General features: G+C 39.0%; 1 protein-coding gene and 1 long non-coding RNA gene across 3 annotated transcripts; both read left to right on the top strand.

Annotated features, from left to right (window-relative positions):
* The first annotated feature begins 17,452 nt into the window (after positions 1-17,452).
* On the top strand, positions 17,453-19,867 carry LOC138906323 (uncharacterized). The gene is made up of 4 exons (XM_070194858.1): positions 17,453-18,164; positions 18,261-18,435; positions 18,554-18,587; positions 18,647-19,867. Exons 1-4 carry the CDS (start codon positions 17,453-17,455, stop codon positions 19,865-19,867), a joined length of 2,142 nt encoding a protein of 713 aa, XP_070050959.1.
* A 9,922-nt stretch (positions 19,868-29,789) lies between these two features.
* LOC104086032 (uncharacterized) lies at positions 29,790-42,873 on the top strand. 2 transcript variants are annotated; one of them, XR_684007.2, is made up of 3 exons: positions 29,790-30,031; positions 30,737-30,805; positions 42,601-42,873. It is a non-coding gene; the product is annotated as an uncharacterized lncRNA (long non-coding RNA). The 2 variants fall into 2 exon arrangements; XR_684006.3 differs by lacking the exon at positions 42,601-42,873 and adding an exon at positions 38,357-38,549 and having other exon boundaries at positions 29,791-30,031.
* The last annotated feature ends 29,216 nt before the right edge of the window (positions 42,874-72,089 follow it).

Genomic DNA, 72,089 nt, shown 5'->3' with positions numbered 1-72,089 from the left:
TTTTATCATCAATGGGAAGGTAAGTTATCCCCACCTAATTTGAGCTAAATATATGGTTTTTATATAGATTAAAGCATGGAAATTGATAGACATTGTGGGATTTTTGGTTGAAAACCTAGAATTGGTATTTTTGAATTTTGACCACGAATTTGGGCGTGGAATTGGAAATAAATTATATATTTGAGTTCGTGAGGTTATGGGTAATGGTCATCTTCAAAAATTTTCGGAATCCGGGCACGTGGCCCCGAGGGTGATTTTTATCGACTTTTCGAGCAGAGTTGGGAATTTGTCTAAATTAATTTGTTATGAGTATTAGAGTATATTCTTATTCGTTTGCACATTGTTTGACTAGTTTTGGAGCAATGGGAACCGGTTTGAGGTGTTAGAGCGGTGTTGGAGCCGGTTACGAAACTTCGGAGCGAGGTAAGTCTCCTGTCTAACTCTGTGAGAGGGAAACTACCCCTAAGTGATATATTTAATATGTGTAACTTGATGCGGGGGATACGTACGTAGGAGGTGCCGAGAGTCGGTACGTAGCTAGATTCATGTTATTGTCCGGGTAGACTTAGGGTCACACCATGCTATACTTGCACTATAGGGATTATCTTTGCTCGTTTAATTCTTTTATTTCGCATTATGACTTGAGACTAGATATGCGTAGAGTGATAGACTCGTTATTGTAGAGACTTCACGAGTTTCACGATTAGTCACGAAAGAATTGTACTCCTCTTATGAAATTGTGTCGGTGATATATATATATATATATATATATATATTGATGTTTCATTGAAAGGTTTTTCGTTAAAGAAATTATAACTCACACGTTTATTTGTGAGTGGTGTCAAGGACCCGTTAAAGCTTCTTACTCTAATGGGATCGAGTCGTTCGCCTCGGCAATATTTATGTACCACACTCTAATGGGATCGGGGCGTTTGCCTCGGCAGGCTTTATGTACCATACTCTCATGGGAGAGGGCCGTACGCCTCGGCATTTCTTTAATATATCCTCATGAAATCGTGCGTAACATTTGGCAAGAAGCCAGTGTATCTATGAGTTCTTCCTGATTTGAAGTATAACGACCCATTTTGGTGAGGTCCACTATATATTTATATATATATACTCCGGTTGAGGAGGAAATTTGCTAATTGAGAGCTTGAGCCTATTGTAAAGAGGAGAATTGTACCACGTATTTATACTTGTATATTTTATTTATTTACTCTGACTCATATTTGTTCACCTCTTTACTGTACCTGATATTATTGAACCACTAGTGAGTGTCTATGTCGACCCCTCGTCACTACTCCTCCGGGGTTAGGCTAGATACTTACTAGGTACACGTTGATTTACGTACTCATACTACATTTGCTGCATATTTTTGTGCAGGTACTTTTATGTCTGGTGGTCCTTTAGGCGCGAAGGCGCGGATGATGCGGGGACTTACCGTGAACTGCATTTCATGTTACGATCCGCAGCCAGCAGAGTTTCTTTCAGAGTTATTTATATTCTCCTGTCCAATTTGTATTCCGGACAAATGTTGTATTTTATTTTACTTCCTAGTAAATGCTCATGCACTTGTGACACCAGATTTTGGGGATGATTATGGGTTGTTCCGTATTGTTGTTGTGAAGATATTATCATTTACTCTATAAAATTTTATCTCTTACTATTTAATTGAAGGAAATTTACGATTTTAAAAATATTAAAATGAGTAATTAAGTTAAACTTTTATTGTTGTCTTGCCTGACAGTGGTGTTAGGCGCCATCACGGCCTTTAATGGATTATGGGTCGTGACAACATGGTATCAGAGCATTAGGTTCACATAGGTCTCACGAGTCATGAGCAAGTCTAGTAGAGTCTTGCGGATTGGTATAGAGACGTCTGTACTTATCTTCGAGAGGCTGCAGGTATGTTAGGAGCACTTCCCTTTTTGATTCCTCATCATGCGATTTGATTCCTTTGAGGCTTATGCCTTCATTTCTTTCCTATTAAATCTTATGCGACGTGAAGCGCTTGTTATCAATTGGGAATCGAAGAATTTTACTGGTACTGCAGAGGTGGTGCAGGATGTTTCTCCCTGCATATTCGATTGGGTTAATGTCGTCGCCTTGCGGAAGAATGTTCTGTCATTTCAGCTCAGTAGTTGTATTTCTGGTGGTTTTGGTTCTATGCACCAATTGCTATGATGTTCATGAGTGGTTATCGCACAGTATTAAAATAATGGTAGGATAATTGTCTATGTGTAGGGGCATTGAATGATTTGAAAGGAGTTTTTTCTCAATGCATGATTCAGAGATTCAGTGTTTTATTTCCAGCGGAGGAAAAGCAATCGAACTAAGAATGATCAGGTTTGGGTTGATAGAGTAACGAGACTTGGTATTTTTTAGCGTGGTGGAATCTTCATCCGTGATGTGGTGTCGTCATCCTTGATGAATGTGTTAAGTTTGCCTGTGTTATGGTTTTCTTCAATTCGCCTTCGGGGCAGGGTATTGTGAAATGGTATCGGGGAAGCGGCTGTCAGAGATAGCGATGTGCAGTGGTTCAGAATCGAATCGTGGTTCCTAGTGCTGATGGCTCGAGGAAAATGATCTTCAGGGAGGTTTAAAGTTGGTAGCGATCTAGCAATCCAAGCGCTACAGAGATGGACTCTAATTTAAAGGCAATAATTGGGCAGCGAAGGATGAAGGAAGGACATGGCGGAAGAGAGTCTCGCGGTTCACGGTTGTTGAATTACTAGTAGGTTAGGTATGAAAAGCAGAAGTCGGGAAGTTGCCTAAAGGAGAGGGTTTAACCAAAGTGGGAGAGTGGCAAAGTATCATATGGGTTCTGTGGTAGGATAGCTACACGCCTTGGGGAAAGTTTAGAGTGATTTGGGACTTTTGGTGGATAGTAACTAGGTCTACGAACTAATTTGGAATATTAGCTACTGTACCGAGAAAGATTGGATATGACGGAAAGGAGTTGCATGATATGAAGAAGGATACAACATAATTTTGGATTGAAATGTATTGTCGCACCTTTATTTGATGTCCATGAGGAGTGAACGGACTTGTACAACTAGTGAATGAGCACGGGCTCAGGATGGTTTATTGGTTTCGTGTTAATGGTACTCGGTGCAGCGTTGTTGGAAGATGTTGGCATGGAATTTCCACAGGTGGGTTATTTTCGGTGAGCAGGTTAACGGTTGCGTGGCGTTGACGAAGGTTCTGCGAAGAATTCTACTGGCAACCCGGTAAGAGGTCGAAAATGTGAATGTGGCTAGGGATTCAGAGCGTTCATGAAATGTTTAACAAGAAGATTTCGAGAAATTTGGCGGGTTGATTGCGCGAGGTCATGTCAACGAGGAAGAAGGAATCCTGGTAGGTTCCAAGGTTATGTAATGGTAGCTTCAAGCTAAGTGAAAGAGCCACACTGCCTACGATTGGATTGCATGGTTGTCTACTTGTGAGGTTTCTGGTTATCAGCATATTGGTGGGTTATTACGACTAAGGAAAGAGAACATCAGTGGTGATTTAAGCAAAGGATTTGACGAATATGTGCTATAATTATCCTTATCGATTCATGTTCAGGCCTTGGGAAGACTCGGGATTTATGTTTCGTGTAGATGTGATGTACAAGGAAAGTTATTCAGCCGGATTCTTCCTTGAGAGGGTGTTCATGTGCTAGCAGAGTCTTGGAGTCGATTATATTCGGGACCAAGTCTGACTGGGTGACTCTCAACAACGGTACTAGTATCGAGCTTTTGCGGTGGATTATGAAAGGGACTTAGAGTGTTCTATGTTATTATTGGTATGCGGTGCAGCATTGGGAGTAATGGGAGGAAATAACTTCGGATTCATAGATAAATTATCAGAATAGGTATACCAGTTAAAGATGCAAATATGTGCACGAGGAGGGTATGAGATGGTTCGTGGGTTTTAAGATAGCGTGGTCACGTGAAATGAGGTCACTCTGGATGAGTGCGGATTTGGGTTCGTTATGTTTGAAATGGAGCTACTATTATTCCTAAGGCAAGTCCAGAGTAAATTAGGAGAAGTTGGATCTGTTAGCAATGACCTTCAGCGTGTTAAGTTATACTGGTGATTGGTGGCGGTACATGCGAGGGTTGACGGCCTCCGTAAATTGATTTATTTGGAGGCATTCGATTATTAAGGCATGTTATGTATAGATGGATCTCGGAAGAGTTATGGTGGTTTAGACCATAACTTGGGGTTTGTATTTTATGCGGTTATGGGAATTCAGTCGCCTGTTGCAATGGTCCTCCTGAAATGAGTTAAGTGAAAGGTTTCTATATGATGAAGTGTTTATTCTATTAGTGGTTCAGGAGTTATGATGAAATTCTTGTACTCTCGCGTTGTGGCATGTTAAGTGCAGTGAGCAGTAGGGGAATTGGAAGTTGAGGATCAAGGTTGCGGTTCGGTGTTGACAAGAATGTCACGAGCTCGAAAAGCAGGAAAGAATTCAGATGTTTATAGTAAGCTGGTATTGTCCTTAGCGTCACCTGAGGTCGGTGTCATGTGGAAGAGGTTTTGTGTATTGACTTGCGTATTTTTGATTCACTTTACACAAATAGAACGGTTGGCGGTATAGATTTGCGGACTTTGCTACCTGAGCGGAATGGTCGTGGGAGCATGCCCCGCGGGGAGGATTGTATAAGTGCGACATGAAGTCACTTGATTGATTAAAGATTGGAACCAAGTATGGAGATTGTGGTACTATTGCTAATGTGGGAATTTGTGCCTGAAGGGCACTATGTTCAATTGGTTATGAATTGTGGAAGTTTGTTCCAGATTTGACGGCTATTCTTGGGGGTGGATACTTGAAAGGTTATTAGCTCAGTACAGTATGATCAGAATCGGCTTGAGGTCCGTGAATGGATCTATATGTGAATGCGGGCTCTATATCAGGCAAGATGTGTTCATTTCAGCATAGCAATGCTTACGGAGGGGTCTTCGGGCCTTGGATGCTATTTATGTCGTCCCATTCCGTGTAATCTCTATTGTGCCATGTGGGTTGTGAGGCGGTTTGATTATTTGCACTCGTGTTGAGATCCCGTGTAATTTGTCGTGTTGTGAGAGAAGGATGACTCTCAAGATACAGGTCATTTATTGCACCTTAGTTGTGCTTGAGTTTCGTAGCATTTTGATGTCGCCCAAACTCACATCACTAATTTAGGTTGTGAGGCGGTCGATGCAATAATAAAAACCCAACGCGAGTCGGGGTCGATTCCACAGGGAGCTTGCTGTGGGATTAGGTATATACCTAGTGTGAATGTATGACGTGCCTAAGAGTACACACATTTCAATTGTTGTTTCTACTTCTACTTTTACGCTAATGCTTGTAATTGTAAAGCTAAGAGACAATGTTTTTGGTTTTGGTTGTTTTTCAAGTTATAAAAGATCTAGGGTTGCGACTTCCACCTAGTTGGTTACCTAACAGATTTAGAGATTTAGGGCATGTTTGGTTGATCAGGATACAATATAGCAATCACACGCAATTACTCACTCTATACCTCTCGGTAGTTTGAGTGATTTTGCCCAATTTGGCTTTCTCAAGTCCAAATGGGTATCTCACGAAACAAGTGATAAATGCTCAAGTCGGGTCTTACTATCTCTAGATTCGACCCTTTAATTAGGGCTATCAATTTCTTGAGTTCATCCCAAATTCTTGTTAGCCAAATTTTCCTAGACTTAGTCTCACTTTCTCAAGTAAAGACTAAGTCAATTAGGCATGAATCAACATTTGCAACCATCAATTCTCAAATTCAAGCAAGAACTAGGCTAAATATCATATACCCAATCATAAATAAGCCCTAAATCAATCATCCATTAAGTACCCATACTAGGATTGGGTCACAACCCTAGCTAAGGGTTTAGCTACTCATGGAAAATGAAGAAATTAAAGAAGAAACTAAGATAAAATGCATAATAATTGATTAAGGAAAGAAAATCTAATTTTTAAATGCTAAACTAGTACAAAGTTACCCAATACAGTAAATAAAAATGACTCTAAGTGTTCAGGTGCACAAAACTTAACCTAAAAATGAAAAAAAAAGATCTATTTATACCCATTTGAAAATATCTGACAAAATTACCCCTGCGAAAGTTGTGCGGCCGCACAATTATGTGTGCGGTCGCACTTTGAGATTGACTTATCAGGTTGGCTTTTTGCGGTCTCATAAAAGTGAGATGCAACCGCACTTCCTCTAATTGTGCGGACCGCACATTTCTGAGTACGGTCGTACTCTTGCTCTTGGACTGGATCTGGGCTTCATTCTGCGGACCGCACATTTATGAGTGCGGCCACATTTTGGCATCCTGCGGCCGCACAATAATAGTGCGGTCCGCACATCTTCAAGCTCCCAAACTACAAGTCTCTGAATCTAGTCTTCTGCGGCCGCACAATAATTGTGCGGTCCGCACTCTGTGAAGAAATTCTATCAGTGTATCTTCAGAGTTTGCGGCCACACACAATATTGTGTTGTCCGCACTGTAGCCCTTTTTGCCTTGTTTTGGTTCTTGTCCAATTTTACTCCTTTTTGAGTTGATTTTTACTTCTTTGGCTCGTTTCCCAATATTTCTGCAAGAAAGCACATTTTGTTAGTTCTCGGAAATACCTTTAAGCATTTTTAGCTAAAACGTAAGTAAAAATGAGCAAATAAGCGGTCCAAATCCCTACTTATCACGTATGGTGCTATCCGTCTCCCCAAGATTTTTATTATGCGCTTCGCGTGCTTGATATTCATGTATTTCGCAGGTATGAGCATTTTAGCTTGGTAAGTATTTCCTTATAGAGTATTATGTGTGGATCGGGTGGCACGCCGCCACGGGTATATTGTTTGGATCGGGTGGCATGCCGTCACGGGTCTCATGATTGGATCAACTTGCACGTCGCAATGGTATCATGTGTGGATCTGGTTGCACGCTGCAACAGTGTGATGTCGAGTACAGTTTCCCCATATCTATTCTTGTGTGTTTTGTTTCTCATTTTCTGAGGAGGTTTCATAATATCCTTTTGGTTGTTTAATTAGTTATGTAGGTGGAGTAGTTCTTTCCAGAGTTCATTTTTCCTTATGTATAACATCTGAGTTTGTAACTTGTTGGCACATGGTGGCATCATATGAGACTTTTGGCAGTGTCTGAGATGGCTTATTGCCTGAACAACTTATACTGGGTGAAACAAGATCATTGGACCTGGCATCGGTGCGATCAGATTTATATGAGGCACATTAAAGAGTAAATATCGATATTCAGTCCAGAATGAGGTAATGGTTTTTATCGGGAGGAGATACTCCATGAGTTGTGATTCGTCATGTGGTTATGAGCTTCTACACATCTCTTCTGCCGTGGCAGTATTGCGAGAGCGGAAACGGGACTTATATGCTTCATGAGGTGTGTTGCGGGCATCAGATTCGTGGGATTTCGGCTATTGTTGTCAGGGGATGTCATTATGGTCATGTGAATAATGCGGTGCATGGTGTGAATTCGGTAAGAGTATACAATCAAGTATTGGTACATCGTGTAGTGATGGATACAGTGTTCGTATGTTAGGAACAGAACTGGTAGAGGATTACAGATGTTGGAATTTGGCTCTAAGGCTAACTTGACTGAATAAAAGGGAGAATCTTCAGCTTTGCTCGAGCTAATGTGCTCAACTAGGTTGTGGTACAACGGGTAGGTGCACGAGGTATTGACCAGTGATTTCGGACAACTCCAGAGCAGTTCGTAGCATGTTCGAGGACGAACATATGTTTAAGTGGGAGAGAATGTAACGACCCGACCGGTCGCTTTCAGCTCTAGCACACCGTTCGGCAGTTTGAGGCCTTGAGTAGTTTCACTTCAGGTATTATGACTTGTACGTGTGGTCGGAATTGAAATCCGGGAAGTTCGGAGTTGATTTGGAGAGAAAATTCTAATTCAGAAGCTTAAAGTTAGAAGAGTGGGCTAAGGTTTGATTTTGAGTAAACGACCTCAGAATCAGGATTGGAAGGTTCTAATAGGTTCGTATGATGATTTTGGACTTGGGCGTATGTCCGGATCGGGTTTTGGATGACCCGGGAGCGTTTCGGCGCCTATTGTGAAACATTGGCGTTTTGGAAGAATTTCATAAATTTGGGTTGAAGTGCATTTCAATGTTATTGATATCCCTTTGGGATTCCGAGTCTGGGAATAGCTCTGTATGGTGATTCTGGCATTGGGAGCGCATCCAGATGTGGATTTGGAGGTCCGTAGGTCATTTCGGGGTCATTTGGCGAAAGTTAGAAATTTGAAGGGTTTTTGAGAAGTTTGACCGGGAGTGGACTTTTTGATATTGGGGTCGAATTCCGATTTCAAAAGTTGGAGTAGGTCCGTAATGTCAATTATGACTTGTGTGCAAAATCTGAGGTCAATCGGATGTGATTTGATAGGCTTCGGCGTCGAATGGAGAAGTTTGAAGTTCTAAAGTTCATTAAGCTTGAATTGGGATGCGATTCATGGTTTTGTCGTTGTTTTATGTGATTTGAGGCCTCGATCAAGTTCGTGTCATGTTTTGGGACGTGTTGGTGTATTTTGTTGAGGTATCGAGGGCCTCGGGTGGATTCCGGATGGTTAACAAATCAACTTTTGGACTAAAGGAATGATGTGACAGCTGGTATCTGGTGTAACCGCACCTGTTAGGTTTTGGCCGCAGGTGGGGAGCCGCAGAAGTGGCCAAGAGGGCCGCAAAAGCGGTTCTGGCTGGGGAATTTTGGGACCGCCGATGCGGTCGAGTTCCGCAGAAGCAGGACCGCACCTGCGCACGTGGAGCCGTAGAAGCGAAGGCGCAGAAGTGCGTATGGGGCCGCAGATGCGGAGTTGAGGGGCCTGAAGGAGGACCGCAGAAGCGGTATTTCGGTCGCACCTGTGGGACCGCAGAAGAGGTCAAGTGACCGCAGGTGCGAGAGGTCACTGGGCAGTGTGCTCTTTTAAGAAGGGGATTTGGACCATTTTCTTTCATTCTCTCTTGGTTTGGGCGATTCTTGGAGAGGTTCAAGTAGAGGTTTTTATCATAAATGGCAAGGTAAGTTATCTCCACATATTTTGAATTAAATACATGATTTTTATATGGATTCAAGCATGGAAATTGGTAGAAATTGTGGGATTTTTGGTAGAAAACCTAGTTTTTTTTTTTTTGGATTTTGACCACAAATTTGGGCATGGAATTGGAAATAAATTATATATTTGAGTTCGTGAGGTTATGGGTAATGGTCATCTTCGAAATTTTTTGAAATTCGGGCACGTGAACCCGAGGGTGATTTTTATCGACTTTTCGAGCGGAGTTGGAAATTTGTCTAAATTGATTTGTTATTAGTATTAGAGTATATTCTTATTGGTTTGCACATTGTTTGACTAGTTTTGGAGCGACGGGCACCGGTTTGAGGTGTTAGAGCGGCGTTGGAGCCGGTTACAAATTTTCGGAGCGAGGTAAGTCTCCTGCCTAACTCTGTGAGGGGAAAACTACCCCTAGGTGATATATTTAATATGTGTAACTTGATGCGGGGGCTATGTACTACGAGGTGCCGAGAGTCCGTGCGTAGCTAGATTCATGTTATTGTCCGGGTAGACTTAGGTTCACACCATGCTATACTTGCACTATAGAGATTTTCTTTGCTCGTTTAATTCTTTTATTTCGCATTATGACTTGAGACTAGACATGCGTATAGTGATAAATTCGTTATTGTAGAGACTTCACGAGTTTCATGATTAGTCACGAAACAATTGTACTCCTCTTATGAAATTGTGTCCGTGATTTATATATGTATGTTTAATTGAAAGGTTTTTCGTTAAAGAAATTATAACTCACACGTTTATTCGTGAGTGGGGTCAAGGACCCGTTAAAGCTTCTTACTCTAATGGGATTGGGTCATTCACCTCGGCAGGATTTATGTACCACACTCTAATGGGATCGGGCCGTTCGCCTCAGCAGAATTTATGTACCATACTCTCATGGGAGCGGGCCATTCGCCTCGTCAGGTTAATAGATGCATCTATGGTTCGTGTCGTTCGACCCTCGGCAGTGCACATATTTTGATGGGATCGGGCCGTACGCCTCGGCATTTCTATAAAATATCCTCATGAAATCGTTTGTAACATTTGGCAAGAAGCCAGTGTATATATGTGTGAGTTCTTCCTGATTTGAAGTATAACGACCCATTTTGGTGAGGTCCACTATATAATTATATATATGCTCCGGTTGAGGAGAAAATTTGCTAATTGAGAGTTTGAGCCTATTGTAAAGAGGAGAATTGTACCACGTATTTATACTTGTTATTTTATTTATTTACTCTGCCTCATATTTGTTCACCTCTTTACTGTACCTGATATTATTGGACCACTAGTGAGTGTCGATGTCGACCTCTCGTCACTACTCCTCCGAGGTTAGGCTAGATACTTACTGGGTACACGTTGATTTACGTACTCATACTACACTTGCTGCACATTTTTGTGCAAGTACTTTTATATCTGGTGGTCCTTTGGGCGCGGAGGCGCGGATGATGCGGGGACTCACCGTGAGCTGCATTTCATGTTACGATCTGCAGCCAGCAGAGTCTCCTTCAGAGTTATTTGTATTCTCCTGTCCAATTTGTATTCTGGACAAATGCTGTATTTTATTTTACTTCCTAGTAAATGCTCATGCACTTGTGACACCAGATTTTGGGGATGATTATGGGTTGTTCCGTATTGTTGTTGTGAAGATATTATCATTTACTCTGTAAAATTTTATCTCTTACTACTTAATTGAAGAAAATTTACGATATAAAAAAAACTAAAAAGAGTAATTAAGTTAAACTTTTATTGTTGGCTTGCCTGACAGTGGTGTTAGACGCCATCACGACCTTTAATGGATTTTGGGTCATGACAAATTAATTCATGATTTAAAATAATTTATGATTTCCGGATAATGTGCAAACAATCAATTTGACGACGTATAGGCACTCGTCACCTCGTCTATGCGTCGTTACACATGAAATTCACGTAACAATAGGTCAAGGGTTCTATTCCCTCAAGTCAAGGTTAACCACGATACTTACCTCGCTTTGCAATCAAATTCAAGATTCCAATAAACCTTTGCCTCGCGAATTGATGTCTGAAAGCTTCAAATCTAGTCACAAACAATTCAATATTCTTAACACGAATTGTAGGAATTAATTCTATATGAAATTACTAATTTTCCGGATTAAAATCCAAAATTTATTTCAAAAATCGATAATGGGACCCACATCTCGAATCCCGAAAAAACTCAGGAAATCCGAACATCTGTTCCGATACGAGTTCAACCATATAAAAATTATCGAATTCCGACATCGGATTGGCTTTCAAATCTTAAATTTTCGTTTTTGGAAGATTTTATAAAAATCTAATTTTTTCCCATAAATTCACGGATTCATGATGTAAATGAATATGGAATCATGAAATATAACTAATTTCGTATAAAGAATACTTACCCAACTCAAACTCGTAAAAAATGCCTTTGAAATCTCCCAAAACCGAGGTCTAAAACTCTACAAATGAATTAAAATGTCGGACTCCGGACAAATATATTTTGTCCAGGCAAGTCACATCTATCTCAAAATTTTCAAGCCAAAAATTACGGTACTAGCCTTCAGTCAATCGATCATAACTTTCTATATAAATGTCTAAATTATAAATGGTTTATCTTTCTGAAAACTAGAATTAAAGGGCTACAACTTTCATATTTTGAAAATTTTCATATTCTTTATAAATTACGAGATATAAGCTTCCAAAATTAGCCTTGTGCATCAGAAATTTCTGGCGATGCACACAGCTAGGCAAATAAAAACTGCATTACCAGCCTTCAGTCAATCGATCATAACTTTTTGTACAAATATCAAAATGATGAATGATTTATGTTTCTGTAAACTAGAATCAAAGGGATACAACTTTTATGTTTTGATAATTTCCAGATTCTTATAGATTGCGAGATATAAGCTTCCAAATTCAGCTCTACGCATCAGAAATTTCGCACACTACTCTCAAAAACCAACCGTTAAAAATGACCTAAAAATGGTCCGAAACCACTTTGAAGCTCACCCGAGCCCCTCGGGAGCCCGTCAGAATACACCAAGAAGTCTCAAAATATATTATGGACCTACTTGAGGTCTCAAATCACACATAACAACGGCAAAACTACAAATCGCGCGTCGATTCGGACTTGTGAGTTTATGAAATTTTCAATTCTATAACTCGCGCCGAAACATGCCAAATCAATTCGGAATGAACTCAAATTTTGCATGCAAGTCATAAATGATATAATGGAGCTGTTCCAATTTTTAGAATCGAATTTTGACTCCCATATAAATAAAGTCAACTCCCGGTCAAACTTTCCAAAAATCTTCTATTTTTCAACTTTCGCCAAAATGGGTCGAATTGTCCTACGGACTTTCAAATCCAAATCCGAACATGCGTCTGAGTCCGAAATCACCATACAAAGATATTGGAATCATCAAAATTCCATTCCGGGATCGTTTGCTCAAAAGTCAAAACTCCGGTCAAATGTTAGAAATTCAAGCTTTATGATAAGTGCATTTTACTTGATTTTTAATATATAATTTTCTCTGTAAAAATAAAAAAATTATCATATTCTTCCCTAACGTTTAGTTAGATGCCCTAATCTTCAAATGATGATAGCCAGACCTCAAGTCAATCTTCGAAAATATCTTGGCACCATGAAGCTGATCGAATAAGTCATCAATTCTTGGCAATAGATACTTGTTCTTGATAGTAGCCTTGTTTAACTGCCGATAATCTATACACATCCGCATTGAACCATCTTTCTTATTCACAAACAACACGGGTGCACCCCATGGCGAGACACTAGGTCTAATGAATCCCTGATCAAGCAAGTCTTGTAACTGCTCCTTCAATTCTTTCAACTCTGGCGGGGCCATACGGTATGGTGGAATAGAAATGGGTTGAGTGCCCGGAGCCAAATCAATACAGAAGTCAATATCTCCGTCGGGTGGTATCCCCGGCAAATTTGCAGGAAATACTTCTCCAAATTCACGAACATCTGGTACTGAGTCCATAGAAGGAACATATGTACTGGGATCACGAATATAAGCTAAATAGGCTAGACACCACTTCTCGACTATACGCCGAGCCTTCATATAAGAAATAACCTTGCTGGTAGAATAACCAGGAGTTCCTTTCCACTCTAATTGAGGTAACCCCAGCATGGCTAAGGTCACTGTCTTGGCGTGACAATCCAATACATCAGCATTTATGGATTTGATGAACCGAGTGTTCAAGCCCTATCTGGATTCCTTTATGGTTGTATTCATTGATGACATCTTGATTTACTCCAACAGTCGAGAGGAGCATGAGCAACATCTTCGGATTGTGCTTCAGACTTTGAGGGATAATCAATTATATGCCAAATTTTCAAAATGCGAGTTTTGGTTAGACTCGGTTGCCTTTTTGGGGCATGTTGTATCGCTAGAAGGCATAAAAGTGGACCCTAAAAAGATTGAGGCAGTTCAGAACTGGCCTAGACCTACTTCAGCTATAGAGATTCGGAGTTTTCTGGGTCTGGCAAGTTATTATCGTTGGTTCGTGGAAGGGTTTTCATCTATAGAAAACCCATTGACCAGAATGACCTAGAAGGGTGGTCTATTTAGATGGTCAGACGAGTGTGAGTTGAGCTTTCAGAAGCTCAAGACTGCTTTGACTACGGCGCCAGTGTTGGTATTGCCCACAGGTTCAGGATCGTACACGGTGTATTGTGATGCATCTCGTATTGGACTCGGTGCAGTATTGATGCAAGATTACAAGGTGATTGCAAATGCGTCACGACAGTTGAAAGTTCACGAGAAGAATTATCATGTTCATGACTTAGAATTAGCAGCCATTGTTCATGCGCTGAAGATTTAGAGGCACTACCTTTACGGCGTGTCATGTGAAGTATTAACATATCATCGTAGTCTACAGTATCTATTCAAACAAAAAGATCTCAATTTGAGGCAGAGAAGATGGTTGGAGTTGTTGAAAGACTACGATATCACCATTTTGTATCACCCGGGAAAGGCCAATATGGTGGTCGATGCTTTGAGTAGAAAGGCTGTGAGTATGGGCAGCCTTGCATATATTCCAGTTGGTGAGAGGTCGCTAGCTACAGATGTTCAGACTTTGGCCAATCAGTTTTTGAGGTTAGATATTTTGGAGCCCAGTCGGGTTCTAGCTTGCACAATTGCTCAGTCTTCTTTATATGAGCGCATCAGAGAGCCACAATATGATGATCTTCATTTGCTTGTTCTTAAGGACACGGTGTGGCATGGTGGTGCCAAGTAGGTTGCTGTGAGAGATGATGGAGTTCTGCGGATGCAGGGTTGTATTTGTGCTCCTAATGTGGATGGGCTTCGTGAATTAATTCTTGAAGAGACCCACAGTTCCCAGTATTCTATTCATCCGGGTGCCGCCAAAATGGATCAAGATTTGCGGCAACATTATTGGTGAGGAAGAATGAAAAAGGATATAGTTGCATATGTAGCTCGGTGTTTGAATTGTCAGCAAGTTAAGTACGAGCATTAGAGACCTGGTGGTTTTCTTCAGAAATTAGAAATTTCTGAGTGGAAGTGGGAGAGTATCACTATGGATTTTGTTTTTTGGACTCCCACAGACTCGGAAGAAGTTCAACGCAGTATGGGTCATTGTGGACAGGTTGACCAAATCAGCGCATTTCATTCCAGTGGCAATTACCTATTCTTCAGAGCGGTTAACTAAAATTTACATTCGTGAGATTGTCCACCTTCACGGTGTGCCCGTGTCTATAATTTCAGATCGATGTACGTAGTTCACCTCGCACTTCTAGAGGGTTGTACAGTGTGAGTTAGGCACGTGGGTTGAGTTGAGTACAACATTTCATCCACAGACAGACGGACAATCAGAGTGCACTATTCAGATATTGGAATATATGCTTTGCTCTTGTATTACAGATTTTGGAGGTTCTTGGGATCAGTTCTTGCCACTTATAGAGTTTGCCTATAATAACAGCTACCAGTCGAGCATTCATATGGCTCCGTATGAAGCATTATACGGGAGGCGATGACATTCGCCAATTGGCTGGTTTGAACTGGGAGAGGCTCAGTTGATGGGTACTGATTTGGTACAGGATGCCTTGGATAAGGTTAAGGTTATCCAGGATTAACTTCGCACAGCTCAGTCTAGGCAAAAGAGTTATGCCGACCGTAAGGTTCGTGATGTTGCATTCATGACTGGAGAAAGAGTATTGCTCTGGGTTTCACCTATGAAAGATGTAATGAGATTCAGAAAGAAGGGTAAGTGTAATATCTCCTAAAATAAAGGATAGTTAAGTAAGTTGTAACAAAAAAACAATAATTAGAAAGAAAAAAAGAAAAAATACGTTTAGTGGGCTTAGCCCATTTGGTTCAAGTGAAAGAAGCCAAAAAGGGTTTCAGATTTTAAAAAAAAATCCCTTAGAAAAAAAAAAAAGAAACAAAGCATCGAACAGGAAAAACAAAAGAAGAAAGTTTCGGGTGTTTCTTTTGTGCAGAAGATCGTGTTTCATCTAATCTTTGGCATACAATTCCTTAGGTTTCAGTAATACACTCCAACTAGTTACATGTATTTCTTCCTCTTTTAAGACAATGTAATTTTATATACATAATTCTTATAGGGCTGAGTAGATATAATTTCGGAATTGGATTAAGAATTTGAAAGATAAAGTTAAGGAAATTGGGAGAAATTCATGAGACTTTTCCGTGAATTAACTCGGTATATCATATTAATAGGTTGTATTTAATAGATTTTGAAGTATTCTCAACTACCGGTAGTGTGAGTAAGTATAAATTGATGAATTAAGAGTAAACATGAAACCCAAGAGTTGGGTATTCTGAATTAGCTATGAATTAGCTAAAACAAGAAAATTAACACAAGATTGATGTTGATGATGTGGTTATAGATTGATTGAAGAAAGTCATACGGATCGATATCGGTGACGAGTTTGGTATTTCGACACGAGTACTGTGAGTAGTAATCTTACCGCAATTTGTGTTTTCATATCTTGCATGATTTACACATGCTTTTTAATAGGAATATGTTACCGAATATTTTGAGTTGCATGTGGGACAAGTCTTTTACTCGATATGATACCGAAATAGTTATTTGAGATGAATACCATTGTTTTAAATATTCTTGTTGTCACTAGATATGTTTTAACGTTACTTGAATTTACTGTTATCAAAATGAAATTACATGATTTGATAAGAACCGAAATGCCCTATATTGTTTTAAAATATTCTTCTATGAGTATATACGGATTACAGAGACAAGTATCAATGGGAGTAGACTTTGAAGGATCTCGTAGCTAACGACGAGTTCGTTAGACCTGGTGCACCTTGTAATTACCGATACCGTTATAGCCCTCGCTAGTGGGAAGGTAGAACTAGCGTACCGTTACTGATTTCCCTCGAGTAAGGACTACCGTCATATTTGACTTCTTGCGAAGTAGTCCACAATTATACCGATTACATGATCCGTTCATTGAAACCTCCCAAATATGAATATTGATATTATACAGTGTCTACTGATGCGTATTACTGAATTGTTCAATTGAATTATATTACATGAAAAATATGACGAGACTGAAAATTACTTATTGTTTCTGAAATAGCATTTTTATGATATGTTTTGTTTAATATACTAGCATATTTTCTGACTTGTCCCCAATAAAAATAGTTGTGGTTAAGTGTTATTACTCACTGAGCTAGAGACTCATTCCCCGCTATTTGTTTTACAGAGACAACAATTGACGCGGGCGAGGATTTCGTTAATTAGAGCACACATGTTGATAGTTCTTGGTGAGCCTCGCACTTGTTCGCGTGGGCGGAGATTTTATTTATTGTTACAGCCTTTTTTTTGAACTCTTAGAGTCGCTCCATAGTCATTCTTTTAATGTCATGAGTATTCTTTTGTTATTATAGACTTATGTTGAGTATCACTCTTTCTAATCGAATTTGGAGATAAGTTAGTATTTCTGATTGTTAGTGGGTTGATTAGTAAAGGTGGAGACTTGTTTCGGTTAATTGATAAGTTGTTGATTATTTGGTGTGATATTAGGATAGTTGGTTATTGATTTTGAGATAGGAAAAGTTTTTGGATAGTCCAAAAACATGGGAAACTCTGTCCGTTTGTCTGTAAAATACTGATAAGGCTTACTTGGGAGCACTTGCTCCTAAGCGCCGGTCACGATCCTAAATTGGGTCGTGACATAGTTGGTATCAGAGCTTAGGCTTTAAGTCTCGAGTCATGGAGTAATGTTTAGTAGAGTCTTGTTCATGGGTATGTAGGCGCCATATGATCTTGAGGCTACTGAACATCTAGGAATATTTTCCCTTCTTTCATTCTTGATCGTGCGTTGAGATAACTTGAGATTGACTTTGGAGTATTTCTTTTGCAGATGGCTAGGACACCCACACCCTCATTTTCTAGACGTGGTGCTGGACGTGGTACTACCCGAGGTGGCGGTCAAGTTGGGGCTCATCAGACTAGAAGACAGGCTGCTCCTCAACCTGAAGTTCTGAACATGAGTCAACCCCAAGCTGCTATGCTAGATCATGTGCAAGAACGGGGAGTTCAGGACGCTCCACCACCAGTTCCAATTGTTGTACCTACTGTTACCTTACCTGCTGACGTAGTGACAAGGTTATTGAATGTGTTAGAGGCATTGGTGCCTACTCAGGGTGGAAGTTCAGCTCCTCAGGCTACTTTACATACACAAGAACATGTACAGACTCGGACTTTCGGGAATAATGAGGTATTCCTGCTAGAGTTCCCGAAATTGAAATCACCAAAATTCACATGTTCTGATAATTCAGCAGATCCTCAAAGTTTCTTGGATGGGACACTCAAGGCATTACGTGCTCTAGGATGTTCTAGTGAGAGGTCCGTGGAGCTCGCAGCATACAAACTAAAGGATATGGCTAACACATGGTATGAAACTATATTGCTTGGAAGGCCAGTAGGAGCAGCCCCACTGACATGGGACGAGTTTAGTAAGTTGTTTATGGATCATTTTCTTCCAGACAGCCTGAAGCAAAAATATGCTAGAGACTTTGAGAGATTGGTTCAAACTCCAGATATGGATGTATCAACATATAACACCAAGTTCTGTAATATGGAATGATATGCTCCTTACTTAGTGCATACCCAAGAAGCTCGAGTTCAGAGGTTTGTTGATAGGTTGGTTGGTCATCTATACATTGCAGTAGCCCCACAGATGAATACCTTATCCTACACTGATGCAGTCGATCTCGCTAGAAAGATTGAAAATAAGGGACGTGATGAGCGTGCAACCAGTGATTTACGTAAAAAGGCCAAGACAGGAGGATCTTTCAATGGCGGTTTTAGTGAAAATCGTAGAGCAGGAAATCAGGGACAACAGTAACAGGTTCCTCAGACAGGGACACATTTGTCTTCATAGTTCGCATACATACCATATTACAAATAGGGTACTAGGGGACCATCATCATCATCATCTGGACATCGTAATTCTGGGCAGATATATGCCACTACTCCAGTCTGTCAGACCTGTGGTAGATCACATTTGGGCCAGTGTCATGTTCTAACTGGATAGTGCTTTCAATGTGGCCAGTTGGGACATCATTTGAGGGATTGTCCTCAGCCTCCGAGAAATTTCAGCCAAGCTTCTATCCAGCCAGCTGCACATACTCAGACTACTCGTAATACTTCAGGTGTTGTAGCTACAGGAAATAGAGGTCGAGGTGCTGGAGATAGTGCTAATGTGAATCAAGGGCAAGGGAATGCTGGTAGAGGTCAAGCGAGAGTTTTTGCATTTACTAGGCAAGATGCTCAGGCCTCGAATGCAGTGGTTACAGGTATTCTTTCTGTATGTTCCTTTGATGCACTTGCGTTGATTGATCCGGGATCTACTCACTCCTATGTGTCCTCGTACTTTGCTTTGAGGTTTAGTAGACAACCTGAGCTATTGAATTATCCTTTTCTAGTTGCTACTCCTGTTGGAGAGTCTCTATTAGCTGAATACGTGTATCGTGCTTGTCAGATTCGGATTGAGGGTAGAGATACTCTAGAGATTTGCAAAGTTGTATCTTTTATGAAGGCTCAACAACTTCTGAAGAAAGGTTGCTTGGGTCTCTTAGATATTGTAAATGACACAAGAAAGGAAACAATTAGTATAGAAAATGTACTAGTAGTGAGAGAATTTTCTGATGTATTTCCTGAGGATTTACTAGGATTGCCTCCAGTACGAGAAATAGATTTTGGTATTGATCTGACACCTGACACACAACCCATATCGATACTCCCATATCGGATGGCACCAGCAAAGTTGAGGGAGCTAAAGCAAAAGTTGCAGAATTTGCTAGATAAGGGTTTTATCAGACCTAGTGTATCACCATTGGGTGCACCAGTATTGTTCGTAAAGAAGAAAGACGGATCTCTGAGAATGTGCATTGACTATAGGCAGTTGAACAAGATAACAATATGCAATAAATATCCTTTGCCTCGTATAGATGACATGTTTGATCAGTTACAAGGAGCTTACCACTTTTCAAAGATTGACCTCCGATCTGGTTATCATCAGCTTAGAATCAAAGATGAAGATATTTCTAAGACTGCTTTCAGAACTCTATACGAGCACTATGAGTTTCTTGTGATGCCTTCCGGACTGACTAATGCTCCAGCTGCATTCATGGATTTAATGAATAGGGTGTTCAAGCCATTTCTGGATAGATTTGTAATAGTATTTATTGATGATATCCTGATATATTCTCGTAGCCAAGGTGAACAGGAGAATCATTTGAGGACTCTGTTGCAGACATTGCGAGAACATTGACTTTTTGCTAATTTCTCGAAATGTGAATTTTGGCTAGAATGAGTAGCATTTTATGGGACATGTTGTATCCAAAGATGGAATTATAGTAGATCCTAAGAAGATAGAAGTTGTGCAGAAATGGCCCAGACCTGCTTCTCATACAGAGATTCGCAGCTTTTTAGGCTTAGCAGGCTATTACAGGCATTTTGTGTAGGAATTCTCCAAAATAGCAGCGCCACTGACTAAGCTAACACCAAAAAATGTAAAGTTTTAGTGGACGGAGGAATGTGAGCAGAGCTTTCAGAAACTCAAAACATGTTTGACAACTGCACCAATATTAGCCTTACCATCAAGTTCTGGAGGATTTACAGTATTCTGTGACGCTTTGAGGGTGGGATTAGGAGGTGTTCTCATGCAAAATAGTCCTGTTATAGCTTATGCTTCGAGACAATTGAAAACGCACGATCAAAACTATCCTACACATGATTTGGAGATGGATGCAATGGTATTTGCTTTAAAACTTTGGAGGCATTACCTATACGACGAAACTTGTGAAATTTATACTGACCATAAAAGTCTAAAGTACATCTTTCAGCAGAGAGATCTGAATCTTCGGCAGCGCTGGTGGATGGAACTGCTCAAAGATTATGATTGATCTATTTTGTATCATCCTGGAAAAGCCAATGCGGTGGCTGATGCATTGAGCAGAAAATCTATAGGAAGTTTGGAACATATAGCTTCTATAAAGAGACTTTTGGCCAATGATATTCAGAGACTAGAAGGTACAGGTATCAAATTTAGTATGGGAAAGTCAGATATATTGTTGGCTTGTGTTCGAGCCAAGTCTTCATTAGTCGAGCGCATTAAGGCGACCCAATATGAGGATGAGCGATTATGCAAATACAGAGATGAGGCCTTAGCTGGTAAGAGCAAGGATATGATTGTTGAAAGTGATGGTGTTCTTCGAATGGGCGACAGGCTATGTGTCGCAGATGTAGATGGGTTCAGGCATGCTATTCTTAAAGAAGCCCACAACTATAAATACACTGTACATCCCGGATCTACTAAAATGTACCATGACCTCAAGCAATTTTATTGGTGGGAAGGTATGAAGAAAGATGTTGCTAACTTTATTTCTAGCTGTTTGACTTGTCAGCAGCTCAAGGCTGAGCATCAGCGACCCGCATGACTACTGCAACAAATTGAGGTTCCATAGTGGAAGTGGGAAAGAATTACTATGGATTTTGTGACTGGCCTACCCCGTACTCTTAGAGGTTATGATTCTGTGTGGGTAAGTGTAGATCGACTAACAAAATTAATTTTTTGCCAGTGAAGACTACATATGGCGGAGTGAGGTATACACAGATATTTATGAATGAAATTGTCTGACTTCACGGAGTTCCAATATCCATTATCTCTGATAGAGGATCACAATTCACTTCACGCTTTTGGAAATCTTTTCAAGAAGCATTGGGTACACGAGTAGATCTTAGTACTGCATTTCATCCACAGACAGATGGGCAGTCAGAACGTACTATACAGATCTTGGAGGATATGTTGAGAGCTTGTATTCTTGAGTTTGGAGGTAGTTGGGACGCTAATCTACCTTTAGCTAAATTTGCTTACAACAATAGCTTCCAGTCCAGTATTCAAATGGCACCGTACGAAGCATTGTATGGTAGAAGATATCGTTCTCCTATCGGATGGTTTGAAGCTAGTGAGACTAATTTATTGGGACCCGACTTAGTACAAAAATCTATTGATAAGGTCCAATTAATCAGGAAGAGATTGCTCACGGCTCAAAGCAGACAAAAGTCTTATGCAGATAAGAGAAGAAGAGATTTAGTGTTCACAATTGGGGACAAAGTGTTCCTACGAGTCTCTCCTATGAAAGGTGTAATGCGGTTTGTGAAAAGAGGCAAGTTGAGCCCCAGGTTTATAGGACCGTATGAGATACTAGACCGAGTGGGAGCTGTGGCTTATCGTTTGGCACTTCCTCCTGTGTTGTCTTTTATTCATCCAATATTTCATGTCTCGATGCTAAGAAAATGTCTATCAGACTCATCTCAGGTGCTTCAAGCACCGACTATACTGCTCGATGAGAAGTGATCTTACAAGGAGGAGCCGATGGCTATTGTTGACAGACAAATAAGAAAGCTACGATCAAAAGAAATTGAGTTCGTAAAAGTTTTATGGCGAAATCATACAGTTGAAGAAGCTACTTGGGAAGTGGAAGATGCTATGAGAGTCAAGTATCCTCATCTATTTCAATCTACAGGTATACACTTGAGTTAAATTCGGGGACCGAATTTCATAAGGTGGGAAGAATGTAATATCTCCTATTAAATAAAGGATAGTTAAGTAAGTTGCAACAAAAAAAAAAATTAGAAAAAAAAAAAGAAAGAAAGAGTACGTTAAGTGGGCTTAGCCAATTTGGTTCAACTAAAAGAAGCCAAAAGGGGTTTCAGATAAAAAAAATAAAATCCCTTAGAAAGAAATAAACAAAGCATCGAACATGAAAAACAAAAGAAAGAAAGTTTCGGGTGTTTCTTTAGCGCAGAAGATCGTGTTTCATCTAATCTTTGGCATACAATTCCTTGGGTTTCAGCAATACACTCCAGGTAGTTACATGTATTTCTTCCTCTTTTAAGAAAATGAAATTTTGTATACATAGTTCTTATAGTGCTGAGTAGATATAATTTCGGAATTGGATTAAGAATTTGAAAGATAAAGTTAAGGAAATTGAGAGAAATTCATGAGACATTTTTGTGAATTAACTCGGTATATCATATGAATAGGTTATATTTAATAGATTTTGAAGTATTCTCAACTACCAGTAGCGTGAGTAAGTATATATTGATGGATTAAGAGTCAAACATGAAACCCAAGGGTTGGGTATTCTAAATTAGCTATAAATTAGCTCAAACAAGAAAAATAACACAAGATCGTTGTTGATGTGGTTATAGATTGATTGAAGAAAGTCATACGGATCGCTATCGGTGACGATTGGTATTTCGACACGAGTACTGTGAGTAGTAATCTTACCACAGTTTGTGTTTTGATAACTTGCATGATTTACATATGATTTTTAATAGGAATATGTTACCGATTATTTTGAGTTTCATGTGGGACAAGTCATTTACTCGATATGATACCGAAATAGTTATTTGAGATGATTAACGCTGTTTTAAATATTCTTGTTGTCACTCGATATGTTTTACCGTTACTTGAATTTACTGTTATCGAAATGAAATTATATGATTTGATAAGAACTGAAATGCCCTATATTATTTTAAATTATTTTTCTATGAGTATATACGGATTACAGAGACAAGTATAAATGGGAGTAGACTTTAAAGGATCCCGTAGCTAACGACGAGTTCGTTAGACCTGGTGCACCTTGTAATTACCGATACTGTTACAGCCCTCGCTAGTGGGAAGGTAGAACTAGCATATCGTTACTGATTTTCCTCGAGTAGGGACTACCGTCATATTTGACTTCTTGCGAAGAAGTCCACATTTATACCTATTACATGATCCGTTCATTAAAACCTCCCAAATATGAATATTGATATTATACAGTGTCTACCGATGCTTATTACTGAATTGTTCAATTGAATTATATTACATGAAAAATATGACGAGACTGAAAATTACTTATTGTTTCTGAAAGGGCATTTTTATGATATTTTCTGTTTAATATACTAGCATGTTTTCTGACTTGTCCCCAATAAAAATGGTTGTGGTTAAGTGTTATTACTCACTGAGCTAGCGACTCATTCTCCACTATTTGTTTTAAAGAGACATCAATTGACGCGGGCGAGAATTTCATTAATTAGAGCGCACATGTTGATAGTTCTTGGTGAGCCTCGCACTTGTTCGCGTGGGCAAAGATTTTATTTATTGTTATGGTCTTTGCTTTGAACTCTTAGAGTCGCTCCATAGTCATTCTTTTAATGTCATGAGTATTCTTTTGTTATTATAGACTTATATTGAGTATCGCTATTTCTTATCGAATTTGGAGATAAATTAGTATTTCTGATTGTTAGTGGGTTGATTAGTAAAGGCGGAGACTTATTTCGATTAATTGATAAGTTGTTGATTGTTTGGTGTGATATTAGCATGGTTAATTGTTGATTTTGAGACAGGATTTTTTTTGGATTGTCCAAAAACAGGGGAAACTCTGTCCGTTTGTCTGTAAAATACTGATAAGGCTTACTTGGGAGCACTTGCTCCTAAGCGCCGGTCACGATCCTAAATTGGGCCGTGACATCAAGCTAAGCCCTAGGTATATCGGACCCTTTGAAATTCTTGAAAGGTGGGTGAAGTAGCCTACAAGCTTGCACTACCACCTAGTTTATCAGCAGTTCATCCGGTGTTTCATGTATCTATACTATGAAAATATCATGGTGATTCGTCCCATGTGTTAGATTTCAGCTTAGTCCAATTGGACAAAGATTTGACTTATGAGGAGGAAACGGTAGCTATCCTAGCCCGACAGGTCCGACAATTGAGGTCTAAAAGCTATCCCTTAGTTCGGGTGCAATGGAGAGGCCAGCCAATTGAGGCAGCTACCTGAGAGTCCGAGTCGGACATGCGGAGTAGATATCCCCACCTTTTCACCAGCTCAGGTTTTTTTCTAACTCCGTTCGAGGACGAATATTTGTTTTAGAGGTGGAGAATGTGATGACCCAATATGTCATCTTTAATTTTCAATATTCATTTCTGTGTTCTGAGACCTCGAAAAGTACTATTCAATATTCTTCGTTTTGCGTGCGCAGTCCGTAAATTTTTCTGGAAAAATTTTATATGAAAAACTGATTAAAATGTGAAATAGAGCTTTAAAACTCAACTAAGTTGACTTCGGTCAACGTTTTGAGCCAACAAACCCGAATCAGTATTTTGACAGTTCCGGTAGGTTCGTATCATGATTTGGGACTTGGTCGTATGCCTGATATCGAGTTAGAAGGTCCCTAGCTCAAATTATCGGCATTTAACGGAAACTAGAAATTTAAAGGTTTAAGAATTCCTAAATTTGGTCATAATTGGGTTTTTGTTGATACCGGGTCTCGGTCTAGATTCTAAGAGTTCGATCAGCTTTGTAACAATATTTATGACTTATGTACAAAATTTGAAGTTATTCTGAGGTACGTAGGCACGTTTTCCATTAGTTTTTGAAAAAAATAAAAGGTTTGATTTTATAAAGCTTGAATTTCTAAAGTTTGACCGAAGATTTGACTTTTGAGCAAACGACCCGAGAATGGAATTTTGATGATTCCAATAGTTTCGTATGGTTATTTCGGACTTCGGCGCATGTTCGGATTTGGATTTGGAAGTTCGTAGGACAATTAGACGCATTTTGGCGAAAGTTGGAAAATAGAAGATTTTTGAAAAGTTTGACCGAGAGTTGACTTTACTGATATCGGGGTTGAAATTCGATTCTGGAAATTAGAACAGCTCCATTATGTCATTTATGACTTGCATGCAAAATTTGAATTCATTCCGAATTGATTTGGCATGTTTCGGCGCGAGTTATAGAATTAAAAATTTCATAAACTCACAAGTTTGAATCGACGTTCAATTTGTAGTTTCGTCGTTATATGTGTGATTTGAGACCTCGAGTAGGTCCATAATATATTTTGAGACTTACTGGTGTATTCAGACGGCGTCCCGAGGGGTTCGGGTGAGTTTCAGAGTGTTTTCAGACCATTTTTAGGTCATTTTTAACTGTTGGTTTTGACAGTAGTGTGCGAAATTTCTGATGCACAAAGCTGATTTTGGAATCTTATATCTCGCAATCTATAAGGAATCTGGAAATTATCAAAACATAAAAGTTGTAGCTATTTGATTGTAGTTTCCAGAAAGATAAACTATTCATCATTTGGATATTTGTGCAGAAAGTTACGATTGATTGACTGAAGGCTGGTAATGCAGTTTTTGTTTGCATGGCAGTGTGCATCGCCAGAATTTTCTTATGCACATGACTGACTTTGGAAGCTTATATCTCATAATCTATAAGGAATCTAGAAATTATCAAAATATAAAAGTTGTAGCCCATTGATTCTAGTTTCCAGAAAAATAAACCATTCATCATTTGAATATTTGTACAGAAAGTTATGATCGATTGACTGAAGGTTGGTACCGCAATTTTTGGTTGAAAACTTTGAGACAAGTCGCATCTCACCCTAGACAGAATATATATGTCCGGAGTCCGACATTTTTGTTCATTTTTAGAGTTTTAGACCTCGGTTTTGGGTGATTTCAGAGGCATTTTTACGAGTTTGAGTTGGGTAGGTATTCTTTATCCGAAATTAGTTATATTTCATGATTCCATGCTCATTTACATCATGAATCCGTGAAATTATGGAAGAAAAATCAGATTTTTATAAAATCTTCCAAAAACCAAAATTTAAGATTTGAAAGCAAATTTGATGTCGGAATTTGATAATTTTTGTATGATTGAACTCGTATCGGAACGAGTGTTCGGATTTCGTGAGCTTTTCCGGGATTCGAGACGTGGGTCCCACTGTCGGTTTTTAAAATGAATTTTGAATTTTAATCCGAAAAATTAATAATTTCATATGGAATTAATTTCTACGATTCGTGTTGAAAATATTTAATTGTTTGTGACTAAATTTGAAGCTTTCGGATATCAATTCGCTAGGCAAAGGTTTATTGGAAGCTTGAATTTGGTTGCGAAGCGAGGTACGTATCGTGGTTAACCTTGACTTGAGGGAATAGAACCCTTGAATTATTGTTACGTGAATTTCATGTGTAACGACGTATAGGCGAGGTGTTGAGTGCATATACATCGTCAAATTGATTGTTTGCACATTTATCTGGAAATCATAAATTATTTTAAATCATGAATTAATTATTATATTAATTATTTATCTCATATTCCTTGCTCAATATTATGCCTTGAATCCATGCTATATTTGCTACATGCTTATTTGATTTATGTGACTTAATTGTTACTTGACATTTAGCATACTAAATATTAAATTGCATATTTCCTCCTTAATTTCCACAATTAATTGCTACTTGTCATCACTTATTTTTAAATAAATCATAATTATTATATGCTTGTTGTCTTACAATTTTATATTAATTGTTGTATTTATTGGAATACTTTCTTTTATAAGAATTGGTAAATTATATTATTGAGGAGCGGGTTGCATATCGCAACAGAAATGAAAGTAAATATATTGGAGGAGCGGGTTGCACGCCGTAACAGAATTGATTGAAAGTGAATATATTGGAGAAGCGGGTTGCACGCCGCAACAGAATTGATTGAAAAGATATATTGAGGATCGGGTTGCACGTCTCAGCGGAATTAAATAAAAATAAAAATGAATATATTGTGGGATCGGGTTGCACGCAGCAACGGAATTGAATATGAATATATTGTGGGATCTGGTTGCACGCCGCAACAAAAAATGATTTAAGTAATAATTGGTTATGACTGCCGAGTTGGCTTGATTGTTGATATGATTTACCGGTTTAATTTCTATTCATGTTCTCCTATATTGTTGTTATTATTATTATTATTATTATTGCGTACAGGTTAATGTAAGTGACCTGCCTTAGCCTCGTCACTACTTCGGTGAGGTTAGGCTCGGCACTTACTGTATACATGGGGTCGGTTGTACTCATACTACACTCTGCACTTTTTGTGCAGATACCGGAGTTTGTCCTAGTGGCGTATAGTAGATTTGCTCGAATTCAGCTATTCGCAGGAGACTTGAGGTATAGCTGCACGGCATTCGCAGCTCTGAAGTCCCCATCTACTTTATTTTAGCCGTGTATTTTTGTTAGACAACTTTATTTTTATTCAGACCCTTATTTGTATTATTCTAGTAGCTCATGCACTTGTGACACCAGTTATGAAATGGTATTTAGATATCGCTATTATTATGGTTTACTCACTTTATTTCAGATTTTATTCCAGTTATTAGTTTCTTTATTATTAATTAAATTAAACTGTTAAAAAATGGTTAAAATTATTCTAACATTAGCTTGCCTAGCAAGTGAAATGTTAGGCACCATCACAGTCCCGAAGATGGAAATTTTGGGTCGTGACATGATCTCAGGTCAAAGGAAACTTTCACATCACATTCTTCAAGAGATTATCCTATTGACAGTTTATGGTAATTCTAACCATTAGGAATTATCCAATGAGTGAGTTCAATGATCATATCTCCATATGCATCATCTATCTATGTGATTTAGGTAATGAGATCAACTAATCTTTATCTTATAAAGACGATCACATAAATATTGATCTAACCGGATTAGTAATATCCAAATTAATAATCCTACGATCAAGAACAAATTTAGATTAAATTAAAAGAAACTTTACTCTCATTATCATGATCTATATCATGACAAGTCTCAAAATTTAATCAAGAACCTTATCAAATTAATCAAGCAATTAATAATAATGATAAAAGAATATCAAATGCCATATATTTTTTATATGAAATAACGTTCACAAAAATATGTTCAAATCATCAAATATGAGATTAGATCTAGGGCATATCTACTATATCCCTAACAGTCCTACCATGCTAACTTGGCGACGTTCCTCATTGTTAGTGGCGACCACAGAACAATTTATCCTTTCAGCTTCCCAGATGATTTTTCTGACATTATTTGGACATTCGTATTGGGGCAGGATGGATGAAATGGAGATTCGCTTCCGTTGTTTGTGTGACAAGAAGGTGCCACCGAAACTTAAGGCTAAGTTCTATAGAGTGGTGGTCAAACCAACGATGTTGTATGGGGCTGAGTGTTGGCCAGTGAAGATCGCTCATGTCCAGAAGATGAAGGTAGTAGAGATAAGGATGTTGAGATGGATGTGCGGGCACACCAAGTTAGATAAGATAAAAAATGAGGTTATTCGCGATAAGGTGGGTGTGGCCCCTATTGAGGACAAGATGCGAGAAGCGCAGCTTAGGTGATTTGGTCATGTGAGGAGGAGAAGCACAGACGCCCCGGTGAGGAGATGTGAGAGGTTGACATTGGATGGCCTACAGAGAGGTAGAGATAGGCTAAAGAAGAGGTGGGAGAGGTGATTAGGCAAGATATGGCGCAACTTCAACTGACCGAGGACATGACCCTTGATAGGAAAGTATGGAGGTTGATGATTAGGGTGGTAGAGTATTCATAACAGTAGTATTGGCATGCAGTCTCGCTTTTTGTTGGTAGTAGGTTTTTATGACTAACCGTTGTTTGCTTTCATTGTTGATCACCTTACTATCTTGTTGTTTTTATTCTGCTTTTATATGGCTTTATGGTACTGTCCCTTTATGTCTATATTTTCATTAATGTGGTGCTTATGCTTTTCTGAGCCAAGAGTCTATTGGAAACAACCTCTCTATCCTCACAAGGTAGGGGTAAGTTCTGCGTACACACTACCCTCCCCAGACCCCACGATGTGAGATAATACTGGATATGTTATTGTTGTATTAATTGGACATTCGAGAAAATAGAAAATTCTTAAACAACTGTAATCCTGAGTCCGTTGGACAAGACTCATTGTCGAGCTCTTCAAGTCATTAACCACTTTTTTAAAAAATATCATATCATATTATACTAAAAGTAGAAAGATTCTACCTTCAAAGTTGTATTATTTGGACATTTGATACTACAAGAAAATTGGCCTAAGGCAACACTTTTTATAGATGACGCTTGAAAAATATTGCCAAAAATAACTATAGGCACGCTTTTATAAGGGTGGAATTTATTAAGAGCTTTTTGCAACGCATTTTAGGTAACACTCGTAAAACGTGCTCTTTATGTACAAAGACCACACACTGTATGAGTTGCCTAATGTAAAATCTTTTGAGAACGCTATCCACATATGAAGCTACACTTTACTAGCATTACTTTTTGTATATTTAAAAGCAACACCGTCCAAACGTGGTCTAAAATATTTACGAAATTCATACAAAACTTTCCCACTTAAAACTATTCCCTCTAAAATTTCTAACTTAAACTATTCCCTCTAAAATTTTCCATAGCTTCCCCCTCACTCTAGGTCTAGGGCTTGAAACCCACGAAGAAATTTTTTTCTTTCACTCGATTTTTCAAAAGATGGGATTGTCGATGGCACCCAGTCGGCGACGATCTTCAGAAGAAGATCTGATTTACTTCACTCAGCTTCTCCAGACAACAAGAAAGGTTCGGCATTCGATTTTTATCGATTTTTTTGAAACCAATATAGAGTTTGTTCAAGTCAGTACTCGATTTATCTAGGCATTCGCTACTTTTATTTGGTATTTGCATTTAATTGAAGAAATTTCATTATTTAAATTTGCTTCTGAATGTAGAGTAAATGGATTTTTCACTGAATACTGTGTCTTTCTTCTTAATTTGGGGAAAACATGGGTTAGACGACTTGTAGATCTTTTAATGTATCTGTGTATGGATAGATTTGTTGTGGGTTTCACATAAGAGGTTTGAAATCATTCTATTAGAATTTTTTATACTGCTTTATTGTCTAAGATATTCACCTACATTTTAATATATTTATATTTTTGACAATGCATTTGTTTATATTTCTTTAATTTTCTTTTGCCTGTTCTAGATAATGAAGGAAGAGTTAGGGATTGCCGAGGATATTTGAAATGTCCACTTAAATGATAAAATGTTGTGAAACTCACGAATTTAGCTAAACCACATTTCTTTAGTGGAACTCAACTTGATTGACTTGAGTAGAACTAAAAGCTTCTGTTTTTCATTGAAGAACTCGAATATTTCAAGACTACACAAGTCCGCTTAGAATTTATGTTAGAGATGAGTTTACAAATCTAATGGAGAAACAATTCTGGTGGCATGAACCTGAAGCTTTAAACCAGTTTTGATTGTTTTATTTTTTTATAACAGGTATACATCATTGGCCGTGGTCTGACCAAGAAGTACAGAGATCTTTAGGCACATAAGCATACCATCCAGGTATAAAAATTAAATATACTTTTTGGGTTGATTTGATAACTGATCAATTAACTACTTTGTGTTTTTACAATTCTCAAAAAAAGAAAGAGAAACTACATTATGTTAGTATTATAGATGATTAACCTCTTTGTCTTGTTGTTCTCATATAAGTTATCTTAGTTCCTTTATTTGCACTATTTCCTTTGTCTTTAGTATAGTCTTGCTTTGCTTTGTTGAGTCATGCTCTGGCTAGTTCAGTATCTCGTAATAATTTTTATTATTTTGTCTCTATTTAATAGCATTGTAAAAGAAGGTAAAACATACATTTAACTTTGTGGTCTAAGAGTTGTGTGTTTCTTCCACTCCACTATGTCATTAATTGTTATCTTAATTTGTGGACATGATGAAAAATAGTTTTGTCACTCTTTGGGTTCTTTTTCCATTTATCATTTTCTGTTTATTTCAATTATGTTAAGGTCTTTATAACTCTTTATTTATCATGTTCTATTTAACTTTGTGGTCTAAGAGTAGTGTGTTTCAATATGCTTGATGCTTTTTGAGGAAGCTTTCTCAATTAAATATCCCTTTGACTGTTAAGGTCGTGGCAATAGACTCTGTCTGCTGATAATAAATGTGCAGAACTACTTAAAACACAGAACGGTTGATGCCATTGACACTCGATCCTGGGTGCTTCAATGTAACGACCCGATTTGTCGATTTAAGAATTTACGCCTCGTTCAGTGACTTAAGGTCTTGAGCAGTTTCGTAATATGTATTATGACCCGCGGGTGTGGTCGAGTTTGATTTTCGGAAGATTTAGAATTAAATTGAAAGAACAATTCCTATTTAGAAGCTTAAATGGAAAGAGTTGACCGGAGAATTGACTTTTGAACAAACGCCCTTGGAATGAAATTTTTATGATGTCAATAGCTTCGTATGGTAATTTCGGACTTAGGCCTATGTTCGGATTTGGATTTGGAAGTCCGTAGGACAATTCGACGTATTTTGGCGAAAGCTGGAAAATGGAAGATTTTTGGAAAGTCTGACCGAAGGTTAATTTTTTTTATAACGAGGTCGGATTTCGATTCCGGAAATTTGAGTAGCTCCATTTTGTCATTTATGATTTGTGTGCAAAATTTGAAGTCATTTCGGATTGATTTGATATGTTTCGGCGCAAAATATAGAAGTTGGAAGATTTGAAAACTCATAATTTGATTCGATGTGCGATTCGTAATTTCGACGTTGTTTGACATGGTTTGAAGCCTCGACTAAGTTCGTATTGTATTTTGGGACGTGTTGGTATATTTTGTTGAGGTTCCGAGGGTTTCGGGTGGATTTCGGAAGGTTAACGGATCAATTCGGACTTGAAGAAAAGTTGCTGGAATTTTTGGGCAGCTTGTTATTTTTTTGTTCACCGAAGCATGAACAGTGCCCGCAGAAGCGTGAACAGTACCTGCAGAAGCGTGAACAGTGCCCGCAGAAGCATGAACAGTGTCCGCAGAAGCGTGAACAATGCTCACAGAAGCGTGAACAGTGCTCGCAGAAGCGTGAACAGTGCCCGCAGGTGCAAAACTGGGCAGCAACATAAGGACCAAAAATTAGTCACTTTGTCATTTTCGATTGAGATTTTGGAGCTCGGTTTTTGGGCGAATTTGGAGGAGTTCTTCACGACTTTGACTTGGGTAATTGTCCTATATCCTAAAGTATTTATATTTCATGAATTTATGATTATATTCATCGCTTAATTCGTATTTTAATGGAAGAAATCGAGATTTTGGCAAAATCTTTCAAAAACAAAAATTTAAGATTTGGAGGTCGAGTTGTTATAGGATTTGGATAAAATTAGTTTGGTCGGAATGGGTGTTCGGATTTTATGAAAATTATGTCGGGTTCCGAGGGGCGGGCCCCGCGTTGACTTTTGTTGACTTTTTGGAATAAATTTTTAAGTCGATGTATTATTATCCGGAATTATTTTCAATGAATTTTAATAAAGCTATACAATTAATTTGGATAGATTTGAGCGGTCCGGAGGTCAATTCAAGCAAGAAGGTGATTTTGGAATATCAGCATAACTTAAAAAAGGTAAATATCTTACCTAACCTCGAGTGAGGAATTACCCATTAGGCATCGAGTCTTATGTGCCATTTGTGAAATATGAAAAGCCGTGTACGCGAGGTGACGAGTACGTACTCGGGCTTATATGTGCAAAATATAGTGGGTTAAAGTCTTAGGCATATTGTGCAGTAAATTGGATAATTATTGGCATTTATTAAATCATCTATTTGCCATGCCTCAATTCGTGTTTGTTAAATTTGTTTTTAAATGACAGTTTGATGTGGATTTTACTTGTATATTAATGTGAATTCCGCGAGTTTGATGATTTGATATTTCTTGAAATTTAATTTCATTATGGATTTTTTCTCTTCAAATAATTAATTAAATAAGCTTAAGAAATGTATTAGTATATTTACGAAACATTTGTATAAAAAAAGGGTGTTGTCCTATGCTGAGTTATTTTTCCATCTCTGTTGTTGATTCGAGATTTTATACGTATTGTGTGGAGTCTTAGGCTATTTGTTGTGAAATTAATTGATTCTGTTATATCTTTGGAATTTGGTTGTGGCCGTTGGGCAATTTGTGATGTTAATTGGTTTTGTTTTGTTACGTTCCCGTGATAATATTCCGTGTAAATTGTTATTTTATTTGAGTTATTATTTTGAGAATATAAGGGTGTCATTCCACTGTTGATATTATGTGGGTATAAGGGTGACATTTCATCGTTGTTATTTGTGTTGGGATATTATCTGGGCGGAGTGATAAGGGTGGCTATAAGAGAGATAATGATGGCTATAGGAGCTATAAGGGTGGTTATTTGTCATGACCCAATATCGTGATGATACCTAGTCTTAGGGACTAGGTAAACCTAACAATAATTGAAACAACAACATTATTTAAATAGAATCTCTTCAATTTCCAAAATCGGTAGTACAAGTCATAAGCTCTACAGAGTGTTTGCTAGAAAGCCTCTTAATACAACTGTCCAGAAATAGGAATAAACAGTGCAAAACGAAACTTGAAGGTGACTCCGAAGCCTGCGAATGCAACAACAGGTTTACCTTGAGTCTCCACAGCAACAGTCCACACAGCTAGCTAATGAACAAGTACCTGGATCTGCACAAAAATGTGCAGAAGTGTAGAATGAGCACACCACAGCGGTGCCCAGTAAGTATCAAGACTAACCTTGGTAGAGTAGTGATGAGGAACAATCAAGAACACCCACTGATTTAATAAACTAAACATGTATAAGTACATGAACAACAGAAGAATGATGTCTACATAAAGACTATGCAATATGGCTCACAGTACAGAAATGACAATAAGGAGGGAAACAACAAGTATCAGCGGAATATCATGAAAATGACACATAAGAGTGAATGGAATACAACCTAAATCCGGAATCACAAATACAACAAGGACAAGTAATAACTCAGCAACTACAACCCCGTTTTTAGTCAACAACTCCACGAGGTATCGAACCTCGGGCAAATCACAACTCACGGGTCTCAATTCCTGAACCCTAACACTTGGCATCCTGTGCCCTCATAACATCTCATAACTGCACTGACGACTCATGTACCAATAGAGCCATTCTCGCATAGAAAGCAACTAAACAAGGGTGAGCATCTATGCTCAACAATATCAAGAACACTTCTTCTCCGATAAGAGTGTTTAACTACGTGTATGCTTGTGCAAATGTCCTAACATAGTCCATATCAGCAAATAAGCATAAGGAAAAAGAAGAACGAACATCACGTAGAATATTTTCTCACAGTTTTCACAAGATAAAGCTCACACAGGTACGTATACCACTACACAAATTTTAACAAGAATGCCTCCAGGCCATAAATTATCACAAATCAATCCCTGACACAACCCACCTTGTCTCGCCACGTGTGCAATAGTAATATAAATGCCCGCCTTGTCTCGCCAACCATGCAGAATAATGTTCTCACCTTGTCTCGCCACATGCGCAACCCATATATATATATATATATATATATATATATATATATATATATATATATATATCCCGCCTTGTCACGCCGCATGTGCAAATATCAATAGTAACAATAGTACGGTAGAAATCTCGTACAATCCCATAACAACAACCGCACGGTAGAAATCTCATGCATCATAATAATAACAACCGCACGGCAGAAACCTTGTGCATCACCACAACAAGTACAACAACAACAATGACAATAATACAAAGTACGACAAGTAAATCAACTCAAGAACTTTAAATCACAAGAAATGGTAGAGCCAATTCACAAGGAATAACCACAGTAAAGAATGCTAGGCGTAAAGAGAACAACTCAACAAGAGAAAGACTAATATGTAGCAACGATCCCACTATACATTTCAACAACAGGGAAGCTAACACGAGTCAAATAATTCCAAATAAAATAAGTCGGCTAAGATATAAGATATCTAAACTTCTTTTAAGGTTGAGAAATTATGAAGTATATTCAACAATTCAATCAAGGATAAGCAGCGTAAGGATAATCATAACCTCAATTAAGACTAAACTATTATAGGATGAGATAATAATAATTCTAAATAAAGATAAGCAGATATGAAAAGATAGCATGACAATAGAAGAGGTAAAGTCTTCAGTTAAGTCAAATAAAAGTGAATCTTAAAGCAATTAATTCTAATTAAAGCATGTAAAGGTGAAACTAGTAAATAAGAACTTAATCATATCAAGAACAACTTCATATTCGGTGAATATAAGGACCCAAGAATCCTAAAAGGCCAACTTTTTACAAATAAGTCCGAGCACGCACTCGTCACCTCGCGTACATAGATTACAGTCAACATAGAGGACTCAAATTCTAAGGAGAAAATCCCCCACACAAGGTTAGGCAGGATACTTACCTCGAACGAAGCTCAATCAGTTCGTAAGAATGCCCTTTTCTCAATTATCTGACTCTAAACGGTCCAAATCTAACCAAACACAATTGCATGTCATGAATACAACCATAATAGACTAATCTAATTAATGAAATCAATATTTTAACAAAAATTTTGAAATCCGCCCTAAAAAGTTGACCCGGGCCCATGTCTCAGAATCGGGTAAAAGTCACAAAATACGAACACGCATTCACTCATAAGTCTAACCATACTAAAATCATCAAATTCCGATACCATTTCGTCCCTCAAATCGTGGTTTTTCATTTTGGAAATTTTCTTCAAAAACCAACATTTTCCTCAACTCAAAACACAAATTAAATGATAAAAACAAAGATAAAATTATGGAATATATTAAATTCTAGGTGAAGAACACTTACCTAGTCGATTTGCTTGAAAAACTCACAAAGAATTGTTCAAAATCGAGCTCTACAACTCAAAATATGATGAAAATGGTCTAACCCTCAATTTGAGAATATATTCTGCCTGCCCAGGTATTTGTACATCGCCATCGCGGAAGAAATGATGCGATCGCGTAGAAGGAAAATGGTTACTGTACAAAATGTGCTACGCGATCGCGGAAGGGCTTATGCGATCACGTAGTGAAGGAATTATCTACTGCCCAAAGTCACACTTCACGATCGCGAAGTAGAAGATGCGATCCCGTAGAAGGAGTAGACAGACTTCGGCGACCGCGAACAAGGTCATGCGAACGCAAAGAGTAGCGAGTACAAGTGCTCAAGGCCAGGTTTCTACTATGCGAACGCGATGGAGGGGATACGAACGCGAAGAAGGGGAAAGCAGACCTTTGCGATCGCGAATGAAACCACGCGAACACGAAGAACAATAATTCATTCTCCCAAATTGCACTACGCGAACGCAGAAGAAGTGACGTGAACGCGATTAAGGAAACCAGATGGCAGAAACCAGTAGTAAAAAAATAGAAGAAATTGGCCCGTAGCCCATCCAAAACACACCCGAGGCCCCCGGGATCCCGTCTAAACACACAAACAAGTTTCATAACCTAACACGAACTCGCTCGAGATCTCAAATCATATCAAACAACGCCGAAACTACGAATCGCACAATAAATCGAACTTATGAACTTTCAAATCTTCTAGCTCCTAAAACTCGCGCCAAAACCTATCAAATCAACCCGGAATGACGTCAAATTTTGCAGGCAAGTCCCAAATAACATAACGGAGCTATTCCAACTCCCGGAATCGCATTCCGAGCCCAATATCAAAAAGTCCACTTTCGGTCCACATCTCCAAAAATTCGACTTTTGTCATTTCAAGCCTAAATCAGCTACAAACCTCAAATTCACAGTTCGGACACGCTTCTAAGTCCAAAATCACCCAACAAAGCTAACGGAACCAACAAAACTCCATTCCGGAGTCATCTTCACACAGTTCCGACTATGGTCAAAATCCTAAGACTTAAGCTTCCGTTTTAGGGACTAAGTGTCCCAAATCACTTCGGATCATCCGATAACTGAATTTAACCACGCACGCAAGTCAATACACATAATATGAAGTTGTTCAAGACCTTATGCCACCGAACGGAGCTTAAATTCTCAAAACGACGGGCCGAGTTGTTACACTATTGATATTGTCAAGGCGGAGGGATAAGAGGCTATTATAGGAGTTACAAGGGTGGCTATAGGAGAGGTAAGGGTGACTATTGTCAGGGATGATATGTGATGATGTGGAGTTATTGCGTTGGTGATTTTTATGTGATGTTGTGATTTTCCTTGTGTTTATTTTTATATCTTGTGCAATTGGTCTTGTTGTTGGTAAATTGGTAATAGTCTGATTTATGTTGCAATTGGGGGTCTGTGACCATTGCCAGGCAGATTATGATATGAAATGTGGGCACGAGGTGCTGTGAGTAAATAATGATAATATTGACACGTGAATTGTCCGTGCATTTGTGATATGAAATGAGGGCACGAGGTCATGGCTAAATGATGATGATATTGGCACGTGAGTTGTCCGTGCGGTTGTGATAGAGAAATTTGGCACGAGGTGCCGTGGAAATATGAAAGTGGGTTGAGACCCGTATTTTATGATTTTGAAATGAGGTGTCACATGGTGACTTCGAATTGAAAGAATTATTTTCAAAATATTTATTTGCAAGGATTATTATTCAATAGGATCTATTTGAAAGACTCAAATTCGAAAGATATTTATTTGAAGGAATTATATTTGAAATAATTATATTTGAGAGATATTTATTTGACGGGAGTATATTCGAAATATATTTATTGGATAGTATTATATCCTAAAGATTATTATTTGAGAAGTATATAGGCGAAACATTTATATTTGAAAGACTTGAATTAATTGGGTGTACTTGTATTTATTATTTGTTGAGCAATATTAATGATGTTCTTGTTGCCATGTTGTGCAGATTACTGGTTGATTAGTGTTGCCTTTATTGTTATTTGTTTCCTATTATTTTGTATATTATATTGCACAGGTTAATAGACTAGTGAGTGTTTTGACTGTACCTCGTCACTACTCCACTGAGTTAGTTTTGATACTTACTGGGTACCGACTATGGTGTACTCATACTATACTTGTGCACATTTTTGTGCAGAGCCAGGTATTGGAGATATCAGACTTAGACAGAGTTAAAGCGGAATCGTAAGGATTTAAGATAGAGCCGCTTGGTCGTCGCAGTCCCTTGGAGTATTTTCATTTTATTGTCATGTTAATTTTTAATCAAACAGTATTGAGTATTCGATCTTTGAGATCATTCTATGTATTTAGTTAGTGTTCGTGACTCTGTATTACCAGTCTTGGGAAGGTTGTTATATTTGTAATTATTTCCGCTGTTAGTTTTGATTTAAAAAAAAAGGCTTGAAATATAATTGAAATAGGCTTACCTAGTCTTAGAGACTAGGTGCCATCACGACGCCTGAGGTGGGATTTTGGGTCGTGACAAGTTAGTATTATAGCTCTAGGTTTATAGGTTCTACGAGTCATAAATGAGTCTAGTAGAGTCTTGCGGATCGATATGGAGACATCTGTACTTATCTTCGAGAGGCTACATAACTGTTAGGAAATTTCCACTTCTTTCATTCATGTCGTGCGGATTTGTTGATTGTGGAATTTGAGCCTTTGTATCTCTATTCTCTCACAGACGGTGAGGACACGTGCTACCGGGTTAGCTGAGCATGCATCCGCACATACTGCTAGGGTTGCAAGAGGTCGGGGTCGAGGTAGAGGCTGAGGTAGAGCTCGAGGAAGGGCACATGCCGCGACTGGAGCACTTGTCAGAGCAGTAGTTGAGGAGCCGCCAGTTGCTCCAATTGGGGGACAGGCACCAGAGACACCTATTGTTACCCCTGGACTTCAGGAGACTTTAGTACAGTTCCTAAACATGTTTGGTACATTGACTCAGGCGAGATTGATCTCTGTTTCACCAAATATTTCACAAGTTGGGGGAGGAGTTTAGACTCCTACCGCTTGTATTCTAGAGCAGCGAGTTCACATTAGTCAGGTTCCGGGTGTAGTACCGGTACAACCTGTTATTCTGGTTCAGCCTGAGGTCAGGCTAGGGGCATCAGAAGTAGAACAAAAGAGATTTAAGAGGTTTAAGAGGTATGTCCACCTACTTTCAGTGGCACAGCTACAGAGGATGTCCAAGGATTTTTAGAAAATTGTCACCGTATTCTCCCACCATGGGTATTGCGGAAGTGAGCGGAGTTGCCTTTACTACATTTCAGTTGTCAGGCGCAGCGTATCACTGGTGGCAAGTTTATGAAGAAGGTAGACCAGCCGATGCAACATCACCAACTTGAGCTCAATTTTTAGAAATATTTTTGAAAGAGTTTGTTCCCTAGATTCTCCGAGATGCGTGTCGCATAGAGTTTGAACAGTTGCGTCAGGGCACTATGACAGTGTCAGAATATGCTATCAGGTTCAGTGAGTTAGCCCGTCATGCACCTATCTTGGTTCCTACAGTCAGAGAGCGGGTTCGTAGATTCATTGAGGGGCTCAATTATGATCTTAAAATATGCATGGCTCGAGAGTTGCAAACTGATACTCCATTTTAGCAAGTAGTGGAGATTGCGAGGAGGATTGAGGGTGTTCTAGGTGAGGAAAGGGAGTATAAAGAGGCCAAAAGGTCTCGAAGCTCTGGAGAGTTCAGTGGATTACTCCATCGGCTATGACCCATTATGGCGGAGGCTCTAGTAGTCGGCCAGCTCATACCGCACATCAGATTACTCGAGGTGCTCCAGTAAGTTCTTATAGTGTACCACCGATATGAGATTCTTACAGTGGTTATTCTAGTTATCTGGCACAGACTCAGTACGAGCAACCGCGACCTCAGAGGGGTTGTTATGTGTATGGTTATACTAGGCACATTATGAGAGATTGCCCCAGACTTAGGAGAGGTGGATTTCATTAGAACACCCAGGCTATGGGCCCCAATGCAATTACTACCCCATGTGCACAGCTAGTTAGGGGTGGAGGACAGGCGGGTAGAGGACGCCCTAGAGGGGGAGGCCCAGCTTGTTGATATATTTGCTATGGTGTGACGGGGGCCACTACACCAGATGGGGTCGTTACAGGTATGATCCCGATTTGTTATAAAAGGATATTTTCCCTTAATTTGATTCGGTTATGAATATTGAGGTGAGTCCTCTTATTATGCTTCGCTTGTGGACATATGTATGTCGTGTTCATAGACACGAATTGCTACAGCCGATTGAGACTAATACCGTGTGTTGATATCATGAATTCGAAATTTATTGGGAGTGTTAAGGAATTGGCTTAAAGGCTCATAAGTGTGAATAAAAGAAATAATCTCCACTGAGATGATGTTATCGGACCCCTGTTAAATTTTCGGTGACGTATAATCACCCGTGAGTATGTGTGAAATAATGTACTCAGTAATTTAATGTCATTAGAAAGATTCTTGGCACGTTCGAGGACGAACGTATGTGTAAGAGGGGGAGAATGTAACGAGCCAACTTGTCGATTTAAGAATTTACGCCCCGTTCAGTGACTTAAGGTCTCGAGAAGCTTCGTAATATGTATTATGACCTGCGGGTGTGGTCGAGTTTGATTTTCGGAAGATTTAGAATTAAATTGAAAGAACAATTCCTATTTAGAAGCTTAAATGGAAAGAGTTGATCGGAAAGTTGACTTTTGAACAAACGACCCTGGAATGGAATTTTTATGATGTCAATAGCTTCGTATGGTGATTTCAGACTTAGGCGTATGTTCAGATTTGGATTTGGAAGTTCGTAGGACAATTCGACGCATTTTGACGAAAGTTGGAAAATGGAAGATTTTTGGAAAGTCCGATTGAAGGTTAAATTTTTGATAACGAGGTCGGATTTCGATTCAGGAAATTTGAATAGCTCCATTTCGTCATTTATGACTTGTGTGCAAAATTTGAAGTCATTCAGGATTGATGTGATACGTTTTGACGCAAAATATAGAAGTTGGAAGATTTGAAAACTCATAATTCGATTCGATGCGAGATTTGTAATTTCGGCGTTCTTTGACATAGTTTGAAGCCTCGACTAAGTTCGTATTATATTTTGGGATGTGTTAGTATATTTGGTTGAGGTTCCGAGGGTCTCGGGTGGATTTCGGAAGGTTAACGGATCAATTCGGACTTGAAGCAAAGCTGCTGGAATTTCTGGGCAGCTTGTTGTTTTTTTTTTCCACAGAAGCATGAACAGTGATCGCATAAGCGTGAACCGTGCCCGCAGAAGCATGAACAATGCTCGCAGGTGCAAAACTGGGCAGCAACATAAGGACCAAATATCAGTCACTTTGTCATTTTCGATTGAGATTTTGGAACTCTATTTTTGGGCGATTTTGAAGGAGTTCTTCATGACTTTGACTTGGGTAAGTGTCCTATATCCTAAAGTGTTTATATTTCATGAATCTATGATTATATTCTATTGCTTAATTCAGATTTTAATGGAAGAAATCAAGATTTTGGCAAAATCTTCCAAAAACGAAAATTTAAGATTTGGAGGTCGAGTTGTTATCGGAATTGGATAAAATTGGTATGGTTGAACTCGTATCGGAATGGGTGTTCGGATTTCATGAAAATTATGTTGGGTTCCGAGGGGCGGGCCCCGCTTTGACTTTTGTTGACTTTTTGGAATAAATTTTTAAGTCAACGTATTATTATCCGGAATTGTTTGCGATGAATTGTAATGAAGTTATACAATTAATTGTAATGAGTTGTCCGTGCAGTTGTGATATAAAAATTTGGCACGAGGTGCCGTGAAAATATGAAAGTGGGCTAAGACCCGTATTTTATGATTTTGAAATGAGGTGTCATATGGTAACTTCGAATTGAAAAAATTATATTCAAAATATTTATTTGGAAGGATTATTATTCAAAAGGATTTATTTGAAAGAATCAAATTCGAAAGATATTTATTTAAAAGAATTATATTTGAAAGAGATTTATTTGAAATAATTATATTTAAAAGATATTTATTTGAATGGAGTATATTCAAAATATATTTATTGGATAGTATTATATCCTAAAGATTATTATTTGAGAAGTATATATGCGAAAGATTTATATTTGAAAGACTTGAATTAATTGGGTGTACTTGTATTTATTATTTGTTGAGCAATATTAATGGTGTTCTTGTTGCCTTGTTGTGTAGATTACTGGTTGATTAGTGTTTCCATTATTGTTATTTGTTTTCTATTATTTTATATACTATATTGCACGGGTTAATAAACTAGTGAGTGTCTTGACTGTACCTCGTCACTACTTCACTGAGGTTAGTTTTGATACTTACTGGATACCGACTATGGTGTACTCATACTACACTTCTGCATATTTTTGTGCAGAGCCAGGTATTGGAGATATCGGACTTGGACAGAGTTAAAGTGAGATTGTAAGGATTCAAGATAGAGCCGCTTGGTCGTCGCAGTCTCTTGGAGTCTTTTCATTTTATTGTACTGTTAATTTTTAATCAAACATTATTGAGTATTAGATTCTTGAGATCATTCTATGTATTCAGTTAGTGTTCGTGACTCTGTATTACCAGTCTTGGGAAGGTAAATATTTGTAATTATTTCCGCTATTAATTTTGATTTAAAAAAAAACGGCTTAGAATGCAATTGAAATCGGCTTACTTAATCTTAGAGACTAGGTGCCATCACGACGCCTGAGGTGAGATTTTGGGTCGTGACATTCAATTTAATGATCATATTGTCTCTTTTGTTGACCAAATTTTTGATCTTTTAGTAATCCTCTTCAGTTGAAATGCAGTCATCGTTCAGTATGCTACTTGTTTCATTTAAAAATTTTAGATCTTGTTTCAGAGAAACGTTGGCAGCATGCACAAGACATTCACCGTGCTGGTGTAATTTGTGGACTGATCTGGTGCAATATAGCTCCTTATCCTGGTGCATAAAAGGGATTGATCTGGTGCAATTTAGCTTGCTATTTTGGTGCGAAAATAGATCTTCAAACTGGTATATCTTGTCGAGTAAATGTGGTGCACTTTGAGATGCACAGCTGGTGTAAAGTTCAGTCTACAAACTGGATCATTTGGCTTCTATGGGTACATTTAATATTTCTCTCTTTTCTCTATTTCTCCATAAACAAAGGAATGCATCCCATAATGTTTCTAACTAAACATTTGACATTATTTCTTTCTTTTATAAGTTTTTTGTTGTGTGAAGAATGGTGACCTGACATCAAAGGTGCAAAATAGATTTTTCCGACCAATATACGGTCGTTGTTTAGGATCATCTTTTACTGCTTTGGAAACACTTAACCGTATCATTTTCGTACTCTTCCAAGGTGCAATGAATTTCCTCCCTTAGGTATATGCCCCAACAATTAGTGCTTTCATGTATTTGAATCCCTCCAACTTCATAATATTCATCTGACATTATACATTTGGAGCTGACATAGAGATATAAATTTTTTACATTATTAGTAGGCTAAAACAAATGATGCATCTTTGTTTGTCTCAATTGTAGGTATGGGAAGTCAAAGCTACTGATGAGAACAAATAAAATACAAATGGGAAACTTAAGGTCCAGAAACATTCAAAAGTTTCTGCTGGTTTGAACAAGGAAAGCTTACATGCGGCTTAAATTAATGTGGAGGTCAAGCTTACAAAAACGTATCACTTACAAAATCAGGAGATGATGCGAATGGACATAAACCGGCCATGTATCAGAAAAGTTATATGTAGCTAAGGGGATAACAAATGAGGTTTCTAATAGATGCTAGCTTTAGCTGATTGATGTGTTTAAAATATTATCATGATACATATATTCATTTTTTATAAGTTCATTGTTAGGACGCACCTTTGAACAATTTGTTGTAGTCCGGTCGAGTCAGCTTCACTTACATGGGTTCAGTTTTCAGAGATGTCCCTCAGAGAGTTTGTACCTCAGTCCTTTCGAGATGCATGGCGCGCGGAGTTTGAGCAGCTGCGCCAGGGCACTATGTTAGTGTCAGAGTATGCCGTTAGATTCAGTGATTTGGCCAGACATGCACCTGCTTTGGTCCCTATAGTTAGAGAGCGTGTCCGTAGATTCATTGAGGGGCTCAGGCGTGATATTCGGTTCAGCATGGCTCGGGAGTTAGAGTCGGATGTTTCGTTTTAGCAGGTGGTAGGGATCGCTCGTTGAGTAGAGGGCATGTGGGATCAGGAGAGAGGAGGCAGGCGGGGCCATGAGAGAGAGGACATGCGAGGTCAGGAGAGAGAGGATAAGGAGACGAGGAGGCCTCGTAGACCGGAGAGATCTACTTGTCCTTATTTTGGAGGCAGGGTATGACATGGTAGAGGTTTTGTGGGTCAGCCAGTTCAGTTTGCACTTCAGGCTTCGCATAGTATTTTAGGTGCTCATGGGTCTCAGAGTACCCGTACCGCACAGTTCCCACAACCACGTCAGCAGAGAGGTTGCTTCGAGTGTAGAGATACCAGCCACAGGGTGAGAGATTGTCCTAGACTCCGGACAAGTATGTCATAACGGAGTATTCGGGCGAGTAGAGGACGCCCAAGAGGGGAAAGCCCGGCCCGTTGATGTGTTTCATATAGTAGGCTTGAGGCCGTTGCGCAGATGATGCCATACAAGTATGCTTTTGATTTGTTACAGAGGGGCACCATTCGTATTTTGTTTCAGTTCTGCTTATCGGGGTGAGTCCCCTATTTGTTGTCCCACATATGGGTGAGTTCATGACCTAGTATTATGTTTATGTATTTGCCGTTGTTGGGAGATTCTATGAGTGATAGCCGTGTCTATCATTGTTTTAATTCATTATTGAAAGTTTCGAGAATAGAAGTGAATTCATGCTGTCTATTATGGCAGGTTTGATGTGATTCCTGAGTAATTTGGTTACGATTTGTGATTGGATACTCTACCGGGGTAAGAGTTCAGTAAGTATTGTGATTTTATTGGCAGAATTGAGTTAGTGGAAGATTTCAATTGGTATGATGTGTATTCGACTTGTGATTCAGAGTTGAGGGTGAGACCCTCGCGATTCTATGTGATTTGATATGTTTGAGCCGAGCTGCGTGCCGCGGTGGAGGTTATATCAGGATGAGATCCTTGTAATTTTTTCATATACTTTAATTTTCCCTTTTAAATTGATTTGTAGGATGGTACTCATAGAGAGTTGTGCCTGTCGGGCATTGTTTGATATTTCTCTTATGTGTTTCTCTTTACATATTCAATCATTTTTCGTTCTGTGTTTCTTGAGTTTTAGCTTGCGGTGTGTGTGCCCGGTGGTATTAGTTGTGACTTGTTGATTCGGGTGTATAGTTATGAGGTCTTCGTGTTGCTTGCATCATTGTCAGCATTGTGGAGGTTTGAAACGAGTTGCTAATGGATATGAGGCTAATTGTCGGTGCTGGTTTTGATTACGGGCAGCTATTGTGATCAGAAATGTTATTATGGGCCTATGCGTGGTGTGTCACGTTGTGTGGTTGTACCTTGCGGGTGTAGGCATGGGTTGTTACAGCTGGTTGAGACTGATACCGGGTATGGATTTAGAATTAGGTCTTTTGGAGATGAATGAAAGGTGAGAATTTCGACTCTCAGGCTTATCAGTGTTGGTAGAAAGGGTGAATTACAGTTGAGATGGTGTCTCCAGGTTTATGTGGATTGGGGTGACATGAGGTCACCCACGGGTGTATGTTGGATATGTGCTTTCAGTGATTTGAAGACCTCGAGGTGATTCTTGGCACGTTCGAGGACGAACATTTGTTTAAGAGGGGAACGAAGTAACGACTCGGTCGGTCATTTTGAGAATTTATATCTTGTTCGACGGCATAAGGCCCCGAGCAGCTTCGTATTATGTGTATTGACTTGCGTGCGTGGCTGAATTTAATTATCGGATGATTTAGAGTGATTTGGGACACTTAGTCCCTAAAACGGAAGCTTAAGCCTTAGGATTTTGACCGTAGTCGGAACTGTGTGAAGACAACTCCCGAATGGAGTTTCGTCGATTCCGTTAGCTCCGTTGGGTGATTTTGGACTTAGGGGCGTGTCCGGATTGTGTTTTGGAGGTCTGTAGCTCATTTAGGCTTGAAATGGTGAAAGTCAAATTTTCGGAGATTTTGACCGGAAGTGGACTTTTTGATATCGGGGTTGGAATGCAATTCCGAGAGTTGGAACAACTCCATTATGTTATTTGGGACTTGCCTGCAAAATTTGATATCATTCCGGGTTGATTTGATATGTTTCGGCAAGAGTTTTAGAAGTTGGAAGATTTGAAAGTTCATAAGTTCGATTCTTGATGCGATTCGTAGTTTTGACATTGTTTGACGTGATTTGAGACCCCGAGCGAGTCCGTGTTAAGTTATGAAACTTGTTGGTATCTTTAGATGGGGTCCCGGAGGGCTCGGGTGTGTTTCGGATGGGCCACAGGTCATTTCCTCCTATTTTGAACTGCTTTTTTCTGTCATTTGGTTTCCTTCATCGCGTTCGCGTCCGTGTTCTCGCGTTCGCGTAGTGTTATTTTGGAGGATGAAATATTTCCTCTTCGCGTTTGTGTTCAAGCTCTCGCGTTCGCGAAGGTCTTCTTTTTTCCTTCTTCGCGTTCTCATCCTTCCTTCAGCGTTCGCGTAGTAGAAACCAGGTCCTGAGCGCTGGTGATCATTTATGCTTCGCGTTCGTGTGTTCTCTTCGCGTTTGCGTCCCTTTGCTCGCGTTCGCGAAGGGTCTTCTGGCAGCCTTCACTTTTCTTCTTCGCGAACGCGATCACCCTTCCGCGTTCGTGATGCTTTAAGACCTGGGCAGAATAAATAGTACTCTATTCCGAGGGTTTGCCATTTTCACCATTTTTTGGAGTTCTAGAGCTCGGTTTTGAGCGATTCTGTCATGACCCAATTTTCCCTTCGTTTGGATATCGTGATGGCACCTAGTCTTAGGAACTAGGTAAGCCTAACATTAATTGAAACAACAACATTATTTAAATAACATCTAACAAGTTAAATAAAAATCTCTTAAAATTTTACAATTTCCAAAATCCGGTAGTACAAGTCATAAGCCCTATAGAGTTTGATACAAATTTCTAAATACAACTGTTTGGAAGTAGGTAAAACAGTGTGAATACAAAATAGGAAGGTGACTCCGAAGCCTGCGAACGCATCAGCAGGTTTACCTTGAGTCTCCGCAATAACAATCCGCACAGCTAGCTAATTATCAACTGACATTGAAATACGTGGATCTGCACATGAGCACACCACATCGGTGCCCAGTAAGTATCAAGACTAACCCTAGTGGAGTAGTGACAAGGTATAGTTAAGACACTCACTAGTCAATTAACCTGCGTCATACTAAAATAATCGAAAACAAATAGCAGTGATAGCAACAATAATCAACTAGTGATATAAACAGTAAGACAACAAGAATACCATAATTATTACTCAGACGAATAAGAGAAACACAAGTATAACCAATTAGACAAGTCTTTCACATATAATTTCTTCAAATAAATACCCTCCAAATATATTTCTTCAAATAAGTATCTTTCAAATATAAAACTCTTTTAAATAAATATCTTAAAAATATAATTCTTCAATTTAGAAGTCACCCCGTGACACCTCATTTCATAAACCTAAAATACGGGTCTCAACCCTCTTTCATATTTTCACGGCACCTCGTGACCATATTTCTATCGCAACTGCACGGACTACTCACGTGCCAATAATATCAATGTATATAAGATCCACACGATCAATTTATTTTCGATAAAGTAAGTTTAATTTTTACTAAATCAAGTAAGAAAATCAACAAGGAAATGAATTTATTTTAGAAATCATTTGGATGAAGATAATAACATTTCAATTAAAATGAAGCACCCGATAGTTGCTGATTTGGATGTAAAACCTATAAGAATTAAAGTATACAATAATTTCTTTTATTCATAATAACTCAACCTTGAAAACTAATAAAGACTAGAACCACAAATCCTCAGAGTCTCGTACAAGAGTCAAAGCTAACACATTACCACAAGGAATACAAACACATAATAAAATCAAATAATACATCACAAAAGAACACAAGAATTTACATATCACGGAAAAATAAAATAACCAAAGGCAAGTGAAACCATAGAAAAATATCAACAAAGGGCACTCCCGAGGTACCGCCTCGTAGTTCAAAAGTACATATGCAACAAAAATAATGCCCCTAGGCCATCACAAATTAATCCCCGATATAGCCCACCTTGTCTCGCCACATGTGCAATAGTAAAGTGAATGCCCGCCTTGTCTCGCCACACACGCAAACCCCCTCCACATAAATATATATATATATATATATATATATATAGCCCGCCTTGTCACGCCGCATGTGCATAAATCAATAATAATAATAGCACGGCAGAAACCTCGTGCAAACACCCGAACAAAACTTTCCAACAAAATAACGTGCCAATATCACATCTCATAACTGTACCTCAAGTGCTCAAATATTATAACATATCACAGATTTGCACATCAAGTGCTCAATTATTACAATTTATCACAGATTGCACTTCAAGTGCTCAAATATTACAATTCATCACAAAATTCTGTAATACATAAATTTCCATAATAAGGAGCCAATGGCTCGACTATAGTGTGCACAAAATTTTAACAATTATATCCGGGAGTAAACAACTCAACAAATAATATTTCACATAAAATCAAGGTGGCAATCACACTAAATCATCATGTAAAAATAATTTCAACAAACAAGGATCTAGGCATGACAAATAGAGGATTTAATAAGTGCCAATAATTTCCAATTTAATACATAAGGGCGTCTAAGGATTTTTAATCAATGAAATTTGCACATATAAACTAAGTATGTACTCGTCACCTCGCGTACATGGTTTTCAATTACACAAATTGCACATAAGGCTCAATGCCTAAGGAAAAATTCCCCCACTCGAGGTTAGGCAAGATACTTACCTCTAACTGTGAAATATTTACTCTGCTGTGCCTTTGCAACGCGAATTGGCTTCTGAAATCCTTGTATCTAGTCACAATTAATTCGATACAGTCAACAAAATTTATATAATCGATCCCATAAGAAGATATTATATTTTTTAATAAAAATCCGAAATTAACCCAAATATCGCTTGCGGGGCCCACGTCTCGGAATTCGGTGAAAGTTACGAAATACGAACACCCATTCACTCACGAGTCTAACCATACTAAAATCGCTAAATTCCGATACCATTTCGTCTCTCAAATCATGATTTTTCATTTTGAAAATTTTCTTCAAAAATCACCTTTTTCCTCAACTCAAAACACAAATTAAATGATAAAAATAAATATAGAATCATGGAAATAAAGAAATTCTAGGTGAAGAACAATTACCCAATCGATTTTCTTGAAAAACCCACAAGAAATCGCTCAAAAACCGAGCTCTATAAGTCAAAATGTGATAAAAATGGCCTAACCCTCGATTTGAAAATCTTATATTCTGCCCAAGTGATTGTGCATCGCGAACGCGGAGAAAGGATCGCGTTCGCGAAGAAGAAAACTGAAAGCTGCCCAGTTGTGCTTCACGGACGCGACAACACGTCCGCGAACGCGTAGAGGAAAAGTCTGATGGCCCAACGACTGCTCTTCGTGAACGCGAAGGAAGGGACGCGAACGCGATTAAGAAAAAGGCAAACCTTCGCGAACACGAGAGGTGGAACGCAAACGCGAAGAAGAGTTATGAAGTGGTCACCAGTAACACTTCGCGAACGCGAGAGGCGATTCGTGATAGCGAAGAAGAACACCAGAAGACAGAAACAACAGTTCAAAAATAGGGAAAAAGGACCCGTAGCCCACCCGGAACACACCCGAGGCCCCCGTGACCTCGTCTAAATGCACAAACAAGTTCCATAACCTAACATGGACTCGCTCGAGGTCTCAAATCATATCAAACAACGCCGAAAATACAAATCACACCACGAATCGAACTTATGAACTTCCAAAACTTCCAACTTCGAAAACTCGTGCCGAAACCAATCTAACCAACCAGGAATGACGTCAAATTTTGCAGGCAAGTCCCAAATAATATAATGCAGTTGTTCCAACTCTCGGAATCACATTTCGACCTCGATATCAAAAAGTTCACTTTCGGTCGAACACTCCAAAAGTTCGACTTTCGCCAATTCAAGCCTAAATCAGCTACAGACTTCAAATTCACAGTCCGGACACGCTCCTAAGTCCAAAATCACCCAACGGAGCTAATGGAACCGACGGAACTCCATTTCAGAGTCGTCTTCACACAGTTCCGACCACGGTCAAAATCCTAAGACTTAAGCTTCCGTTTTAAATACCAAGTGTCCCAAATCACTCCGAATCATCCGGTAACTGCATTCAATGACGCACGCAAGTCAATACACATAATACAAACTGCTCAAGGCCTTATGCCGCCGAACGGGACTTAAATTCTTAAAATGACAAGTCGGGTTGTTACCGATTCTTTGTGGGTTTTTCAATCAAATAAATTGGGTAAGTGTTCTTCACCTAGAATTTATTATATTCCATGATTTTATCTTTATTTTTATCATTTAATTTGTGTTTTGTGTTGAGAAAATGGTGATTTTTGAAGAAAACTTTCAAAACGAAAAATCATGATTTGAGGGACGAAATAGTATCGGAATTTGATAAATTTAGTATGGTTGAACTCGAATCGGAATGGGTGTTCGGGTTTTGTGAAATTTGTCGGGTTTCGAGGTGCGGGCCCGGGAGTCGACTTTTGGGTTGATTTTTAGATTTTGATAAAGATTGAAGCTTTATGATCCAGAATAGTTTCTTATGAGTTTTATTTGTGCTTTGAAGTTATTTTGGTTAGATTTGAGCTGCCCGGAGGTCATTTCACCCGAGAAGTTCATTTTAGAGTATCAGTCTGTCTTCTTTGAGGTAAGTATCTTGCCTAACTTCGTGTGGGAGAATTACTCCTTGGGATTTGAGTCTTCTATGCTAATTGTAGTCCGTGTACGCGAGGTGACGAGTACGTGCTCAGACTTATTTGTGGAAAGTTGGCCTTATAGGGTTCTTAGGTCCTTGTATTCACTGATTATGCAGTTGTTATATTATGAATACGTCTCTTAATTACTAGTTTCATGTGACGACCCGACCAGTCATTTTGAGAATAATAGCACCGATCCCCTATTAACTGCTTTCCCCATATCTATTTCTTCTATTGTGACTTGCCAGAATGATTGGTTTTGAGTTTCGGAGTGCTTTGGGACACTTAGTCCCTAAATGAGATCTTAAGACTTAGAATTTGGACCGTAGTTGAAACTGTGTGAAGACGACTTCGGAATGGAATTCCATCGGTTCCGTTAGCTCTATTAGGTGATTTTGGGTTTATGGGCGTGTTCGGATTGTGTTTTGGATGTCCGTAGCTCATTTAGGCTTGAAATGGCGAAAGTCGAATTTTTAGAGTTTTGGGCAGGTAGTGGAATTTTTGATATCGGGGTCGGAATACGATTCCGGAAGTTGGAATAGGTCCGTAATATCGAATATGACTTGCGTGCAAAATTTGGGGTCAATCAGACGTCGTTTGATAGGTTTCAGCATTAGTTGTAGAATTTTGAAGTTTCAAGTTCTTTAAGTTTGAATTGGAAGGTGATTCATGATTTTAGTATTTTTCGATGTGATTTGAGAGCTCGACTAAGTTCGTATGGTGTTTTAGGACTTGTTGGTATATTGGTTGAGGTCCCGGGAGCCTCAGGTGAGTTTCGGATGCTTAGCGGATCACTTTTGGACTTTGAAAGATAGCAGATTTCTGGTGTTCTGTTGCAGGCATTTTCTTCATCGCGTTCGCGAGGGAGTCCTCGCGTTCGCGTAAGGTATCTGGGAAGGCTAGCTAAATTACGCTTCACGTCCGCGATGTCGCTCTCGCGTTCGCGAAGGTGTGGAACCTCGAAGCTACGTGTTCGCGACATGGTCCTCGCGTTCGCAGAGAAGAACTGGAGTCGCGGGGCAGAGAGTTTGGGGAGTTTGGCATATCTTCCTGCAGCCGAGAGGCCCTTAGCCTTGGATGTTCAGGCCTTAGCCAGCCAGTTCGTGAGATTGGATATTTTAGATCCTAGCCGGGTATTATCTTGTGTGGTTGCTCGGTTTTCTCTTTATGACCGTATCAGGGAGCGCCAGTATGATGATCCTCATCTTCTAGTTCTTTAGGATAGGGTTCGGCGAGGTGATTCCAGAGATGTGACTATTGGTGATGACGGTGTGATGAGGATGCAGGGCCGGATCTGTGTGCCCAATGTAGATGGGCTTCGGGAGTTGATTCTCGAGTAGGCCCACCGCTCGCGGTACTCCATTCATTCCGGTGCCGCGAAGATGTACCAGGATTTGAGACAGCACTATTGGTGGAAAAGAATGAAAAAGGATATAGTTGGGTTTGTGGCCAAGTGTCTCAACTGTCAGCAAGTTAAATATGAGCATCAGTGATCGGGTGGATTACTTCAAAGGTTAGAGATCCTAGAATGGAAGTGGGAGCGGATCACCATGGACTTTGTAGTTGGACTTCCACGGACTTTGAGAAAGTTCGATGCTATTTGGGTGATCGTGGATCGGCTGACCAAGCCAGCTCATTTTATTCCAGTACTGACCACATATTCTTCTGAGAGGTTGGGTATGATTTATATCAGAGAGATTGTCCGCATCCATGGTATTCCAGTATCCATCATTTCAGACAGAGGTACATAATTCACATTACGGTTTTGGAGAGCAGTACAACAGGAGTTGGGTACTAGGGTGGAGCTGAGCACAGCCTTTCACCCTCAGACGGACGGGCAGTCCGAGCGCAAGATTCAGATTCTTGAGGATATGCTCCGTGCCTGTGGGATGGAGTTCGGAGGGTCATGGGACCAATACTTGCCACTTGCGGAGTTTGCTTACAACAACAGTTATCAGTCCAGCATTCAGATGGCACCGTATGAGGCTCTGTATGGTAGGCGGTGTCGGTCCCTAGTGGGTTGGTTCGAACCCGGCGAGGCCAGATTGTTGGGTATAGACTTGGTTCAGGATGCCTTGGAAAAAGTAAAGGTGATTCAGGATAGATTTCGCACAAGAGTTATGCGGACCGGAAGGTTCTCGATGTGGCATTCATGGTTGGAGAGCGAGTCTTGCTCCGGGTTTCGCCTATGAAGGGCGTCATGAGGTTTGGAAAGAAGGGTAAGCTGAGCCCAAGGTTCATTGGTCCATTTGAGGTGTTGTGTCGAGTTGGGGAGGTTGCTTATGAGCTTTCCTTTCCTCCTTGTCTAGCAGGAGTTCATCCGGTATTCCATGTTTTTATGCTCCGGAAGTATCACGGCGATCCGTCCCATGTGTTGGATTTTAGCTCAGTTCAATTGGACAAGGATCTATCTTATGTTGAGGAGCCAGTAGTCATTTTGGACAGGCAGATCAGAAAGCTCAGGTCAAAGAATATTGCTTCAGTAAAGGTCCAGTGGAGAGGTCAGCTGGTCGAGGAGGCGACTTGGGAGACCGAGCAGGATATGCGCATCAAGTACCCTAATCTTTTCATAGTTTCAGGTATGTCTTTATACTCGTTCGAGGACGAACGATTGTTTTAAGAGGGGGAGGATGTAACGACCCGACCGGTCATTTTGAGAGTAATAGCCCCAATCCCCTATTAACTGCTTTCCCCATATCTATTTCTACTATTGTGACTTGCCGGGATAATTGATTTTGAGTTTCGGAGTGCTTTGGGACACTAAGTCCCTAAATGAGAGCTTAAGCCTTAGGATTTGGACCGCAATCGAAACTGTATGAAGACGATTCCGGAATGGAATTTCGTCGGTTCCGTTAGCTCCGTTAGGTGATTTTGGGTTTAGGGGCGTGTCCGGATTGTGTTTTGGAGATCCGTAGCTCATTTAGGCTTGAAATGGCGAAAGTCGAATTTTTGGAGTTTTGGGCCGGTAGTGGAATTTTTGATATCGGGGTCAGAATCCTATTCCGGAAGTTAGAATAGGACTGTAATATCGAATATGACTTGCGAGCAAAATTTGGGGTCAATCGAACGTCGTTTGATAGGTTTCGACATCAGTTGTAGAATTTTGAAATTTCAAGTTCTTTAAGTTTGAATTGGAAGGTGATTCGTGATTTTAGCATTTTTCGATGTGATTTGAGAGTTCGATTAAGTTTGTATGGTATTTTAGGACTTGTTGGTATGTTGGTTGAGGTTCCGGGGGCCTCGGGTGAGTTTCGGATGCTTAGCGGATCACTTTTGGACTTTGAAAGATAGCAGATTTCTGGTGTTCTGTTGCAGGCATTTTCTTCATCGTGTTCGCGAGGGAGTACTCGCGTTCGCGTAAGGTATCTGGGAAGGGCAGCTGAATTACGCTTCGCGTCTGCGATGTCGCTCTCGCGTTCGCGAAGGTGTGGAACCTCAAAGCTACGCGTTCGCGAAGAAGAACTGGAGGCAGGCGAGATTTCGTGCTTCGCGTTCTCGATGGAGATCCCGCGTTCGCGAAGGGTCAAGCTGAGTGGTATTCTCGTTCGCGACATGTGCATCGCATTCGCGATGGAGGATTTTTGGGCCGAAGTAAATTGTACTTCGCGAACGTGAGGGTGTGGCCGCGTTCGCGAAGAAGGACGTGTCTGGGCAGTATTAAAGTTTCCAAAAACGGGGGTTATGCCATTTTTATCAAAAACTTGAGTTGGGAGCTCGGATTTTGGACGGGAGATTGAGGGATTTTCATAGATATCGATTGGGTAATGATTCTTAACTCCTTCATGGTTATATTCCACTAATCTATGCTTGAATTCATCGTTTAATTTCGGATTTTGGGTGAAAAATTGGGAAAAGTTCTTAGGCCGAATTTTGGGGTTTTGATCGAGATTTTGGTATCGGATTTGAGAAATTTTGGTACGAGTAAACTCGGGAGTGAATGTGTGTTCGTATTTTTCGACTGTTACTCGATTCCGAGATGTGGTCCCCACGGGCAATTTTTGAGTTAATTTCGGAATTTTTGTTAAAATGTTGATTTCATTAATTAGATGAGTCTATTATGGTTGTATTTATGATATGTAATTGCTTTTGGCTATATTTGGGCCATTCGGAGCCGAATATTCGTGGGAAAGGCATTGTGACCGATTGATTGAGCTTGGTTCGAGGTAAGTGGCTTGCCTAACTTTGTATTGGGGAAATCCCCCTTAAGATTTGGAACTATTGTGATATGTGAGCGCCGTGTACGTGAGGTGACGAGTACGTACACGGGCTAGTTGTGGAAACCCGATTTTTCTTACTGAGCATCAACATGTTTTCCTGTTACTTTGAGTTATACCATTTTAATGAGTACTAATCCATTTTCATTCTTAATTGAGTTATTCCAATATGTGTAGCTATCATGTTTAGTCTAATACAACATGTCTACGTGTCTTAATTATTTATGTGAATTATGTGCAGCATGCTTAATGAATTTCCTTCTTCTTCCCTGACTAGTACTTAGTCTAAATTGTAAGAATTTCGTGACGTAGTTGTATTTCTATCGTTCGCGCTGCATATTTACTTTGGGACTACGGAACGGTATTTCGAGAGATCCCCCTGTACTGCATATTTACTTTGGGACTACAGAACGGTATTCCGGGAGATCCTCCTGTACTGCTTATTTACTTTGGGACTACGGAATGGTATTTCGGGAGATCCCCCTGTCTTGCATATTTACTTTGGGACTACGGAACGGTATTCTGGGAGACCCCCCTACACATTTACGTTTGGGACTACGAGACGGTATCTCGGGAGATCCCATGTTGTGATTTCTGTGTACTGAGCTGTTACCTTCTATGATTTCATTGTTGTTAAATTTCAGCCTTTATTTTATTTCGGTATTACACTCTGTATTATTTTTATTATATATTTGCCAGTAGGGCCCTGACCTGACCTCGTCACTACTCGACCAAGGTTAGGCTTGGCACTTACTGGGTACCGATTTTAGTGTACTCATGCTACTCTCTGCACATGTTTTTCATGTGCAGATCCGGGTGCACCTTATCAGCTGCACTATCAGTGAGCCGGGACAGCTTTGGAGACTTCAAGGTATATCTGCCACGTCCGCAGACCTCGGAGTCCCCTTATACTCTTTCTCATGTCCATTATCTTCTGTATTTTTTTCTTGTTAGACTCTGATGTATAGAGACACTAGATTTTTCTTTCTGTAGTTTGTGATTCACCATGTTCCGGGTTTTGGGATTTCTGTGTATTTTGAACAGTTAGTGGTTTAATTCATGTTTTCATTTCATTAATCCGCAAATGTTAGGCTTACCTAGTCATAGAGACTAGGTGCCGTCACAACGTCATACGGAGGGGAAATTGGGTCGTGACATGTCACCTCTACCTTCTTTAATTAGAATTAATTGCTTCATGATCCGCCCTTGATGCTTATTTGAGTCATCTGTGCCTTAACTGAAATTGTTATCTCTTCTATTGCCATATTATCTTTCGTCTAACTGCTTATCTTTATTTGAAGTTATAATTATCTCTTTTGTAATTGTTCATCCTTAATTGAGGCTATGATTATCTTTCTGTTGCTTATCCCTAATTAAATTTGTTGTATCTATTTCTTAATTGCCAACTTTAAAAGAAGTTAGATATCCTACATTTTAGTTGACTTGTCCTTATTTGGAATTATTCGCGTTGTGTTTGCTCCCTCGTTGTCGAACTGTACATTGTGGACCGTTGTTATATAATATTTCCTTTCTTGTTGAGCTGTTCTTATTATGACTATCATTCTCTATTTTGGCCACTCCTCGTGAATTAATTCCTCCGTTCCTTCGAGTTCTGGAATTTCTGAGTTGATTTATTTTTCGTACCCTTGTATTAGTGTTATTGTTGTTGTTGTACTTGTTGTTCTTGCGTATTTACTTTGGGACTACGAGGCGGTACCTCGAGAGATTCCCCTGTCTTGCATATTTACTTTGGGACTACGAGGCAGTACCTCGGGAGATCCCCCTGTCTTGCATATTTACTTTTGGGACTACGAGGCGGTACCTCGGGAGATCCCCTGTTGAGCATTTACTTTTGGGACTACGAGACGGTATCTCGGTAGTGTCCTTTGTTGACATCTCTTTGTTATGAGGTTGTACGAGGTTTTTGTCATGCTATTGTTACTATTGATATCTTCACATGCGGCGTGACAAGGCGGGATATATATATATATATATATATATATATATATATATATATATATATATATATATATATATATATGTGGGTTGCAGATGTGGCGAGATAAGGTGGGAACATTATTATGCACGTGTGGCGAGACAAGGTGGGCATTTACTTTACTATCGCACACGTGGCGAGACAAGGTGGGATATGTGAGGGATTGATTTGTGATGATTTGTGATGGCTTGGGGGCAGAGGCAGACCCAAGATTTGAGCACGATGGGGGCACCACTGTGTGCTAATCACTAGCGATAAAATTTGGCGCGCAACTCTTTGAAAACTTAATGATTATAATGACTTATCATCCACGTATAAACAAAAGAAGTTTTAAAGAAAAGAAAGCACCGAACAAAGAGAGATTTCTTCGCAAAATGGGTGCTATGGGAAGGTAAAATGTTTGATTAAGCATGTTTCGCATTTTAAAATTTCTAGTTTTTTTTAAAAATAAAATAAAGGGCCAGTGATCAAAAGGGCGTTCAAAGTTTAAAGAAATCAAGATTAAGGGTATGTTAATAGTAAAAAATAAAATAAAGAAGAGTCTTAAACTCTTAGTTTCCACTGCCGATTCAGAGTCAAAGTGATTGATGAAGAAGGTTGTGGCGTAAGGATTTGTATTTTTCTATTTCTGGAGTGATAAGTTGCATATTTGAAGCTTATAATTTTAAGGGATGAATTTGAATTTTCTTTTTTAATTAATTTGACTATTATGTATTAGAAGTTAGAACTAAACTATAATTGAATTCAAAAGAAAAAGACTAAAGAAAATAATAAAATAATTTGTTATTAAGTATGAAAGTATGTTGTATTCAATTAACTAAAAAAACTAAAGATGGGATTCGAACCCGGATCATCCAGCAAACAAGGGAATTGAAGCGCCCAACATAACCACTTCTTCCGTCCGCCTTTTAGCGTTTGGGGGCACAACTAAACTATTTAAGGGGTCATATATATATATATATATATATATATATATATATATATATATATACAAGGTTTTTTCCGAGACTAACGGACATGCAACGTAGGTCCACCTCTGCCTGGGGGCATTCTTGTTGTTGATATTTGTGTAGTAGTACAATTGCCTGTATGAGCTTTATCTTGTGAAAGTTATGAGAAAACATTCTACGTGCTGTCCGTTTTTTTTTATTATGCTCACTAGCTGGTATGAACTATGTTAGAACACTTGCACAAGCATACACGTAGTTAGGCACTCTTATCGGATAAGAGGTTTTCTTGATATTGTTGAGTATAAATGCACACCCTTGCTTACTTGCCTTCTATGTGAGAATGGCTCTATTTGGCACGCAAGTCGTCAGTGCGGTTATGAGGTATAAAGAGGGCACATGATGCCAAGTGTTAGGGTTCAGATATTGAGACCCGTGAGTTGGGATTTGTCCGAGGTTTGGTACCTCATGGAGTTTATTGACTAAAACCCAGTGTGAAAGCTGTCGTATTGTTGAGTTGTTACTTGTACTTTCTTTATCTGTGATTATCGGACTTAGGTCATGTTTCCTTTCTTTCTTCTATGTCATTATTATGGTGTTCCGCTGATAGTTGTTGTTTTCCTTCCTTATTGCAGTTACCGTATTAATTGCCACTTCGCGTAGTCTTTATGTAGATATCATACTCTGTTGTTTCTAACTTATACTTGTTCAGGTCATTTAGTCCAGCAGGTGTCTTGACTGTTCCTCATCACTACGTCACTGAGGTTAGTCTTGATACTTGTTGGGTACCGATGTGGTATACTCATACTACAGTTCTGCACATTATTTTGTGCAAATCCAGGTATTTCGAAGTCAGTTGATCATTAGCTAGCTGTGCGGACTTGTTGCTGTGGAGACTCAAGGTAAACCTGTTGTTGCATTCACAGGCTTCAGAGTCACCTTCCTATTTTATATTCACATTGTTTTACCTATTTTCAAACAATTGTATTTAGAAATTTGTAGCATACTCTGTAGAGCTTATGACTTGTACTATCGGTTTGAGAATTTTAAATTTTATAGAGATTTCCATTTTTAAAATTTTTTAGATATTATTTAATTATTGTTGTTATTCAGTAAATGTTAGGCTTACCTAGTACCTAAGACTAGGTGACGTCACGATACCCAACGGAGGAAAAATTGGGTCGTGACAGAATCTAAGCAAAAAAACATAACAACTTTCAGTACCATGATTGACACTAAAGTGAAGAAATTTAAATAACATGGAGATGCAATTCTTCCAGTAATTAAAAGTCCAAGCATCCAAAACTGTAAGTATTTTTTTTCATAAATTATTGTATTATCTTTTACCAACTTTTAACTCAAATTACTAACACTTAAAGGAATAAAAATAAAAATAAAAGAGTAGAAAGAAACCTGGGGATGCAAATCTTCTTCAATATATGATAGAAAGAACTTCCGGAACAAGTTTACAATGGCGAAAATCCAAGCTAAATATAGCAGCAATTACAGTTAGAAACCGCAATAAGAACTGAAACCCTCGAGTGAAATCGGAATCCTAACAGTGACCCGAATATTGAGTCGTATTTTAGCCTCTATCTAGACTCCATGTCTTCTTCCTAAGTTTCCTTTTTTAAAGATGAATAAGTAAAATCCTCTCTTAAAAGCTAATGTAATGTCTCAATATTTTCTCTTTTGAGTATTTTTCCACTCTTTTCTTTTCTGTTCCTCCCTTTTTTGTTGTCTTCGTCCGTCCCTTTTATAAAGAATAACAATGGTAGTTATCAAGTCTTGTGCCAAGGAGTTGAAGTGAGGACGTGGGATTGAGGTTCAAAAAGGAATTGAGACGTGAGGTGTGCGCTGGAGTAGATTGACGTGAAGGGGATGGGAATTAGGAAGTTAGTTACTATCATTTTTTATCTTTTGTGAGAGTAAATCACGTGAATATGGAGGTGTATATGAAAGTCATGGGGTGAGTGGAATCTCTTTTAAGGTTTTTTTTTGTTTGTTTCCTTTTAGAACTAAAATTCAATTAAAAATATTTAGACAAAAATATTAATTAACTAACTCTGATTAACAACAAAAAAAGGAATATATATATAATATTTACATATAATTTAATGACACTAAAACAATACCTCAGCTTAATCAAATTCTAATTAAAAGAAACCATTTATTTTTGAAAATTTTCCTTTTCTCTTTACACATAGAAATAAAATTTGTAGTATAAGTATGTGAATAGTTTTGTAGAATTTTTTTAAAATTATTATTTTTATTTAAAAATAAATAAAATCTATTAAGAGTAAGATAAAAGTTTAAAATATTAAGATTAGACCTAAAATAAATATTTATACTAAAATGGTATAAAATTTGGGTGTGGTCAAAAATTAGTTGTTCACATATAGTTGTCACGACCCGAAATTCCCACCTTCTAGACCGTGATGGCACCTAACATTTCACTCGCTAGGCAAGCCAACGTTAAAATAATCGTAACCATTTTTTTTTAAACAAATCAAATTAAACAAAAGTAAATTACTGAAATAAAGTGCGGAAGACCATAACAACTGAATCATCCAAATACATCCCCTAATCTTGTGTCACAACTGCACGAGCTACTACAATAATACAAATATAGGTCTGAATAAAATTCAAGCTTGTCACGACCCAAAATCATACCCGTCGTGATGACGCCTATCTCAATACTTGGCAAGCCAAAAATTTCAATAAAACACCATATCTTTTAATTTGAAAACAAAATAATTAAATTCAGCGGAAGAAATCTCACAATTTCAAATAAAATACTCCCAAAACTCGGTGTCACTGAGTACATGAGCATCTAAATGAATACAAAATCTGACTGATAAACATCATTGTCTGAAGTATAGAATAGTACGATAACTAAACAGGAAGGGAATCAAGTCTACGGTCGTCAAGCAGCTACCTTGATACTCTCCAACAGGAATAACTCTGAATTCTAGCAGTCATCGTATCCGAGAACACCTGGATCTGCACACGAGGTGCAGAGTGTAGTATGAGTACAACTAACTCAATAAGTAACAAGACTAACTTCTGGGCTGAAAGAAATGATGAGCTCCGCAGGTACAGTCCAGTAAAAATAATGGTACAGAAATGTAGGCATGCTTTCAAGTTCAACAGTTAAACTCAGTACCGATAAAATAGATCAATACTGCATGATATGAGGCATATGATATCTTAGTAGAAAGACCTCATGTAAATACTGGTCACAAATTATCCGATCACTCGGTATTGTTTATGGCCAATCCAGCCCAGGGGTGTTCCAACCCGTATATAAGTACACATCGACTGACAGTCAGTCACTCAGTACCGTATAAGGCCAACCCTGCCCTGGGACAATTTATCCCTAAATATAAATAATTCTGACAAGATCCATGTCCAGATAACTCATTACAATACAAATAAGTAAGGCAAGTTGTCACGACCCCAAATTTCATCCGTAGGATGTCGTGATGGCACCTAGTCTCTAAGACTAGGTAAGCCTATCAATGCGGAATAATAATAAATAACTGAAATAAATAAACAATAATTCAAACAATTTCAACTCCCAAAACCCGGTAGAAATAAGTCACAAGCTTCTAAGAATTTATTCTCAATGTCTCTATACATCAAGGTCTACAATAAAATAAGGAAGCAACATAAAAATGATAGAAGGGGACTCCGGAGTCTGCCGAAGCTGGCAGATATACCTCGAAGTCTCCGTGCGCAGGTAACTCACTGACGTCTAGGCTGGTAAGATGTACCTGGATCTGCACAAAAAGGTGTACAGAAGTGTAGTATGAGTACACCACAGCGGTACCCAGTAAGTGCCAAGCCTAACCTCGGTAGATTAGTGACGAGTTCAGGTCAGGCTCTACTGAAAAATAATAATTGGCATGGTAAAATGTTTAACAATATAATAAAATAAAATGACAATGAAAATTAGTCAAGTAGCATATTACCGTTTAATCACACAAAATAATGGCAAATAACATCTCGTGGAAACAAAACAAAATTTCCTTTCAACTTCAAGAAAAGTCCCAACAAATAATCAAAGGCGACTGCGGCCATCAATCAATATCAACAAGGGCACTCCCGAGGTACCGCCCGTAAGTCCCAAATCATAAATAAACTCACAATATCTCATTTTCTTATCTCACCGCGGGAGCCTTCACAATTTATTTTAAAGAAAATATGTTTCCCGAAATAGCATCCCGCGTTTTAACCATCCTTATCACACCGCATGACTTCTAATAGTTTCCTCTACTAGCCACGCGTATCAAGCCACCCTTATCTCACCGCATGCGTTTCAATACCCAGACCTTATACCACCGCATGCGTATCAATATCACAATATATCACAATTTGCACCTCAAGTGCTCAAATAATATAACTTGCCAAAATAATTCAACAACAATGTTTTTCCACAATAAAGAGCTCATGACTCATGCCAAAATTAATCATCAATAATATTTTTCCATAATAAAGAGCTCACGGCTCCATCACAATGAGTACGAAAATCTTAAAAAAATATTCAGGAATAAATAATTCAGGAAAATAATATTTAAAAATCTTTAATACGTTGCTTCAATATCAAATTTAAAAATGTCAAATAATTCATATTAATAATATTTAATTTAAATAAAATCAACCTTCGAATAATGCACAAAATAAAAGAAACCAAGTTTCAACTAATAGGTAAAACAATTAGCAGGAGAAGGTCAAACAAATTTAAAATATAAACATTTAATCAATGATGAAGAATATAACAAGATAGAATATTTTAATAAATGTGCAACAATGATCTATACAATTTAAAAATATAATCCTTTACATTTAGCCCGTGTACACACTCGTCACCTCGTGCACACGACTTTCAATACATTTCAATAATCACATCAATACCAATCCTAGGGAAAAGTTTCTTCACACAAGGTTAGACAAGTCACTTACCTCGACTTGCTCCAATTTAACCAAGTATTATGCTTTTTCCTCGATTTTCCGACTTCGATCGACTCATATCTAGTCATAATTAATTCGATACAGTCAACAAAATTTATAGGAATCAATTTCATAAGAAAATATTATACTTTTCAATAAAATTCGAAATTAGCTCAAAAATTGCTTGTGGGGCCCACGTCTCGGAATTTGGTGAAACTTACAAAATCCGACAACCCATTCAATTACGAGTCCAACCATACCAGTTTCACTCAAATCCGACTCCGGATCGATACCGAAATCTCAAAAATTTGTTTCTATGAGATTTATAAAATTTTCGCAAATTTCTATCTCAAAACACTAATTAATGGTAAAAACAATGATGTATTCGTGTATATTGACCAAATCCGAGTTAGAATCACTTATCCAAATATTTTTCCTTGAAAATATATCAAAATTGCCTCTCCTCAAGCTCCAATTCGTCAAAAAGGCAAATGGGACGAAGTCGCCTATTTTTATAACTTACAGATTTGCCAGGAAGCTCGATTTGTCAGGGAGTCCGATTTGTCAGGGAGCTCGATTTTGTCAGGGAGCTCGATTTGTGAGGTAGCTCGATTTGTCAGGGAGCTCAATTTTGTCAGGGAGTCCGATTTTGACAGGGAGTCCGATTTTGACAGGGAGTCCGATTTTGACAGGGAGTCCAATTTTGACAGGCAGCCCGATTATGACAGCATTTCTAGCAGAAATATTGCAGCAGCTTTTGCAGTAGCTAAGTCCCACTTTTGATCCGTTAACCATCTGAAACTCACCCGAGGCCCTCGGGACCTCAACCCAATACACCAACAAGTCCTAAAACATCATACGAACTTATTTGAAACCTCAAATCACATCAAACAATGCTAAAATCACGAATCATGCTCCAATTCAAGCTTAATGAAACTTAGAATTTCCAACTTCTACATTCGATGTCGAAACCTATCAAATCAAGTCCGATTGACCTTAAATTTTGTACCCAAGTCATAAATGATATAACGGAGCTGTGAAAATTTTCAGAATTGGATTCCGACCCCGATATCAAAAAGTCAACTCCCCGGTCAAACTTCCAAACTTTAAATTCCTATTTTAGCCATTTCAAGCCTAATTTCACTACGGACTTCCAAATAAAATTCCGATCACGCTCCTAAGTACAAAATATCATACGGAGCTGTTGGAATCATCAAAACTCTATTCCGGGGTCGTTTGCACATAATTCAACATCCGGTCACTATTTGAACTTAAACTTTTAATTTTTTTAATCAAAATTCCGTATCTCGGACCAGGGAACTCGGAATTTAATTTTGGACATATGCCCAAGTCCCAAATCATGATACAGACCTACCGGAACTGTCAAAATACTGATCCGAGTCCGTTTGCTCAAAATGTTGACCAAAGTCAACTAAGTTGAGTTTTAAAGCTCAAATTCACATTTTAATCTATTTTTCACACAAAAACTTCCCGAAATATTTTACGGACTGTACACGCAAGTCGAGGAATGATAAAATAGTGCTTTTCGAGGTTTTAGAACTCAAAATTAATTATTAAATTTAAAGATAACATTTTGGGTCATCACATTCTCCACCTCTAAAACAAACGTTCGTCCTCGAATGGAGTTAGAAAAAGTACCTAAGCTGGTGAATAAGTGTGGATAACAGCTGCGCATATCATGTTCGGTTTCCCAAGTGGCCTCCTCTATCGTATGACCCCTCCACTGAACCTTCACGGAAGCAATGTTCTTTGACCTCAACTTTCGAACCTGCCTATCTAAAATAGCCACTGGTTCCTCAACATAAGATAGATCCTTGTCCAACTGAACCGAACTAAAGTCTAACACATGATACGGATCGCCGTGATATTTCCGAAGTATGGAAACATGGAATACCGGATGAACCGCAGAGAGACTAGGTGGTAGTGCAAGTTTGTAAGCCACCTATCCAACTCTCTCAAGAATCTCAAAAAGAACAATATACCTAGGGCTCAACTTGCCCTTTTCCTCGAACCTCATCACACCCTTCATAGGCGAAACCCGGAGCAATACCCGCTCACCAACCATGAATGCAATATCACGAACCTTCCGATCCGTATAACTTTTCTATCTAGGTTGGGCTGTACGAAGTCAATCCTGAATAAACTTAACCTTTTCCAAGGCATCCTGAACTAAGTCTGTACCCAATAGTCTAGCCTCGCCCGATTTGAACCAACCCACTGGAGGCCGGCACCGCCTACCATACAAGGCCTCATACGGAGCCATCTGAGTGTTTCACTGGTAACTGTTGTTGTAAGAAAACTCCGCAAGTGGTAAGAACTGATCCCAAGGACCCCCAAAATCTATCACACACGCACGAAGCATATCTTCCAGTATCTGAATAGTGCGTTCAGACTACCCGTACGTCTGAGGGTGAAATATTGTACTCAACTCTACCCGAGTACCCAACTCACGCTGTACTGCCCTCTAGAACCGTGATGTAAACTGCGTACCCCGGTCTGAGATGATAGATACCGGTACACTGCGAAGTCTGACAATCTCGCGAATATAGATTCGAGCCAACTGCTCGGAAGAGTAGGTAGTCATCACAGGAATGAAATGAGCTGACTTGGTCAATCTATTCACAATCACCCAAACTGCATCGAACTTCCTCTGAATCCGTGGAAGCTCAACAACGAAATCCATAGTGATCCGCTCCCATATCCTTTCTGGAATTTCCAAATTCTGAAGCAATCCACCCGGTTGTTAATGCTCATACTTCACCTGTTAACAATTTAGGCAACGAGCTACATACTCCACTATGTCTTTCTTCATCCGCCTCCACCAATAGTGCTGTCTCAAGTCCTGATACATCTTTGCAGCACCCAGATGAATGGAGTACTGCAAACTGTGAGCCTCCTGGAGAATCAATTCATGCAAACCATCTACATTAGGCACACATAGACTGCCCTGCCTCCATAATACACTATCATCTCCAATTGCGACTTCCTTGGCATCACCGTGCTGAATTGTGTCCTTAAGGACAAGCAGATGGGGGTCATCATACTGACGCTCTCTGATACGATCATAAAGAGAAGACTGAGAAACCACACAAGCCAAAACTCGGCTCGGCTAAGAAACATCCAGTCTAACAAACTGGTTGGCCAAGGCCTGAACATCTAAGGTTAAAGGCCTCTCTGCTACCGGTAAATATGCTAAGTTGCCCAAACTCTCTGCCTTACGACTTAAGGCATCGGCCACTACATTGGCCTTTCCAGGATGATAGAGAATGGTGATATCATAATCCTTAAGCAAATCCAACCACCTTCGCTGCCGCAAATTAAGATCATTTTGTTTAAACAGATGCTGTAGACTTCGGTGATCGGTGTAGACCTCGCAATGGACACCGTACAAATAATGCCGCCAAATCTTTAAGGCATGAACAATAGCTGCTAACTCAAGGTCGTGTACAAGATAATTCTTCTCATGCACCTTTAACTATCTGGACGCGTAGGCAATCACCCTACCGTCTTACATCAACACTGCACTGAGACCAATACGCAATGCATCACAATACACAGTATAAGCCCATGAACCTGTAGGTAATACCAATACTGGGGCTGTAGTCAAAGCTGTCTTGAAATTTTGGAAGCTTTCCTCACATTCCTCGGTCCATCTGAATGGAGCACCCTTCTAGGTCAATTTGGTCATAATAGTTGTTCATAATCAATTACAGAATCGTCAATTAACTTCATGTTAACAAAAATCTTGTTTCAAACCTTCACAATACTGATAACGAGACACGAGGCATGAAAACCTTATAATTAATTACCCGAATTAATGAGTCACATTTAACGTCACCTGGGCGGGAACCTATATCGTAGGTTAAAACTCAATAATTACAACACAAATTTGGCAAGTATGCACAAAGAATTTCATATAAGAATTTTCAAATAAGCCTAACAGGCATGACTCCCTATTAGTACTATATTAAAAATTGGATCTCACAAGGGAGAACTTAAACACAAGATTTTTGCTCACAAGGATCTCGTCCTTATATAACTTTCATCGCAGCTCGTAGCCCGGTTTAAACATATCAGTTTATTTTAAAATGCGAGGATCTCGTCCTCAGTTCTAAATCACAAGTAATATGCACATCGTGCAAATCAAAACTTTCCATTTGCTTATTCTAAATAATTTCCGTTAAACAAAATCACAACACATAATGAACCCCACACCGGTAGGGCATATAATTCACAATTTGCAATTAATTATTCAGAATTTACATCAAAACTTACCGAAATGAGTAACATAAAGCCACCTTTATCCTCACAGCTCTTATTAGTGACCAACATGGAATGATAGACGTAGTTATCTCCATAGAATCTCCCAACATGAGTAAACACATAATTAGATTATAGAATTACGAAGCTCACTCATAGGTGGAGCACCATAGGAGGACTCGTTTCGATACTGAGAACCGAATCAAGTTAAGAAAATCATTCCTTTATATTATATCAAGGTCATATCTGTAACGACACCAACTAATGTAGCGACCTCCACCATACCATAAAAATATATCAACGGCTGGGTCTCCACCTCTAGGACACCTTCTACCCGCCTGTCCTCCACCCCTAACTAGTCGTGTGGGTGGTGTAGTAACTGCAATGGGGCACGTAGCCTGAGTGCTTTGATAAAATATGTCTCTCCCAAGTTTGGGACAATTTTCTCATGATGTGCCTGGTATCACCGTATTCATAACAACCCCTTTGCGAGTTTGGCTGCTCATATTGAGTCTGTGCCACATAACTGGAATAACCATTGTAGGAAACTCATATCGGTGGTGCATTAAAAGAATTTACTGGAGCACCCCGAGTAATCCGATATGTGGACTGGGGCTGGCCGACTGCCCGAGCCACGCCATAATGATTTATACTTGCAGAGTAGAATCCACTGAATCTCCCAGAACCTCGAGATGTCTTGGTCTCCTTAGTTTTTTTCCTCACCCCGAACACGTTCTAGTATCTTGGCAATTTGTACAACTAGCAGAAATGAAGTATCAACTTGTAGCTCCCGAGTCGTACAAAATTTTACGATCATAATTTTGTCCTTTATTGAGTCTGTGAACTCACCCTCTAGTTGTAGGAAGAAAAGTAGGAGTATGACAGGCTAACTTATTGAACTTAATGGCATATTCTGACACCGTCAATGGTGACCTGACGCAACCGTTAATACCCTATGCGCCACGCGTTACGGAGAGTCCAGGAAACAAACTCTTTCAAAAGCATTTATGAGAAGTGAGCCAAGTGGGTGGTGTTGCATTGGCTGGTCTGCCCTCTTCATAGGCTTGCCACGAACACCGGTGGAGAATTATCTCTCCCAAGGCAAATTTCTTCTTTTGTTATGTTGACTAAACAGTTTTGAGCTGACCCATTTCTTAACATACTCTTCGATTCTTCTTTGGGGTAACCCTTACCCCTATTTATACACAACGATCACAAAAGTAGAGCTCCATACAGACAAATCTTGGCATGAACCACATAGTCCAGAATCTCGTCAATAACTGTACTTCCTCCGAAGTACCCCAAAATCCGCAACTGTGCCGTCCACGCTGAGTAGACCTTCTGTAAATTTAGAGTTGTTTCTATAAGTCCTTTGGTACTGAAGTATATGATTATTAAGGAGGCGGACATACCGCAAGTCCCGACCTTATCCTCTACAAAATCTCAGGCCTTAAACATGTGTAAATTTTAGGGAAATTTTCACGACCACATATATACATTTCAGGCCAAAACTGACACATAACCCCGCAATCCACCCATTGATAGTGGACTCCCCCCACTCAGCGCGAAGTAATAGGTCACACCGTCCGATGATCCACAATAATAACCTTCACAGCTCGTATAAATCAACCAGACGCCAACGTCCATTGCACCCCCTACTTGATTCACTAGGTGATCTCTCAATACGCCCGTATCTTAAGTCAAACCACACGTTGAGGCAATGTTTGAGCATCTCTGGCTCCTTCCTAATCCATCTGCGGCATCACGAACCGTCGACGCACAATTGATACCGAGTGCGCAATGTCATACACGAGTGGATACAAAGGAATATAAGATATATGTTTCAAGCTAAATCAATGCCACGCGATAAGGAATCAAAGAAGTGAATATTTCCCAACAGTTCCATAGCCTCTCGAAGATAAGTACATGCATCTCCGTACCGATCCGCAAGACTCTACTAAACCTGCTTGTGACTCATAACACCTATGAACCTAGAGCTCTGATACCAACTTGTCACGATCCCAAATTCCCTCCGTAGGATGTCGTGATGACACCTAGTCTCTAAGACTAGGTAAGCCTATCAATGCGGAATAATAATAAATAACTGAAATAAATAAACTAGAATTCGAACAATTTCAACTCCCAAAACCCGGTAGAAATAAGTCACAAGCTTCTAAAAATTTATTCTCAATGTCTCTATACATCAAGGTCTAAAGTAAAATAAGGAAGCAACATAAAAATAATAGAAGGGGACTGCGGAGTCTGCGGATGCTGGCAGATATACCTCGAAGTCTCCGTGCGCAGGTAACTCACTGACGTCTAGGCTGGTAAGATGTACCTGGATCTGCACAAAAAGATGTGCAGAAGTGTAGTATGAGTACACCACAACGGTACCCAGTAAGTGCCAAGTCTAACCTCGATAGAGTAGTGACGAGGTCAGGTCAGGCCCTACTGGAAAATAATAATTGGCATGGTAAAATGTTTAACAATATAATAAAATAAAATGACAATGAAAATGAGTCAAGTAGCATGTTACCGTTTAATTACACAAAATAATGGCAAATAACATCTCGTGGAAACAAAACAAAATTTCCTTTCAACTTCAAGAAAAGTCACAACAAATAATCAAAGGCGACTGCGGCTATCAATCAATATCAACAAGGGCAGTCCCGAGGTACCGCCTCGTAAGTCCCAAATAATAATTAAACTCACAATATCTCATTTCCTTATCTCACCGCGGGAGCCTTCACAATTTATTTTAAAGAAAATATTTTTCCTGAAATAGCATCCCGCGTTTTAGCCATCCTTATCACACTGCATGACTTCTAGTAGTTTTCCCTACTAGCCACGCGTATCAAACCACCCTTATCTCACCTCATGCGTTTTAATACCCAGACCTTATACCACCGCATGCGTATCAATGTCACAATATATCACAATTTGCACCTCAAGTACTCAAATAATTTAACTTGCCAAAATAATTCAACAACAATATTTTTCCACAATAAAGAGCTCATGGCTCATGCCAAAATAAATCATTAATAATATTTTTCCACAATAAAAAGCTTACGGCTCCATCACAATGAGTACGAAAATCTTACAAAAATATTCAGGAATAAATAATTCAGGAAAATAATATTTAAAAATCTTTAATACGTTGCTTCAATATCAACTTTAAAAATGTCAAATACTTCATATTAATAATATTTAATTTAAAGAAAATCAACCTTCAAATAATGCACAAAATAAAAGAAACCAAGTTTCAACTAACAGGTAAAACAATTAGTAGGAGAAGGTCAAACAAATTTAAAATATAAATATTTAATCAATGATGAAGAATATAACACGATAGAATATTTTAATAAATGCGCAACAATGATCTACACAATTTAAAAATATAATCCTTCATATTTAGCCCGTGTACACACTCGTCACCTCGTTCACACGACTTTCAACATATTTCAATAATCACATCAATACCAATCCTAGGGGAAATTTTCCCCACATAAGGTTAGACAAGTCACTTACCTCTACTTGCTCCAATTTAACCAAGTATTATGCTTTTTCCTCGATTTTCCGACTCCGATCGACTCGTATCTAGTCATAATTAATTCGATACAGTGAACGAAATTTATAGGAATCAATTTCATAAGAAAATATTACACTTTTCAATAAAATCCGAAATTAGCTCAAAAATTGTCCGTGGGGCCCACGTCTCGGAATCCGGCGAAACTTACGAAATCTGACAACCCATTCAATTACGAGCCCAACCATACCAGTTTTACTCAAATCCGACTCCGGATCAACACCGAAATCTCAAAAATTCATTTCTATGAGATTTCTAAAATTTTTCCAAATTTCTATCTCAAAACACTAATTAAATGGTGAAAACAATGATGTATTCGTGTATATTGACCAAATCCGAGTTAGAATCACTTACCCAAGTATTTTTCCTTGAAAATATATCAAAATCGCCTCTCCTCAAGCTCCAATTCATCAAAAAGGCAAACGGGACGAAGTCCCCTGTTTTATAACTTACAGATTTGTCAGGGAGCTCGATTTGTCACAGAGTCCGATTTGTCAGGGAGCTCGATTTATCAGGGAGCTCGATTTGCCAGGGAGCTCGATTTTGTCAGGGAGCTCGATTTGTCAGGGAGCTCGATTTTGTCAGGGAGTCCGATTTTGACAGGGAGTCCGATTTTGTCAAGCAACCCGATTTTGACAGCATTTCCAGCAGACAAATTGCAACAGCTAAGTCCCACTTTTGATCCGTTAACTATCTGAAACTCAGCCGAGGCCCTCGGGACCTCAACCCAATACACCAACAAGTCCTAAAATATCATACGAACTTATTTGAAACCTCAAATCACATCAAACAACGCTAAAATCACGAATCATGCTCCAATTCAAGCTTAATGAAACTTAGAATATCTAACTTCTACATTCGATGTCGAAACCTATCAAATCAAGTCCGATTGACCTCAAATTTTACACCCAAGTCATAAATGACATAACAGAGCT

The sequence above is a fragment of the Nicotiana tomentosiformis genome, chromosome 2, assembly GCF_000390325.3.
Source record: "Nicotiana tomentosiformis chromosome 2, ASM39032v3, whole genome shotgun sequence".
Taxonomy (NCBI): Eukaryota; Viridiplantae; Streptophyta; class Magnoliopsida; order Solanales; family Solanaceae; genus Nicotiana; species Nicotiana tomentosiformis.
The sequence above is the reverse complement of the archived record's forward strand: the minus strand, read 5'-3'. Positions and strand labels throughout refer to the sequence as shown.

Coding starts and splice junctions, on each gene's coding strand:
- LOC138906323 (XM_070194858.1), top strand. CDS start 17,453: ATGGCTAGGACACCCACACCCTCATTTTCTAGACGTGGTGCTGGACGT. Junction 18,165..18,260: donor AACATATAACACCAAGTTCT/GTAATATGGAAT, acceptor TATACATTGCAG/TAGCCCCACAGATGAATACC. Junction 18,588..18,646: donor TCCAGTCTGTCAGACCTGTG/GTAGATCACATT, acceptor CAATGTGGCCAG/TTGGGACATCATTTGAGGGA.